At 44.7% G+C, this 72089-nt stretch overlaps 1 protein-coding gene across 1 annotated transcript; it reads left to right on the top strand.

Annotated features, from left to right (window-relative positions):
- Nucleotides 1-22576: 22576 nt before the first annotated feature.
- Nucleotides 22577-55249, top strand: PSMD12 (proteasome 26S subunit, non-ATPase 12). The gene is made up of 11 exons (XM_068264045.1): nt 22577-22787; nt 24143-24202; nt 25803-25931; nt 26735-26842; nt 28788-28892; nt 29043-29192; nt 40784-40918; nt 41045-41157; nt 50438-50612; nt 51653-51730; nt 54817-55249. The coding sequence occupies exons 1-11, from the start codon at nt 22683-22685 to the stop codon at nt 55024-55026; spliced, it is 1368 nt and encodes a 455-aa protein (XP_068120146.1). The 5' UTR covers nt 22577-22682; the 3' UTR covers nt 55027-55249.
- The last annotated feature ends 16840 nt before the right edge of the window (nt 55250-72089 follow it).

Below are 72089 nucleotides of genomic sequence, written 5' to 3' on the forward strand. Positions count from 1 at the left end.
ATAATAACGAAGGGGAAGAGAGCAACAAAAAACCCTCCGCTCTATAACATATTATTCTTGCGGCAGCTAGAAGAGTCATCTTCCAAGTATGGATATCGCCACAGCATCCAACCATTTCACTACTCAAAAAAGAACTTGCCCAACTATTTATGATGGAGAAATTATATACTTTGCAGGCAGTGGACAGACGAGCCAACTTTTTTCTTCAAAACCTGGAAAAGATACATACGGTACTTGGAACGTTCACACCCTCTGAAACAAATCTACTCATGGGAGCTTTTGTTTGGACTAAATGGTATCTGCTGGAACAAATTGGTGGGACACTAGGACTACTGGAACACAAACCAGAGGAGATAAATGAACATCCGCTTCTTTCAGACTAGGAACCTGTTGAGCCTTATTGAAAATATTTTTGTGAACCCAGAGAAATATTTAGGAATAGAGCAGCGGAAACAAGAACACACCCCGAGAGAGAAAGGGGTGGGAAAGGGGGGCGGGGTTATTGAGTTCTTTGGGGGGGGGGGAGGGTCTTCCATGTTTTATGTTCTGCAAGTGTTTCATACAGTGGCTGTGAAAATATATGTCATAATATGTATAAATAAGTTCCCTGCGTGGATGTAGTTTGATGTTTCTGGAAAATATTGAGAAGCTGAAATAAAACATTTTTGGAAAAAAAAAAATATGTCCTGAACACGTATCGCAGTAAATATATTTTAATAGGGCTATTGACATAAAATTTATACCGAATGTTGGTAACTACCCAAACAATCCACACAAACAAAGAAATCTAAACAGATAAGTCCATAAATGAAGTGATGTGTTGTAAAAGGATGGTCTCTCTTTTGGAACCCAAACTATCTTTCTTCCGCATTTGGCTATCTCTGCCAAGAATCTATCGTGAATATTATGACCCCTGACCTCCCTCACTGCCTCAGTGGTTGATCTGCCTGGCGAATCTACTCGGCCGAGGGTACTATTCTCTCCCTTGCCCACTCCGCCATGCATCCTCTCCTCTGCACAGAAACAGAACATCTGTACAGATTTGGCCCAGCACTGTCGCCGAGAGATTGAGTCCCGATCCCTGCCATGCGACACTCCCTATCCTCCCCTTTGCCCCCAACCACTCCACAGAAACATCACACCGACGCAGTGGCATAGCTAAGGAGCAATGGGCCCCAGTGCAAGTTTTACATGGGGCCCCCCCAAGCACTCTTTATATGACAATTGATACGGCACACCAAAACCTGCCAAAGCCAACCACAGTGTCTGAGGTGCAAGAAGGGGATGGGGAACAGCTTGTTAATGGTTACTACTATTCAAAGCCTCTATACAAGTAATTATTACCAGCACAGGAGAAAAAGACGGCAAATACTGTGGTTGAGGGAGGGCCCCAATGCGGTCGCAACCTCTGCAACCCCTATTGCTACGCCAATGCACCAACGCTGCTAATTATCTTCTAACAGGTAAGTCCAAAGGTTCTATACTTATCTTTCTTGATCTGTCCTCATCATTTAATACTGTAAATAACTCCTTGTTTCTTCACATTCTCTCATCTTGCGTATGTCTTGAGTGGGTCTAAATCATCACTTAAGAAAAAATGAAAAGATAATCGAGTGTCCAATATAGTGTAGCATCCTCTATAATAAAACCTAATTGTCTCTGCGTTCCATGTCCCTGTGTGTGTGTTTTGTAGCACTGCGCATGTGCACGGAGGGATGCAGAGACACTGAAGGGGAGGAAGGGGGCGGCCGTGTGTGCGAGTGCGCGTCGGACATGTGCGGCGGGTGCGCGTGGCTGACTTGCATGGCAGGTGTATGCGCGTAGCGGACGAGTGTGCACAGAGACAGACCTAGCCCGGTTTAAAACAGGCTAAGGTCACTAGTTGTACCATAAAAGGAATATAAATGTAGATGTTAGAAACTCACCTGGAGGTTCCTACGATACGGCTGCTCCAGCCGAAAATCAAGCCACGATCTCAACTTCCGGTTGTCGTCAGCCATTCCCTGCTCATGACGCATGCGCTGGTGGGCAGGTGTCTCGCTCTTCTCAGCTGCAGTATAGTCTCAGGCGGTGACAGAGGTAGTGTCAGCTGACAGGTAAGTCAGCTGACACATAGGCAGGATGTTTTGGTATATCAGCTGACAAGCTAGTCAGCTGACATGTGGTTTAGATCTGTCGTGTCAGCTGATTTCTCTGCCAGCTGACACTTGAACAGGATTATTTTGCATGCGTGTGATTGGCTCCTGTGTGCATGTGGCCGGCTACTGATTGGTTGCTTGCAGCATTTAAACTTGCTGAGTGAACTGCCAGTGAGCGTTAGCTTGCTAGCTGCTGGGTGCTCTATATTATTGTGAATAATATACTTCTGCTGGATTCTTCGACCTTGCTTGCTCTTGACCACTCCTGTTTGCCACCTGGACCGACCTGCTTGCCTGATTACCATTATGTTTTTTGCTGCCTGGACCGACCTTGGATTGTTACTGCCCTGAGTTTTGCCTTGCCCTCCTGTACCTCGTTTCTCGGATTGCCTGTGTATGACCTGGACTGTTACTGGACTTAAATATCTCTTTCTTATTTGGCTCTGGTGGGCTATCCTTGCACTCTACGTTCAGCTTTTATGCCTTGCACCTACAAGGCCTGGGTGTAACCAAAGTCGGGCAGGTGTCTCTCACCTCCCGCTCAAGCGGGGACATGCCACATAGGGTGAAGAAGGTGGTGATAGATTGGTGGGACAAGAGGTGAACTGTGGGAAGATATCTCGCCAAGCCTTACAGTAGATAAGTATAATGAAGTGGGGTGTAGTGACACCCTAAAGAAAAGGACACAGAAACAACAAATTTGGGAGCCCAGATAGTGTACTACGTTCAAAATAAGGGAGAGAAAACGATAATATAAAAGGGCTACTCACAAAGGCAGATTGCAGAGGGGCAACCGACCACTTGGGGCAAGTGGAGACTACAAACCCGACTCCACTCGGGGTGTCCAACCTGGACTACAAATGGTAGCTCTCTTTTAAGGTAAAAAATTGACTCCCACTATGGCGACCACCATGTGAGGCCAGGATGGACCCCTCTCACCACTAAGTGTGAGGGGACAACACTCAGAGCAAGTGGGGTAAAGAGGCGCCCAAGATATATGTAAAACTAGGTTACAAACCAAGGATAAAATTTGAAAGAAGAAATGAGGCGGCTTACCTCAAAACCGACAATCTCTTGGGACAAATAGGTTTATTTATGCACAGGCAAAGCGTTTCACGGATGCAAGCCTGCCTCCTCAGGCCAATAACAGTGCCGTTGTAGATGAGCCACAAATTTTTGCAAAGAGAAAAGTACCCTTTTTTGAAAAGCACCAGACTAATCGTATAATGTCAATTATCACAAAATCTTTATTGTATATAACCACAAAAAACAATAAAAACAATTAAAATATCACCAAAACCAGGTGACAGGCAATGTCTCTTCACAATATTGAGTAAAAAAGAGAATAATTATATAATATATTGTATATAAACACCAAGCCAATTTTGCATAACTCCCAAGGAATTATACAGTGGGTTGCAAAAGTATTCGGCCCCCTTGAAGTTTTCCACATTTTGTCACATTACTGCCACAAACATGCATCAATTTTATTGGAATTCCACATGAAAGACCAATACAAAGTGGTGTACACATGAGGAGTGGATCGAAAATCATACATCATTCCAAACATTTTTTACAAATAAATAACTGCAAAGTGGGGTGTGCGTAATTATTCAGCCCCCTGAGTCAATATTTTGTAGAACCACCTTTTGCTGCAATTACAGCTGCCAGTCTTTTGGGGTATGTCTCTACCAGCTTTGCACATCTAGAGACTGAAATCCTTGCCCATTCTTCTTTGCAAAACAGTTCCAGCTCAGTCAGATTAGATGGACAGCGTTTGTGAACAGCAGTTTTCAGATCTTGCCATAGATTCTCAATTGGATTTAGATCTGGACTTTGACTGGGCCATTCTAACACATAGATATGTTTTGTTTTAAACCATTCCATTGTTGCCCTTGCTTTATGTTTAGGATCATTGTCCTGCTGGAAGGAGAACCTCCGCCCCAGCCCAGTCTCAAGTCTTTTGCAGACTCCAAGAGGTTTTCTTCCAAGATTGTCCTGTATTTGGCTCCATCCATCTTCCCATCAACCCTGACCAGCTTCCCTGTCCCTGCTGAAGAGATGCACCCCCCACGCATGATGCTGCCACCATTATATTTGACAGTGTGGATGGTGTGTTCAGAGTGATGTGCAGTGTTAGTCTTCGGCCACACCTAGCGTTTTGCATTTCGGCCAAAAAGTTCCATTTTGTTTTATTTCTCAAAAGTTTTTTTTATTGGTTTTGAATATAAAAAGCGGTAAAACAGTGCAATATCAAAGTGTGTTTTACAGATAACAACTTAGTGCAAATTTAAATACAGTTTGAGGTACAACAGAATCTGCAAAGGCAGAAAATATTACATGTATAAACATTATGGACATCAGCAGCACTAAGGCGACAATTACTGACATCCCAAGTCAACAGTAAACTTAATAGAATAGTGTTTGGAAAAAGGAGACCACCACGCAGAATCGGCGGCTCAATGATCTTGACAGTTTGTACCTTTCGAATTTTTGTGTAGATCAGGGGTCGGGAGGGTGTTAGATGTTAGCCTTGTGAAAATGACCCGTGGGCTACTCCAGAAGTATAGTAGGTGTTATATGGCTAGCTTCAATATTTAATGGATCATCCTGATGGGACAGAGGCCATCAGGGAGGAGGTAAGAGAGAAAGGAATAAAAAGAAGGAGGGAAAGTATTAGGGGGGAAAGAATAAGAAGAAAATGTTGCCGAGCAACTACCAATCCCATTATGATGCTATATTCAAGTGGACGGGAAGTGCCTGGGGAGGCCTTTATTAAGTTATACAGCTGTGAAAGACGCAGGAAGCCAGTGGGCATAGTGTACAAAGTAAGGTTTCCAGACCTTTTCAAACTGAGGGAGAGTGTCATTTGTTATAGCTTTCATTCTGTCGAAACAGAGGGCATGACTAAGGCTGCATTTGAAGGTGTGTAAAGGAAGAGCAGGGGATCTCCAAGAACGGGCAATTACACGCTTGGCAGCTAGACAAATATGCATTAATAATTTATGTTGGGCTTTAGATATGTCTAGGGGTTTAATACCCAATAAGGCTACTTCGGCGAGTTTGGGGATCTGTAGTCTGACTGAGGAGTATATAACTTGATATACCCTACTCATCTGACCAGAGCACCTTCTTCGACATGGTTGCTGTGTCCCCCACATGGCTTGTGGCAAACTGCAAACAGGACTTCTTATGCTTTCTGTTAACAATGGCTTTCTTCTTGCCACTCTTTCATAAGAGCCAACTTTGCACAGTGCATGACTAATAGTTGTCCTATGGACAGATTCCCCCACCTGAGCTGTAGATCTCTGCAGCTCGTCCAGAGTCACCATGGGCCTCTTGACTGCATTTCTGAACAGCGCTCTCCTTGTTCAGCCTGTGAGTTTAGGTGGACGGCCTTGTCTTGGTAGGTTTACAGTTGTGCCATACTCCTTCCAATTCTGAAAGATCACTTGAACAGTGCTCCGCGGGATGTTCAAGGCTTTGGAAATCTTTTTGTAGCCTAAGCCTGCTTTAAATTTCTCAATAACTTGATCCCTGACCTGTCTTGGACCTTTCTTATGTGTTCTTTGGACTTCATGGTGTTGTTGGTCCCAATATTCTCTTAGACAACCTCTGGGGCCCTCACAGAGCAGCTGTATTTGTACTGACATTAGATTACACACAGGTGCACTCTATTTAGTCATTAGCACTCATCAGGCAATGTCTGTGGGCAACTGACTGCACTCAGATCAAAGGGGGCCGAATAATTATGCACACACCACTTTGCAGTTACTTATTTGTAAAAAATGTTTGGAATCATGTATGATTTTCGTTCCACTTCTCATGTGTACACCACTTTGTGTTGGTCTTTCATGTGGAATTCCAATAAAATTGATTCACGTTTGTGGCAGTAATGTGACAAAATGTGGAAAACGTCAAGGGGGACGGATATATATATATATATATATATATACTGTATATATATACTGTATATATATATATATATATATATGTATATACAGTGGCTTGCAAAAGTATTTAGCCCCCTTGAAGTTCTCCACATTTTGTCACATTACTGCCACGAACATGAATCAATTTTATTGAAATTCCACGTGAAAGAGCAATACATAGTAGTAGGTGAACAGAGGCGCCAGAAGGATAAAAGTACATAAAATAAAAAAAAAAAATTGCTGGGAGGAAGTGGTGAACTCGCCCCCGTTAAAGCAGACACCAAGGACGGTAAATGTATAGATACACATTTATTGAAAATACCACAAAGATGCAACGCATTTCGCGGGCACAGCCCACTTCTTCAGGCAATAAGCAGTGGATAAACAACAGCAATTCAGTTATATGTATATGTGTATCTATATATTTACAGACCTTGGTGTCTGCTTTAACGGAGGCGGGTCCACCACTTCCTCCCAGCAATTTTTAAAAAATGTTATGTACTTTTATCCTTCTGGCGCCTCTGTTCACCTAGCAATATATTTGAGTCCACCCCAGGTGGAGGGGTGATCTACCCCCTTTCATTCCTATCTACAGAGAGCGACTTCTTAATCCTGAGTGAGGACAGGTCTAATCTCCTCACCTGCCTAATGAGTGGTTTCCTAGGTGGTAACCCGTGTTTGTGAGTATTACCATCTCACTGTTTCATTTATCCAATCAATTTTGACATACTACACCATATTGGGCTCTCGATTTCTCTTCAACTTCAATACAAAGTGGTGTACACGTGAGAAGTGGAACAAAAATCATACATGATTCCAAACATTTTTTTTACAAATAAATAACTGCAAAGTGGGGTGTGCGTAATTATTCAGCCCCCCCTCAGTCAATACTTTGTAGAACCACCTTTCGCTGCAATTACAGCTGCCAGTCTTTTAGGGTATGCCTCTACCAGCTTTGTACATCTAGAGACTGAAATCCTTGCCCATTCTTCTTTGCAAAACAGTTCCAGCTCAGTCAGATTAGATTGACAGCGTTTGTGAATAGCGGTTTTCAGATCTTGACACAGATTTTCAATTGGATTTAGATCTGGACTTTGACTGGGCTATTCTAACACATGGATATGTTTTGTTTTAAACCATTCCATTGTTGCCCTGGCTTTATGTTTAGGGTCGTTGTCCTGCTGGAAGGTGAACCTCCGCCCCAGTCTCAAGTCTTTTGCAGACTCCAAGAGGTTTTCTTCCAATTTGATTTGTAAAAAATGTTTGGAATCATGTATAATTTTCGTTCCACTTCTCACATGTACACCACTTTGTATTGGTCTTTCATGAGGAATTCCAATAAAATTGATTCATGTTTGTGGCAGTAATCTGACAAAATGTGGAAAACTTCAAGGGGGCCGATTACTTTTGCAAGCCACTGTGTGTATGTGTACATATATATATATATATATATATATCTGCCTTACAATTTGGGACTGCAATCGTTATCTTCCCGTTTAATTGGTATGCTTGCTGATTTCTTGCAAAAGTCTGCCTTACAATTTGGGACTGCAATCGTTATCTTCCCGTTTAATTGGTATGCTTGCTGATTCCTTGCAAAAGTCTGCCTTACAATTTGGGACTGCAATCGTTATCTTCCCGTTTAATTGGTATGCTTGCTGATTCCTTGCAAAAGTCTGCCTTACAATTTGGGACTGCAATCGTTATCTTCCTGTTTAATTGGTATGCTTGCTGCATACATTGCTACTAAGATTGTTTAATATAAATTTAAGTAGTTCAGCAGTGTTTGTAAATTCCCATATTACATCCTGTGAATCCTTGTGTTCCAGCCCAGTGACCACCAATTATTTATTACAGGCCTGTTTTTTGGTAGCCACTCCCATCCCCAGCTGAACTGTTTTCTCAATTTCTAATTGAGAATCACTTCCATTTCAGCCATGGCAGCTATCATACCTATTTAAACGCTGCAAGAAGGTCACTTGTGGCCTAGGTCATTTGGTGCCATTTAATTCCTAAGTGCCATTTATTACAAAGTGCTTTGCAACAACTTACCAAGAATTTACCAAGAATTCACCCAGGAATTCAAACAGGAATCAACAGCCAAAGGACTCTGCTGGAAACTACTACTCTGCATCCACAACTGCCTCCAATGCTGTTGCTCAAAATGCCACTGCTGGACATATGCTGCACTACCAAGTAGACTATTTATGTACACAGGTTTGCTTGCACTAACTGCATACTCATATAAACTGTTTAGGAGTTGGAAATTTCCTGCTGATAATCATTGACACTTACCATGTTTACTGCACGTTTTCTTATGTTCTGCCTGTCTGCAAACATCTACAAGTTGCATTGCAATATGCATCCTCCCAGTGTACCTCACTCCATATTCATTTCATCTGCTCTGCTTTGCTCACCTTACTCAGCTTTTCATGAACTCTTAGCTCTCCTGAAATCTCTCTCTCCCTTCAGCAGCTCAAAAACCTCACAAACATTTAAATCCCATTAAAATTTGCTTACTCTCTCCCTCCTACTCTTACTTGCTGCTGGTGATATATCGCCTAACCCTGGGCCACAGCCTGCTGCCAGACAAGCATCCCCTGCTGACCCGCTTCACAGCTCTCTGTCCACAAACAACTTCAACACCCATCCTCGCTCCAACCTCATTTCCATCCATCCCACTCACAAGCACATGCTCCCCCTACCCTGCGGTCTCTGGAACACCAGATCCGTCCGCAATAAACTTACAGAGGTCCACAACCTCTTCCTCTCCAAATCCCTCACCATCCTCGCACTCACTGAGACATGGCTCACCCCCTCTGACTCTGCCGCAGAGGCTGCCCTCTCATACGGGGGGCTTCACCTCAGTCACACCCCCAGACCAGACAACAGGACCGGGGGAGGGGTGGGTCTGCTCCTCTCCCCATCCTGCACATTCCGTGTCCTCACTTCACCTTCCTCCCTACAATTCACATCATTTAAGGCCCACACTATCCGCCTCTACAATCCCCTCCCAGCCATTGTTGCAGTCTTATACCGCCCTCCGGGCTCCACACGACAATTTCTCGACAACCTTGCCTCCTGGCTCCCACACATCCTCTCCTCTGACCTCCCCACCATCATCCTCGGGGATTTCAATATACCCATCAATGAACCCAAGAACTCTGTTGCGACCCGGCTACTCACCATAGCCAACTCACATGGCCTAGTACAACACACCAACGCCCCCACTCACACTGCACGTCACACTCTCGACCTTATATTCACTAAATCCACCACCATTGCAGACCTCGACATCGCACCATTTCCACCCTCAGACCATTACCTTCTCGCCTTCAACCTCCTCACAGAAGGCACCTCCAAACTACCCGCCCACCTACCTGGTCGAAGGCAGCGAGACCTACGCAAGCTCAACCCTGGCGTCCTTGCTGACTCCCTCCATGGCCTATCCTCCACTCTCCCCACCCTAACCTGTCCTAATCTTGCTGCAGCTCAGTATCACCAAATTCTCTCATCAGCCCTAGAGAAAGCTGCTCCACCAATATTCCGCCGCAACCGACCCCCTAACCCCCAGCCCTGGCGCACTACCCATACTCGCAACCTCCAGAGGGAAACACGCGCCACTGAACGAAAATGGCGGAAAACTCGACTAAACCAGGATTTCCTACAGTACAAGACTAACCTGCAGCAGTTCCACACTGCCCTTGCTCATGCGAAGCAGGAATACTTTACCAAGCTCATCGGAGCACAAGCTTCCAATCCCCGGCGTCTTTTTAGCACCTTCAACTCCCTGCTTAAACCCACCCCCCCACCTTCTGTTTCCTCCCTCTCTGCCACAGATTTAGCCACCCACTTCACCAACAAAATAGTCTCCATCCGTCAGGAAATATCCAATCTTCAATCTTCACCTCCCACCTGCTCACAACCTACTCCTTCTCCACCCTATCCTCCCCTCACCTCCTTCACTCCTACTACCACTGAGGAGGTCAACCACCTACTGCAGACTTCCCATACCACTACCTCCCCCCTTGACCCTATCCCTTCTGATCTACTTCAGCCTCACTTCACGGATCTGGCCCCAGTCCTCACTACCATGTTTAACCTCTCCCTATCCACAGGCACCTTCCCCTCAGACTTCAAGCAGGCCACTGTACTGCCTCTGCTCAAGAAACCCTCCCTCGACCCCTCGCTACCCTCCAACTACCGCCCGATCTCCCTCCTCCCCTTCGCCTCAAAACTCCTTGAGCGTCTGGTTCACAAACGCCTGACCCAGTACCTCAATGCCAACTCACTACTAGACCCACTGCAATCTGGATTTCGGCCTGCCCACTCAACCGAAACGGCTCTCACCAAAGTGGTCAATGACCTTGCCTTAGCTAAAGCTGAAGGTAAATACACCATTCTCCTCCTCCTTGACCTTTCAGCAGCTTTTGATACAGTAGATCATCCCCTACTCCTCCAGTCCCTCCAATCCATGGGCATTCACGATCTCGCCCTGACCTGGCTTTCATCCTACCTCTCCAACCGCTCCTTCACGACCTCCTTCAATGAGTCCTCGTCCACCCCCAACCACCTCTCAGTGGGAGTCCCCCAAGGCTCGGTCCTTGGCCCCCTACTGTTCTCCCTATACACATCCTCCATTGGCAAGGTTATCTCCTCCATGGGTTTTAACTATCATCTGTATGCAGATGACACCCAAATCTATCTCCACACCCCTGACATATCCACCACTACCATGGACAAGGTCTCCTCCTGCCTATCTGCCATCTCCTGCTGGATGTCCGCTAGGTTCCTAAAACTAAATCTAGACAAAACAGAATTTATGATCTTCCCACCCCGGTCATCCCTGGACCTCCCAGATGTGCAGGTCACTGTTAACCACACTACTATTCACCCTACCTCTCAAGCCCGCTGTCTGGGTGTCACCCTGGACTCCGCACTCTCCTTCACTCCCCACATCCAAAACCTCACAAAGTCCTGCAACTTCCACCTTCGTAACATCTGTAAGATTTGCCCTTTCCTGACCCCTGCCACCACCAAACTCCTCATCCATTCCCTCATAATTTACCGCCTCGACTACTGCAATGCCCTTCTGTCTGGACTCCCTAAGACCCGAATAGCCCCACTGCAGTCCATCATGAATGCGGCTGCCAGAATTATCCACTGCTCCCATCGCTCCACCAGGGCGGCTCCCCTCCGTGAATCCCTCCACTGGCTTCCTATCCAGTCCAGAATCAGATTCAAGATATTGTGTCTGACCTACAAATCCATCCACAAAACCTGTCCAACCTACATTTCTGATCTTACTCAGAGATACACACCAAGCCGCTCACTCCGCTCCTCCAATGAACTTCGCCTGACCGTCCCCCGCATCACCCAGTCCCATGCACGCCTCCAAGACTTCTCAAGAGCCGCTCCGACACTATGGAACTCCCTACCTCCACCCATTAGGGCAGCCCCCTCCTTCAACACCTTCAAGATGGCCCTCAAAACTCACCTTTTCACTCTTGCCTACCACCCCTCACAATTGCTCTAAACCCACAGCCGAACTCTGGTCCCCTACCTCTCGTGTCCCTACCTCTCCCTCTAGATTGTAAGCCTTTGGGCAGGGTCCTCACTCCTTTTGTGTCCTACCTGATCATGCACCTCTATTACTGTGCACCCATGCTATGCATTTGAGTGAACCTAACTTGCCTAACTCCATGCTCCCATCCAGTGACTGACTAAGCATTACCTTGTACTCACACTGTGCTGTGTGATCTGGTTTTCTTGTATTCCTGTATTGTCACCCCTAAATATTGTCTGTAACCTAAATTAATGTCCAGCGCTGCGTAATATGTTGGCGCTTTATAAATACAACAAATAAATAAATAAATAAATATATATATACAGTATATATATATATATATATATACATTATATATATATATATATATATATATATATATATATGAGGCAAAAAGCAAAAAGAACCGGCACTGCTAAAAACGCGGTTTAATTGTAGTTTCAAAAAGCAAGGTGCATACACTATACATACATAGCAAAGGCGAACTTGCGCTGTGGACATACCAAATGTGGGTGGGATACCTTCTGGTGCGGTGGGTGCTGGGTTGTTAAGCCTGACAGCCGTTTTGCGCACGTCTGCGCATCTACGGAGGCTGTCACCTAGTTTTGGTGATATTTTAATTGTTTTTAATGTTTTTTGTGGTTATACACAATAAAGATTGTGATAATTGACATTATACAATTAGTCTGGTGCTTTTCAAAAAGGGTACTTTTCTCGTTGCAAAATTCTTGAATTTTTGCACATTCTAATCTGGTAATTACATATCACAATGTGTCTTTTTGACACGTTGCTTGTCCAAAGTGTTTATGGAGTATATGAGCCAAAAGACATAAGACAATAATAGAATTAAGTTGCCATGTCAGCCCCCCAAGATATCAGTATTAAGTAGCCATATGCGGCAAAGACATATTTTTTAGATATTTTTTTTTGTGAAACCTTGTGGATGATGCATTGAATCGATGCCATCATAATGTGAAAAAAGTTTCACATTTCAATGTTTCTTATACAGAGAATATGAAAAAAAGAGATAAATTAGCTGTGCTCAGGAGAACAACATCCACTGGTACTGGATTATATGAGGAACATATTATGATCAGATAGGAGCTCAGTATACACACCACACACAGAGCACACTATACACACATAGAGCACACTACTGTATGCACACACCACACACAGAGCTCACTATACACACATAGAGCACACTACTGTATGCACACACCACACACATAGAGCACACTACTGTATGCACACAGAGCTCACTATACACACACAGAGCACACTACTGTATGCACACCTCACACACAGAGCACACTATACACACACAGAGCACACTACTGTATGCACACAGAGCTCACTATAAATATACAGACCACAGTACAGTACAGGGAGTGCAGAATTATTAGGCAATTGGTATTTTTGAGGAATAATTATATTATTGAACAACAACCACGTTCTCAATGAACCCAAAAAACTCATTAATATCAAAGCTGAATATTTTTGAAAGTAGTTTTTAGTTTGTTTTTAGTTTTAGCTATTTTAGGGGGATATCTGTGTGTGCAGGTGACTATTACTGTGCATAAGTATTAGGCAACTTAACAAAAAACAAATATATTCAAATTTCAACTATTTATTTTTACCAGTGAAACCAATATAACATCTCAACATTCACAAATATACATTTCTGACATTCAAACACAAAACAAAAACAAATCAGTGACCAATATAGCCACCTTTCTTTGCAAGGACACTGAAAAGCCTGCCATCCATGGATTCTGTCAGTGTTTTGATCTGTTCACCATCAACATTGCGTGCAGCAGCAACCACAGCCTCCCAGGCACTGTTCAGAGAGGTGTACTGTTTTCCCTCCTTGTAAATCTCACATTTTATGATGGACCACAGGTTCTCAATGGGGTTCAGATCAGGTGAACAAGGAGGCCATGTCATTAGTTTTTCTTCTTTTATACCCTTTCTTGCCAGCCACGCAGTGGAGTACTTGGACGCGTGTGATGGAGCACTGTCCTGCATGAAAATCATGTTTTTCTTGAAGGATGCAGACTTCTTCCTGTACCACTGCTTGAAGAAGGTGTCTTCCAGAAACTGGCAGTAGGACTGGGAGTTGAGCTTGACTCCATCCTCAACCCGAAAAGGCCCCACAAGCTCATCTTTGATGATACCAGCCCAAACTAGTACTCCACCTCCACCTTGCTGGCGTCTGAGTCGGACTGGAGCTCTCTGCCCTTTACCAATCCAGCCACGGGCCCATCCATCTGGCCCATCAAGACTCACTCTCATTTCATCAGTCCATAAAACCTTAGAAAAATCAGTTTTGAGATATTTCTTGGCCCAGTCTTGACGTTTCAGCTTGTGTGTCTTGTTCAGTGGTGATCGTCTTTCAGCCTTTCTTACCTTGGCCATGTCTCTGAGTATTGCACACCTTGTGCTTTTGGGCACCCCAGTGAGGTTGCAGCTCTGAAAATTGGCCAAACTGGTGGCAAGTGGCATCTTGGCAGCTGCACGCTTGACTTTTCTCAGTTCATGGGCAGTTATTTTGCGCCTTGGTTTTTCCACACCCTGTTGACTATTTTGAATGAAACGCTCGATTGTTCGATGATCACGCTTCAGAAGCTTTGCAATTTTAAGAGTGCTGCATCCCTCTGCAAGATATTTTACCATTTTTGACTTTTCTGAGCCTGTCAAGTCCTTCTTTTGACCCATTTTGCCAAAGGAAAGGAAGTTGCCTAATAATTATGCACACCTGATATAGGGTGTTGATGTCATTAGACCACACCCCTTCTCATTACAGAGATGCACATCACCTAATATGCTTAATTGGTAGTAGGCTTTCGAGCCTATACAGCTTGGAGTAAGACAACATGCATAAAGAGGATGATGTGGTCAAAATACTCATTTGCCTAATAATTCTGCACTCCCTGTATACAGAGTAAAACAGTATTGCAGGCAACCTATAGCTTAATCATGGGCATTACTAAGATGCGTTACTATACAATCAGCTACAAGTAAACGCTATCCATGCTATCCGTAGACTCTTTAAATGATAACGTTTATTAGATGACTCTGCATATATTTTTACATGAATGAGCTTGTTCTGTAAAAAGATACAACCTCACTTATATTTGGGACCTCAGTTTTTCCAGCTCCTCGCTATGGTCATTTTTGCTGAGCGTTAGAGCTGTTGAGTTAAAAAGTTACATCCACTCGCTGGTCTGAACGCGGCCGTAGCGGACGATAACGTCAGCCATAGACGAGAATCAGACCAGAGGCCGCACTACACCTGCTAAAGATCCAGCATCCCAGATCTTTAGTGATCCCCAATTGCATTGTTCTTCTTATTCTCCTGCCTGAGGGAATCCGCTTCTCCCTCCGTCCCAGCCAGCATAGCAACAGACACTAGAAGGCTGAGGATACATCTGTACAGCATCGGCTCTGCTGTGTCACTCATGGGATCGTGTACCGATCCCTGCCATGCAACAGAGGTCTCTTGAAGATCCCCCCTTGTCTACAGGGCTTAAAAAACGCAAGGTGAGTTATCTGTTAGATGAAAGGAAAATACATCTATAGTAAAGACAGCGAGTAGTGTGCTTGCACTGTATTTAGCTTGCGCTGGTGACTTTTAGCTCTCACTGCTATAGCAGCACAGCCTAATGAATCAGGCTCATTGTTAGTTATAGGCCCACCTACGGTAACACAGTAGTATACCCCACTCTATATACATACCATGAACTCTGTATTACATGTTTAAATACAGTAAGTAAAAGTTTATTTTTTTTTGGGGGGGGGGGGGGGGAGGCATGGAACCCAGTCTTTAAAGAGACTCTGTAACAAATTTTTCAGCCTTAGTTCTTCTATCCTATAAGTTCCTATGCCTGTTCTAATGTTCTCTGGCTTACTGCAGCCTTTCCTAATTGCACTGTCTCTGTAATAAATCTTATCTCCTTTCCTCTGTCGTGTCTGTCGGGCTAAGGCTTGAATGTGTGGAATGTGCAGGGCTGCTTGTGATTGGATAGAAGCGATACACACCCTCTGCAGGCCCCCTGCACACTCTGTATGACTCACACACTCTGTTTATGTGAGCCTATCACAAGCTGGTTAGTTTGTTTGTAAACACTGCCTAAAACTGTTAACCACTTTACCCCCGCGCGTACAGATTTCTCCGCCCCTTTTTCCATCCTTTCACCCCCAGGGACGGAGAAATCCGTACTCTGCGCACTCCCGCCGCTGTCCGCGCTCCCGCTCGTAAACACGCCGCCCGCCGCTAGTAAACACGCCGACGCCCGCTCGCCCAGAGATCAACGAATGGGAAAATCATGATCTGCTGCCGCTCGGCTGAGCAGCGCGATCATTGTGAAAAAATAACAAAGTCCCAGCCTCTTTCTACTTCCTGCAAGCGTCCGGAAGGACGCTTGCAGGTCGCATGAAACAAATTGGTAATGTTGCCATCTAGTGGCCAAATAGTAAAACTACACCCTAACCATTTTTTACACACAAATAAACTTGTTTTACACAAAAAATTAACTCCTTACCTCCCACACTCCCCAATTTTTTTTTTTTTTGTAATTAAAAAAAAAATAAAAAAATTACAATTTAAAAAAAATACATAAATAGTTACCTTAGGGACTGAACTTTTTAAATATTTATGTCAAGAGGGTATAACACTGTTACTTTATAAACTACGGGCTTGTAATTAGGGATGGACGCAAAACTGAAAAAAATGCACCTTTATTTCCAACTAAAATATTGGCGGCAAACATTGTGATAGGGACATAATTTAAACGGTTTTATAACCGGGATAAATAGGCATATACATTTAATGGGTTTTAATTACAGTAGCATGCATTATTTAAAAACTATAAAGGCCGAAAACTGAAAAATAATAAATTTTTTCCCACATTTTTTCCTATTTTCCCATTAAAACACATTTAGAATAAAATTATTCTTGGCATAATGTCCCACCTAAAGAAAGCCTAATTGGTGGCGAAAAAAACAAGATATAGTTCATTTCATTGCGATAAGTAATGATTAAATTATAGACGAATGAATGGAAGGAGCGCTGAAAGGTGAAAATTGCTCTGGTGGTCAGGGGGTAAAACCCCTCAGTTGGGAAGTGGTTAATCACAAGCCAGGATTGCAGCAGAGAGTGGCAGAAAAAGCACAGAGGGGCACAGGAGAAAATAAGGAATAGAATGGTATGCTTTTTAGTGTAAGAATATTAGAGTACAGATTCTCTTTAAAGAGAACCTGAACTGAAAATAAAAAGACAAAATAACCATACACAGGTCATACTTACCTCCTGTGTAGTCTACTCCTCAATCTCTTTCTCCTCTCCTGCATCCCATCTGTCCACTGTGAAAAATGAATTTCTCCATCCTCCATTTTGAAAATGGCCATTACCCCATCAGTGTTGCCAACTCATCCCTTTAATTACTGACACATCTACGTTATGCAGGTTCTGGGGCTATTTGCACATAATCAGTGCCTTAACTGCATCTACCTAGCCACAAAACCTGTATAATTCATATGTTTCAGTAATTAACCTCCTTAGCGGTAACCCCGTGTGTAACACGGGGTAAGCCGCCGGAGGGTGCCGCTCAGGCCCTGCTGGGCCGGTATTCGTTGCGGCGCGCGCCCCCCCCAGACCCCGTGCGCTGCCTGGCCAATCAGTGCCAGGCAGCGCCGAGGGGTGGATCTGGAGTCCCAATGACGTCCCGACGTCGCTGACGTCGGTGACGTCATCCCGCCCCGTCGCCATGGCGACGGGGGAAGCCCTCCAGGAAATCCCGTTCTTTGAACGGGATTTCCTGATCGGAGATCGCCGAAGGCGATCGAAGCGGGCGGTGGGATGCTGCTGAGCAGCGGCTATCATGTAGCGAGCCCTAGGCTCGCTACATGATTTAAAAAAAAAAAAAATAAAAAAAACTGCTGCGCTGCCCCCTGGCGGAATGTTTCATACCGCCAAGGGGGTTAAAGGGATGAGTTGGCAACACTGTACTCCATAACAGCTTCCTGGTCATCACACTGTTAAACTGTAACATCACCCACTTGAGCGATAGGGAAACATGAACATTGTCTTGCACATTCAGTTGTAACTGACAGCTGCTAATTAACTGACAGCAACTGGTATATTTCATTTCTGACAAAATCTTGTCAGAACTGGATGAGATCACTGTAAGAAGAAAATACTAATTTTACTCGCTTCAGGTTCCCTTTAAGCACAGCCCCAAAAAAGCCTAAGAAGCTGGCCTTCACCAAAGTGAATACTGCCAGCGATTTGTGCTGGTTGGTTGAGTTTTGGATAACTGGAACTGTACTGTATTAAGAAGCAATATTTTAGCAATTTTATAGTGGATCATGGATTAAGAGATTCTGATGCCATTTGAGATTTTCCTTAGTTATTATTGGTCTTGGTGACAGAACCACTAAAAATAGGAAGCGAATGTAACTGTTCACAACATGGCTGCAAACTACAGGATAAACCTGACAAAAGTTGAAGTTCAATCACCTCCCCCAATAGATGCAAAATACAAACCAAAAATATGACAATTTGCCTGGAGGTGAGTAGACAGGAAATGGGTTGGAGGCGATATGTCATGTGACACACGGATAAACCTGACAAAAGTTGAAGTTCAATCACCTCCCCCAATAGATGCAAAATACAAACCAAAAATATGACAATTTGCCTGGAGGTGAGTAGACAGGAAATGGGTTGGAGGCGATATGTCATGTGACACACGGATAAACCTGACAAAAGTTGAAGTTCAATCACCTCCCCCAATAGATGCAAAATACAAACCAAAAATATGACAATTTGCCTGGAGGTGAGTAGACAGGAAATGGGTTGGAGGCGATATGTCATGTGACACACGGATAAACCTGACAAAAGTTGAAGTTCAATCACCTCCCCCAATAGATGCAAAATACAAACCAAAAATATGACAATTTGCCTGGAGGTGAGTAGACAGGAAATGGGTTGGAGGCGATATGTCATGTGACACACGGATAAACCTGACAAAAGTTGAAGTTCAATCACCTCCCCCAATAGATGCAAAATACAAACCAAAAATATGACAATTTGCCTGGAGGTGAGTAGACAGGAAATGGGTTGGAGGCGATATGTCATGTGACACACGGATAAACCTGACAAAAGTTGAAGTTCAATCACCTCCCCCAATAGATGCAAAATACAAACCAAAAATATGACAATTTGCCTGGAGGTGAGTAGACAGGAAATGGGTTGGAGGCGATATGTCATGTGACACACGGATAAACCTGACAAAAGTTGAAGTTCAATCACCTCCCCCAATAGATGCAAAATACAAACCAAAAATATGACAATTTGCCTGGAGGTGAGTAGACAGGAAATGGGTTGGAGGCGATATGTCATGTGACACACTGATCAGCGTTCACTAACCAATAGCCATAGTTCCCAAGTGACGTAGTAAATGTACGCCGCCAGTGAGTTGGGCGCAGGGTGAACCGAATGACAGACCCTAATGCTGGAATCCCAAATTACCTGAGTGCGGGCCATGGACTATAGCATTACTGCTATAGTGGTACCTAACGGTGCCAAAACCACCTGTTTCACCCAAGTGTCCCTTTTTCAGGACAGTCTCAAATCCTTTCTTCATCATTTGTCCTTCTTTCAGTACTGATCTATGTAAATATGTGTATTTTTCTACTGAAAAAAATGTGTTTGACTCTCAAATGTATGTTGGGAATATCCACGGACGCTGTGAAAAAATAAAAATCCAAATCCACTTACCTGGGGCTTCCTCCAGCCCGTGGCAGGCAGGAGGTGCCCTCGACGCTGCTCCGCAGGCTCCCGGTCTTCTCCGGTGGCGCACCCGACCTGGCCGGTGTAATGTCAGAATGGGCAGCCCCGCAGATTGGGCAGCTCTGTTGGTTCTGCGCATGCGGGTGCAGTACGTGTGTGCTGCATCCTCCCCCCTCGCTGCAGCGTGAAGGAACTTAAGTAAAGAGTATAATTTTAGTGCTGCTCTGCTCCGCCCCTCGCCGCCGAATTGAAATAGTTGCTTGAGCGCAGCAACACCACATCCCCCCTCTCACCATCCTCTATCAGGCAATACAAAGATAACACACAATCAGCACCTCTCTCATTCAATGTAGAAAATGATGCGGAGGATATCGGGGAGGGCAGTAGGAGGCTATTATGCTGAAAGTGCTGGTGGTGGGCGGAGGCAGCAGCAGCAGAAACACGGGCACATTGTCACGTTCCGATGACGTGTAGCCCAATGCTCTAGTACGTGATGACGTTTCCCTTCAGCGTGCTGGGCTGCCCATTCTGACATTACACCGGCTGCCAGGTCCGGCTCTTCTGCGCTCCAATGTGCTTCTCACTGGTGCGCGCTGACGTCATCGGATGTCCTCCGGGCTGTACTGCACAGGCTCAGTAGTTCTGCGCCTGCGCAGTACAGCCCGGAGGACGTCCGATGACGTCAGCGCGCACCAGTGAGACGCACATTGGAGCGCAGAAGAGCCCAACATGGCAGCCGGCCCGGCCAGGTCGGGTGCGCCACCGGAGAAGACCGGGAGCCTGCGGAGCGGCGTCAAGGGCACCTCCTGCCTGCCACGGGCTGGAAGCCCCAGGTAAGTGAATTTGGATTTTTATTTTTTTCACAGCGTCCGTGAACCTTCCCTTTAAATTGATATATTTCCATTTTAAGTGTTAAAATAAGGGCAAACTAAGAATAATACAAAGAACTAGTGTGGTTTTCACTGCAAACTATGTCTTTGTTTATGAACTGTTTGTGATATGCATGGCGGTGTAGCATATAGTTTTTTGGCACTAGTTTAGTTGAGGGGACAAAGCGGGACACCTCATAAACCAACTGACTGTCCTTGCTAGCGGTAATTCAGTCACAACAACTAATTTTTAAGAAATAAGGGACCCAGCAGGAAACACCATGCCACCAGATCAATAGGTTGAATACAGTTTCACAAGCAGAGGCAGTAGCCAAAGTGAGGGTCCTGCTGTGCAATTTTAGGGTTTATTTAATAGTGTTTCACACCTTTTCTTAAAAAGTAGTGGTCATTGCCAAATTACCACCAGCAGGGTGTGACCATTGGTCTAAGACAAGGCTGGGAAAACTAAGGAGGCAGGCCCATTGGTGATTTTCTGGACAACCGATAAGAGAGCCAAATTCCTCTCCTCCCATCATGCAAAATTGCATGTGGTGTGTAACATAGCTCCCAACCAGGGCTGTGGAGTCGGTACAAAAATCTTCCGACTCCAACTCCGACTCCTCAGTTTATGAAACCACGACTCCGACTCCGGGTAACCAAAATGGCCCCGACTCCGACTCCTCGACTCCGACTCCGGGTAACCAAAATGGCCCCGACTCCGACTCCTCGACTTCGACTCCTTAGTCTAATATTTAACAGGGCTGTGGATTTTGTACAAAAATCACCCGACTCCTCAGTTTATGAAACCACGACTCCGACTCCAACTCCGACTCCGGGTGCCCAAAATTGCCCCGACTCCGACTCCTCGACTCCAACTCTGACTCCACAGCCCTGCTCCCAACTGCCCCTCTTTCGGAGGGACAGTCCCTCTTTATGAGCCATGTCTCTCTTTTCTCCTCATTTGTCCCTCTTACAGGACTTTGTCCCTCTTTCTATGTAAAAATATATATTTCTCTACTAAAAAATGTGTTTAATTGACTCTAAACCTTATTCCCCTCCTTTAAATTGATATATTACTAATTTTAAAATGTTAATATGAAGGAAAATGGACCAGGATAAAAAGGACCAGAGTGGTTTTGTAAAAAAACATATATTTTTTAATGAAATCTTTATGGTATGCGTGACTAGGGGTGTGATGGGGCGTGATCAGGGGTGTGGCAGGGACATGGCTTAAAGAGGAACTCCAGTAAAAATAATGTCATAAAAAAGTGCTCCATTTTTACAATAATTATGTATAAATGATTTAGTCAGTGTTTGCCCATTGTAAAATCTTTTAAATCCCTGATTTACAGTCTGACATTTATTACATGGTGACATTTTTACTGTTAACAGGTGATGTAGCTGCTGCATGTTTTTTTGGCAGTTGGAAACAGCTGTAAACAGCTATTTCCCACAATGCAACAAGGTTCACAGACAGGAAACTTCCAGAAGTACCACGGTACTCAGAGCTTCTTGTGGGAGGGGTTTCACCACAATATCAGTCAAACAGCGCCCCCTGATGGTCTGTTTGTGAAAAGGAATAGATTTTTCATGTAAAAGGGGGTATCAGCTACCGATTGGGTTAAAGTTTAATTCTTGGTTGGAGTTTCTCTTTAAGTGTCCCTCTTTCTCATCTCAAAAAGTTGGGAGGTATGGTGTAATGAGACGTTTAACTCACTTAATAGCACTTTCCAGTGAAAGGGACTGTATGGCCACAGCAGCGTCATATGACCATTAGTACGTGCAGCGTATCATATAACGCCACCGTAGCCATGGATATTACCGCTGGAAGATGTGATTGGGTGAGTTAAACCTATCAATAACCCGCTTGCAACTTTTCAGGCAGGGGGGAGAGCACAAGAATGCAGGCCGCTAAAAGAAAAAATTTGGCCAGGCCTATGAGGTTTCCCGTTGGGTCCCTAACTAGACCCCCTTTTTTATCTCAATAAGTTGGAAGTTATGCCAAGAGCAACAAATCAGGTGTTTGGGCAATACTACAGAGGTCACACATTGATAATACACCATATCAACTAACCAATCTTCTCTTACAGCAGTCATGACAAAGATCAGCCCTCTGACAATTGCCACGGAACACACGCAATGAGCCTGCGCGGACCTTACATGTTTTGTCAGTTTTGTCTGCGTCATCTAACTAATAAAGCTTGTCGACAGGCTTCCTGAGAGGGGTCCTTGCTTGCGCAGCGGGATGTGACGTCACGTAGGGCTGCCTTCTTGCTGCCGGCCGGTCCTCCCAGTGTTTCTCATTGTCATCGGGGTCCTGGCGGAATTAGGTGCCGTCGCATTCTGCCTGCAGAGGTGTCAGTACGGTTCTCCGCTGCCGCCAGCATGACTGAAGAGTTGGAGCGCAGCGATGGCCGCATTGTTAAGATGGAGATGGATTACAGCAGCACTGTGGACCAGAGACTTCCTGAATGCGAGAAACTTGCGGCGGTGAGAAGAGGGGGTTGCTGCAGAATGAGGCCCAGCAATGGCTGCCAGGAGTTGGGTTTGAGGACTGGGAGGCATGCTGTAACTTGTGATATCACAGATATTTCTACTGCTACATCTATCAATACCTTGAGGTATCACATGTCCCAGCATGATCACCCAGGAGCTAGTTGTGTGTGGACAGGGGACCTGTGATGTGAGACTAGCTGGCAATCCATGAATAACCTGAGTCACTTGACATTGTCTGTCTAAAGGATGAGGACAGGGGAAGCATGCTGGACTTTGTAGTAGCGTCCTTGTGGAAGAGTTGTCTGCAGTCTGAGGCACTGAATGTTGTTCATTGCCTGGGCATTGTCTGAAGAATGTGAAAAGGTGCAGGAAGTTGTGGTGCTATAATAGGAAGAAATCCTTCTTTGGCCTGTCGTTGGGTTCATTTGGCGCTTGTCTGCATTAGGGAACCCATCTGGAAATTGGATTGGGAACAGTTTTCCAACAACAGTACGCTCTCTGCGGCACAAACCGTGGTGTTGTTGTTTTATGAGGTGTTCTGCTGGGTCCCCTAGACTAGACTAGCTCCCTTCACATACCTCCCAACATTTTGAGATAAGAAAGAGGGACACTTAAGCCATGCCTCTGACACACCCCTAGTCACGCATACAATAAAGATTTTATAAGCAAAATATGTTGTTTTATTATTCAGACCACTCTGGTCCTTTCTATCCTGGTTCATTTTCCTTCATATTAACACATGGAAATAAGAAATATATCAATTTAAAGGATGGGAATAAAGTTTAGAGTCAATTTAACACCTTTTTCACTAGAAAAATAAATATATTTACATAGGTCTGTACATAAGTCCTGAAAGAGGGACACATGAGGAAGAAAAAGGGACAGTGGGACATGGTTTCCAAAGAGGGACTGTCCCTTCAAAAGAGGGACAGTTGGGAGCTATGCCTTCATTCTATAATTTTCACTGACAGTCAGTTAAGAGTTGTGTATATTGCGTTGAGAGAAGTATTGGGACTTGTGATGCCACCCTGACTGATAACTTGTGTAGAACTTGGAAGTATATAGCCTCATAACTGGAATTTATGAGTGATAGAAGAGTCCAGCAGTGGGGAGGGTAAGCTGCTGGTAATGGTTTGCCAGTTAGGCCTCTTTCCCACGGATAGCTGAACTGCTTATTTGTTGAGCTATTCAGCCTCATGGTGATGGTGGCAGTCTAACTTGTAGTTGTATGTACACAGGTGGGTGGTGTATCTGTGTGGGTGGTGTAGACACAGGTGCATTTTTTTCATCTTATATCTGGTTGGATTTGGGCATTCTAATTTTCTTGTTGTTAACCTATTTTTTTTCAGGAAGGCAAACTCCAAGAGGTGGTGGAGACTCTACTGTCCCTGGAGAAACAAACCCGGACGGTGAGTGCAATCTATCTGCCAGTCGGCAGGCCCAAACAAGTGGTCACATAGCTCTTCAGAATGGAGAGGACCGTAAACAGAATTGCTTTAGGCCACTTGACAGTGCCATTGCAGCTTTGTGGTTTACCACAGCGGGCACCAGACGTATAGAAGACATGCAGTAGAGCCATTTGTTGATGCTTTTGCTTGTACCCTTTTACCCGCTGCATGCCCAACAGCAGGCCATCTGGGAGCAAGCTGCAGAGACGTTGTGTTGCACTGTAATAATTTATATGTTAAAGCAATACAGATATGTGAACTGATTTGAAGACTTTTCATATTTTTTGACTGGGAGCTAAACTTCACCTTTTTCTGAGCTAAGCCACACTCTTTAAAGTGTACCCAATGTGACATGAGATAAACTTGTATGAATATACAGTACAAAACATTAATAACCAGGCTGTTTTACTTTGCTGCCTGAAAGGGTTAATTTCTAGGCATGGACGTGACAACTTCTGTCTTGTCAATACCTTGTCAGGAATGTAGTAAACCTCACTGAAGCAAATGAAAGCCATAAAAGTTTTCCTGGCAGAATACAACTTCTGAGGGCAGGGAGTCATAAAATACAGGAACTGTTGACTTTATAACACTGGAATATAAAAGAAAACCCTGGAATACTTAAAAACGTTATTGTTATATTGTTTTTTTTTTTGTTTTATACATTTCAGTGCCCTGCAGCTTTAATAGCTCGCTGCAGAGCTGAGCAACTTAGCACACAAATGATCTCTCCCCTTTTCTGCCCCACTAACAGAGCTTTGTGTTGGTGGGCTCTGATAGCTGCTGCAGAGTTGTTTGTGTTGTTTTTTATTATTAATTTATTTGTAATTTAAATTTTTTTTATTCCCCTCCCTCCCTCTCCCAGTCAGCCAATCAGGGCATCTCTCTCATAAGCATCAGCCTATGAGAGGAGATAGCGCTTGGAGCCTCTCAAGGGGACAGCCGAGTGACACAGCTGTCCCTAGTAGAGCGCTAAATTAGATCGCAGCCCTGTACAATGGAAATAGATGTCGGTTTCGCCGTCTAACAGTCTGCTATCGGCGATCGCCGCTGGTAGACCTCCATCACTCAAGCGGAGATGCGCACGCATCAGCGCCCACGTGATCCCCTGCAAACCACTCCCCCAGGACTTGATGCTGATCTGCGTTAGGCGGTCTTTGGGGAGCCAGCTTGCTGCCGCCTTTTGGTGTTAGGCGGTCGTAAGGCAATTAAAGCAAATCTGAACTAAACAAAAAAGTTAGAGACTTACCACTCTAGAGGTCAGCCTTTGATGCTCCAGAGGACTCCCCAATCCGTATTGAACCGTCTTCTTCATGGCCGCGATCCCCTCCGTAATAACCCCACAATCTCAGGCTTACACTGAATAATGGCTTTCCTTTGTGACTTGGCACCACTGCTGCCTGTGGCAGGGTAAGGACCTGTGTGGACCTATCCAGTACAAGTGATAGTATAATTCAAAGTGCATGCAGCTGTTTTTTAATAAGAAAAAATAAACTTGCTATTCTTGTCCTCTATTTTATGTTCTATGCAAGGCTCATATCTGTGTAAATATTGTCTCCTGCAGGCATCTGACATGGTGTCCACCTCCCGCATCCTAGTGGCCGTTGTGAAGATGTGTTATGAGGCCAAGGAATGGGACATGCTGAATGAGACCATCATACTGCTAACCAAGAGGCGGAGTCAGCTCAAGCAGGTCCGTCATCAAGTTCATGCGTAGAGTTTTTAAGTAGGACCTGTAGTATCCGATATATTGAGTTCCATATTGTTTTACAAGGAGATGACCTTAAAAATACAATGTACAGATGCAGTTTAACTTTTTTTTGAATAGCTACACTGTAACAACAATTCTTGTGCTAAAGGGAAGAAAAAAAAAGCTTAAGGTTTGTTGCTCTGTTCCAATAGGTGCAGTTTGCAAAGTCCTCCTTGTAATCCTTTCTACTTGGTGGGAAAATAATGTAGCTGGGTTGCAGCAGTGATAGCAGCTTCCACCCATCTAGATCATATTCAGATTCGCTTATAATGCACACAAATCTTATAAGTGAATGGGAGTTTCATCACTCCATAGCCAGATGCGGGCCGCCATCATTGTCTTAGGGCCCTTTCACATAAGCAGTTGATAGGCAGTGAAAAGACTGTCAAACTCTCACAACTGCATGCCGCTGTGTGCTGCTGCCTGGTAACTGTTTGTTTGCTGCTGCCTGGTAAATGTTCACTGCTGCTTGGTAACTGCTCACTGAATGCGCAGTTCAGCTGCCCCTGTGAAAGGGCTGTTAGAGTCCAGTCCAGACTGCTACCTTGTCACCATGATCTAATACAGAATATCTATTCAGATTGGCCTCAAGCTTTCTTGCCTTGTCTAGCTGTAACTGAGGAATAGCCACTGACCTACCATAGCTCTCTTTCTATATGTGGGGTTACACAAGCCGGGGCTGACCCCTTCATCGGGGAGGACAGATATGTGTGCGTTCTGTATTAATTGTCTTGTGTTTGTGACAGGCCGTGGCAAAGATGGTGCAGCAGTGCTGTAAGTACGTGGAGGAGATCACAGACCTTACTATTAAGCTGCGGCTAATAGACACTCTGCGCTCTGTGACAGAGGGGAAGGTGAGGATTTTACTGTAACACTTCATTCACCTTGCCGATTGTATGCTGTATGTATTGTGAATGAAATGATGCATGCTCTGTACATCTTCTCTTATCGTGCCATATGCTGAGAGGTAATGGAAGTGATTTTAGTTTGTCTTGTGTCATTATTTCTACTCATCTGCTGGACAATGCTTAGCTTTAGTTTTGATGAAATAAACCATTATATCTACTTTATTGTCCTAGTCCTGCATAGGACTTTACTAGAATCCCTTAGCCTCATTTTTCCTTTTAAAAGCTAAAAATCCAAGTTTTTAACCTTTTTGAGTCATGGCCATTTTTAAAATGGCAACAAGGCAGACGTCGTGAAAACGCTGATGTAAAAGGTGGCATTTTTTAAAGGGAACCAGAGACGAAGCACCCTTGTGTATTTTACCGTGTATATCAGTAAGAACATTAGAGAAAACACTTACCATGCTTTCTGTTTCATCCTCACTGCTAAAAGTGTCTGTTATCAGCTGTGATAAGAATCCCAGACTGAGCATTCAATCTGGCTTTGCTTGGAATGATTATTGCTGAGTCATTATAGCAGAGCCACAAGGGGGCAGGCTTGGGTTTGAAAAGACACCACAGAAGACAGACTCAGCCATAATCTTTCCGTAGCAAAGCTAGACTGAGCAGCCTGAGTGCTCAGTCAGGAATTCTTATCAGAGGTGATAACAGTCAGATTAAACAGAGAACAATGAAACAAAGAGCAGATTAGGTGTTTACTGTCATGTTCCCACTGATTTATAAGGTAAAATACATGAGGGTACTTAATCTCTGGTTCTCTTTAAAGCATTTAACCTGCCTGGATGACCGCCATTTGCCAAGTGTCTGAACAAAAGCAGCTATGTGTCTGGATTTTTTTTCCTTGGGTGTGTCCATCAATAAAGTTTCCATTGTGGATCTTCCTTCTTGTCATTTTCTGTTGGGTTGTCTGTCTTTGATTTGTACTCTGCCCTGGATTATACCATTAGGGTTGGGTAGTATCTCCACTTTTTTGGACCATGTCGCTTGCACATAAATATTTTTTGTGTGTCTGAATAATTATTTGTGAGGAAAAGCCAGAGCCACTGTAAAGTTCAAAATCAGCCACTATTGTTTTTAGTTTGGAATGGGAAGAATGGGCGAGTCAGCTGATTTCGGCGCGCGGCTCTGAGAGCTGAGCACTGAAACTGGGCGCCCCATAGCAGCAATGCTATGCTGTGCGGGGGGCGTGTAGCGGTAATTCGGGCCTCTGCGACAACTCGGAGGGGGAATACTCTTTAACGCTGCCTTGGAGTTTAGCGGCGCCGAATTAATATGGACCAGAAGAATGGGTGTTAAAGCTAATGGAAACCGGGTTTAAAAAAAAAAAAAAAAAAAAAGATACTCACCTAAGGAGAGGGAGGCTCTGGGTCCCATAGAGCACTCCCTCTCCTCTCCCGGTGCCCGCTGCTGTCCTGTCTCCCCCGTAGCGGTATTCGTCGGTTTCGGTCAAATACCGCTGTCTCTCGGCCAAAGGGAGGCTTCGGAGATGCTCGCACTGCGCGGGCGCCCTCTATGACGTGTTCGCGTGTGCGCCGCTTGTCTTCGGGAGGACTCTGCTCCCGAAGACTTCAGAAGTCCCCTCTGCGTGGGACGAGAACGGAGGAGCCAGCGCAGCACCGGGACCACCGGGAGAGGAGAGGGATGACTCATTAGGACCGAGCCTTCCCTCTCCTTTGGTGAGTTTCTGCATTTTTTTTTTTTATTTTTCTTATTTTTTTAACAAACCCGGGTTACATTAGCTTTAACGCCGGTCTGGGTTTTATTGCTGTAGGACTTTCCTTCACTTCTTGTGGGTGGCACCAAGGAAAGGAAGTTATGGGAATCTAGCTTTTGTATTAAGATGTTGAGATTTGTTGATAAATAAATCCTCAGTGATTGTTATGATTTGTTCCAGATCTATGTGGAAATTGAGCGTGCCCGCCTGACAAAGACCCTGGCAGGGATAAAGGAGCAGAGTAGCGATGTAAAGGAAGCTGCTGCCATCCTACAGGAGCTCCAGGTAAGGCGGACAGAAAGCATGGCTAATAGCAGGAGAATGTGGCTCCTGTAATAGTGAAGATCTTATCCTGCCAATGAGTCTATAAGCACAGAGCAGATCTTTCCATAATCCGACTCCTCTTCTTCTCAGTAATGAGTTGTGTGCTTCTAGGTGGAGACATATGGCTCAATGGAGAAGAAGGAGAAGGTGGAGTTTATCTTGGAACAGATGCGTTTGTGTCTGGCGGTGAAGGACTATATCCGCACCCAGATCATCAGCAAGAAGATCAACACCAAATTCTTCCAGGATGACAACTCTGAGGTGAGCAATTAACTTGGTGGGAACTCCCTGTTTGGCCTTCTACATAGTGCACTATATAAATGGAGGGTCCAGAAGCCTAATGCTGGATACACACGCTGGATTTTCCCGTGCGATTCGCGGGATCGATTCCGTCGATTCGATTATTTCCAACATGTTCGATCGTGTTTCGATGGATACAGCCGTCGATTTTTGCATACTTAATATGCAAAACCGACGGCTGTATCCATCGAAACACGATCGAACATGTTGGAAATAATCAAATCGACGGAATCGATCCTGCAAATCGCACGGGAAAACGCAACGTGTGTATCCAGCATTAAAACAGCAGTGACAGCCAAAACTATTCCAGGGGAAAAAACACATATATAAGTAGATAAATACTTGTTCTACTAACATAACATATATATTTTACTGTCCACGTTTTAATTTCAGTGAATTTTATATAGTAAACAAAGAGAAAACTATTCCAGGCATTTTCCATCTTTACTGCCTCTGACTGAAGCCAATCCTGATGTTGTTCTCACCCCGCCAGCCCTCCTCCCCACTGAGTTCTGTACTGCATTGTCATATCTAGCTTGCTTTGTGAACACGTGTGCACAGCATAGATTTATTTTTCTGCAGAGGGGTGAGATGTATTTCTGTTTTCAGCCTCATGTCACACTGAACTGCCCTCAGCCAGTCAGTAAGGGGCAGGAATGTGGGAAGGGAGATGACAAGCTTCCCTCTCCTGGCAATGTACCAGAAAGGATCCAGGCTGACTGAGATGATAAAGCAGAAACCTTTATGATTATATTGGATTGCTTGCAATGCAGGGTCAGGACGTAGACTACATAATAAACACAGAGCAATGGGTAAATGGAATTTGATTTTATGGCTGAGCTCCCTTCCTTGGACCTGTGCTGTGTACTCCGCAGTTTTCCTGCATATCTCTCTGAGCCTTAAGGTGCGTACACACATGCGACTATAGTCGTTTGAAACGATCATTCCCCAATCATTTCAAACGACGATCATTTAAAAAAAAAAAAGAAGCAGCCAACGACCATTAAAGAGACACTGAAGCGAAAAAAAAAATGATGATATTATGATTTGTATGTGTAGCACAGCTAAGAAATAAAACATTAAGATCAGATACATCAGTCTAATTGTTTCCAGTACAGGAAGAGTTAAGAAACTCTAGTTGTTATCTGTGCAAAAAAGCCATTAAGCTCTACGACTTTCAAAGTCGTGGAGAGGGTTGTTATCTGACTTTTATTATCTCAATTGTAAGTGAACTGTTTACTTTTCCTCTGCTAGAGGAGAGGTCATTAGTTCAGACTGCTCTGAAAGACTCATTTTGAATGCTGAGTGTTGTGTAATCTGCACATATTATAGAATGATGCAATGTTAGAAAAAACACTATATACCTGAAAATAAAAATATGAGAATATTTTCTTTGCTGCTAATCTTCTAGTAATTATTCATAGTACACTACCAATTCATTATATCATATATATTTTTTCGCTTCAGTGTCTCTTTAAGTCTAATGACGGACGAGCTAGATCGTTAAAAACCAACGATCTAGCTTGGCGGATTTTTTCCAACGACTATCGTTTGCAAAAGTAGTACATCGTTGGAAAATGGTCGTTCGTACTAGGCTTGACATGCGCATTTCACTATTTCTCCATGGAACTTTTCATTTTTATGCGCAATAGTTGCTTTACGTGATGTAACGTTCTAACAACCAGATCGTTACACACTTTTAAAAACGAACTTTACTTAGGTCGTTCTTTCGTCAATTTAAAAGTTTGTTCGTCGTTCACAACGAACGATCGTTGTCGCATGTGTGTACGTAGCTTTACTCTTTGGCACCCCTTAGCCCCAGGATCACCATTTCATAAGGTGGCCATCCATATTTTACTACACCCAGCACATGTATGTCAAATCTGCCATTGCTTAATCCTTCACAACGTATCCAACTGATTACGTTCAGTATGGCAGTCAGAATTTTTATTTTTTTTATTGCGTGGGAGGAAAGTAGTGGTAAGTGGCCAATGACCATATAAATGAACCACTGCCTTTGCTAAGATTGAATTGACTTGATTTCTGCCAAGAAACAACTGAGATCAAGTGGAGGAAAACTGGCACATTGATCACTGTTATCTGATTGTGTGCCTGCTGAGTCATAGATGTATAGCTGCTTAGTTAGTTAGTTTGGTTGAAAAAAGACATCCGTCCAACCAGGAAAAAAGACACTTTGACATGTGGCTAGCTTGAAGTACAACTGAAGTAAGAAGAATATGGGGACTGCCATATTTATTTGTCTCCAGTAGTGTCTGAATAACACCAGAAACAAGCATGTGGCTAATCTTGTCAGATCTGACAATAATGTCAGAAACACCTGATCTGCGGCATGCTTGTTCAGGGTCTATGGCTAAACGCATTAGAGGCAGAGGATCAGCAGGACAGCCAAGCAACTGGTATTGTTTAAAAGGAAATAAATATGGCAGCCTCCATATCCCGCTCCCTACAGTTGTCCTTTGAATACCAGCCCTGGTGCTGTTTCTGCTCACTTTGGAACACATACTTTATGCCGTGAAGCACCTTGCCTGCAGTAAAAATGCTGCCAACTTAAAAATAAGGGTTCTGGCGATTTTTTTGATTTTTTTTTTTTTTTTCTCTCAAAAAAGATACTTGCCTTAGAAAATGGCGAGCCTCTGGATAATCCAGAAGCTTTCCCAATCCCACTGGAGCTCACCTTTTCTGTGCTGGGACTCTATAAACCTATTGGATAAGGGCTTGTTGAGTAGGATCCCGGTACTGCGCTCTCATCTGTGAAGCAGCACAGCTGCAATGTGCTGGCGCAAGACATCCATGCACCTGTGCAGTGCGGCCACACTCATTCATGGATAGGAGCCCAGCCGCTACCTTTCAGAAAGTCCCGGGAAAACTGTGGGGGAAAAAGTGTCTGACCTTTCTTTTCAAAGTCACAAGATTGCTTTAACCCTCCTGGAGGTAACCCACTTTGCTACCTGCGTGTGCATTCCGATCGCCGCCGATTAGTCGCCGCGCTGAGGGGTGGATCGGGACTCCCTTTGACGGCACAACATTGATGACATCATCCCGCCCGTCGCCATGGCGACGGGGGATGCCCTCCATGAAATCGCGATATTTGAACGGGATTTCCTGATCGCAGATCGCCGGAGGCGATCGAAGTAACCCACTTTGCTACCTGCGTGTGCATTCCGATTAGTCGCCGCTCGCCGCGCTGAGGGGTGGATCGGGACTCCCTTTGACGGCACAACATTGATGACATCATCCCGCCCGTCGCCATGGCGACGGGGAAAGCCCTCCAGGAAATCGCGTTATTTGAACGGGATTTCCTGATCGCAGATCGCCGGAGGCATTTGAAGCGGGTGGGGGGGATGCCGCTGCACAGCGGCTATCATGTAGCGAGCCCTAGGCTCGCTACATGATTAACAAAAAAACTGCTGCGCTACCCCCTGGCGGTTTTTAATAGACCGCCAGGAGGGTTAAAGGACAACTGAAGGGAGCGGGATATGGAGGCTGCCATATTTATTTCCTTTTAAGCAATACCAGTTGCCTGGCTATCCAGCGGATCCTCTGCCTCTAATACTTTTAGCCACAGACCCTGAACAAGCATGCAGCAGATCAGGTGTTTTAGACGTTCTTGTCAAATCTGACTGGATTATCTGCATGCTTGTTTCTGGTATAGTTCTGCAGCCAAATAGATTAGCAGGGGTGCCGGGCAACTGGTATTGCTTAAAAGGAAATAAATATAGCAGCCTCCATATACTTATTGCTTCAGTTGTCCTTCAATTCACTTTTTTCTCATATGTCTTCTCCTTGGAGATCATTTTTCATCCTCTGTTTAAAATACCTTTTAGAACTCTGCAATTGAAAAAGTACCAAAAGGTAGGTTGGAAAAAAAAACCCCTGTTAAAATAGCGCAGGAGATTTGGGCGCAGCCCACACCACCATAGGCCGTAATAGGAATTGCGGCTATAGCAGCAGTCAGTAAGTATCTTGGGTGCCGTCATAAGATGGAGCACACATTACTTTTAAAACACAATAGCTGGAAGCGGAATTACATCATTCCCTACCATCCACAGCTACCTGGAGGAGGGATTAGTAATTAACTCCGCCGTGACTTGTGCAGGAGCAGGGTAATCCGTATATTGGCTTTATCCTGCGCCCAAATCTCCCAGTGGCATATGTCACACGCCCCCTGGTGGCCAGACCACACAATGTCTTCCAATCGGTTCCAGCACACAGACCATGAAATCTGTGGTCGCAATCGGTGCGCAGAAACCACTGGAATTTTGCCAGTAGACAGGCTAGAGGGAGCTTGTGAGTTACAGTAACACAAATTACACACTATTTCAGGGTATAGAACTGCCACCACTCCTGCAGAAGGGCAGGAGACCTAACCTCATTGATACTAATACCTGCGGTTAAAACGCACCATTTTTTTCTAGCTATCAACAGTAGTAGCGACTCTTCGGAAGACTAGGATTCGTTTTGTGTTGCTGAATAGTAGGCGTAGCCGAAAAATGATTTTTTTTTTAGAAGTCTTTTAATATAAATGCAATATAAATAATATATACAGAAAATCATTAAAATCAACAATTATGGAGACAATAGTAGCGCAGTATAAAAATAAAAAGGGAAGAAAGTACGAATACTTAGGTTCAGGTGAAAATATGTCCTTTCTGGGAAGACATCGGGAAGTTCTTTTGTTTCCAGAGCAAAGTTCAAACAAAAATGACCACTGCTCAGTCCTCACAGGAACAGCATGCCTTCGTAAGATGGAATTTGGAGGACTCAAGAGAGGAGTCCCCGTCAAGTTCTTTTGAATGACCCACATTTGTAGGTGGGGTCTCAGGTTCAGCCCAGGGGCTAGACTGGGTGCAGTTAACCTTCTGGGTGGGTTTCTTGTGCCCACCAAATATGACATTTTCCATATCTCATCTTCCCGCACACACATAATAGTCACAGATTCAGAATCCTCAGAATTTGACAGTACATATGACCTCAAACGTAGTTGGTGTCGCATGTTCCGTCACGAAGTAGCGGAATGCCTCGGGTTCTGGGTATGTCAGTGGCATCAATTTAATATTAAAATATTCACCAGATCCGGATCAGCAGAATATAACTTTCATACCTCTCATATAAACGGTATTCCTTAAACAGGCTAAAATCATATACTACATTGATGTTTAATGCTGATGGGATGGCTCTACCGTGACTGGAACCCTGCTGTGTGGAAAGCGGGCTTTTGCTAGAATCCCCAAATGGCATCCTTTCAAAGGGCATGTTCACACTTGGGTGCCACTGGCCCGTAAAGGAACTTCTTTTGATCAAGTTCATTACACAAACAGGTCTTATCAGAGAGCATACTTGGCTCTCATGAAAAGAACTCTGCTAACAGCTATGAAGAAAACAGAGACCCCCAGGCTTGACTGCCTGCTATCCCTAAACATACAATCTGGGTTGTCAACGACAATCGGTGCAGGAAAACCGATTGCGTTTTCTCACAGCTCTTCCGTGACAGCATATTCATAGGTATGCTGTCAAAATTGCTATTCGTTTTTTTTTTTCTTGCTGCTGGTGGTTTAACCTCTTGAGGATCACAGTGTTAAACCCGCTAAAGACCAGGCCTTTTTTTTTTTGTAAAATAGGCTACTGCAGCTTTAAGACCAAACTGCAAACCACACCGACATACATTTTATTTTTATTTATTTTTTATTAATTACTTACATATACATTTAAAATTAGCTGTTTACCTCCCACACTAAAAAGGACTCAAATGCGTTTTTTAATTTAAAAAAAACAACATAGTTCGTCACCTAAGGGTCTGAACTTTTTTAAATATGCATGTCGAGAGTATATTATATTTATTTTAAAATTATAAGCTTGTAAATAGTGATGGACGCAAATTGAAAAAGATCACCTTTTTTATTTCTAAATAAAATATCGGTGCCATAAATTGTGATAGTAACATCATTTTAACGGTGTAATAACCGGGACAAATAGGCAAATAAAATACATGAGTGTTAATTACGGTAGCATGTATTAATTTCAAACTATAATGGCCAAAAACTGAGAAATTATATTTTTTTTCCATTTCTTTCTTAATCTTCCTGTTAAAATGGATTTAGAAAAAAATTCTTAGCAAAATGTACCACCCAAAGAAAACCTAATTAGTGGCGGAAAAAAACAAGATATAGATCATTTTAGTGTGCTAAGTAGTGATAAAGTTATTAGCGAATTAATGGTAGGGGAAAGTTGCTCGGATGCATAAGGTGAACAGCACTGTAGGCTGAAGTGGTTAAAGGGACTCCGAGCAGTGCAGAAACTATGGAAAGATGCATATCATTTTAAAGCTCTCTTTCTCCTCTTTCCAATGATGTATAAACCACCGCCCTACGCCTTTTAGTTTTCGCTATTTTCGCAATCGAAATTGCTGCGGCCGCGACTTCGATCGCGAAAATAGAAAAAACTAAAAGTCGTAGGGCGACGATTTAGGGGTCGCCAGAAAGCGGAGAAAGAGAGCTTTAAAATGATATCCACCTTTGCATAGTTATATTGTATTACACAGGGCGACTTTTTCTCAAAGTCAGCAGCTCCATTCAGCAGAAAAAGTCGCCCTGTGTAATACAATGTAACTATGGAAAGATGCATATCATTTTAAAGCTCTCTTTCTCCTCTTTCTGGTGACACCTAAATCGTCACCCTACGCCTTTTAGTTTTCTCTATTTTCGCGATCGAAGTCGCGGTTGTGGCAATTTTGATTGCGAAAATAGCGAAAACTAAAAGGCATAGGGCGGTGGTTTATATATAATTGGAAAGAGGAGAAAGAGAGCTTTAAAATGATATGCATCTTTCCGCACTGCTTGGAGTCCCTTTAAGGTATGATTATACTCTCAAAACTAAAACTTCTGTAACTACTCTTCGTTACACAAAAGAACATTTGAAAGCATGCCCACATATTGTGTGTGTAAAATTATTTATTTTCACTGCAGAAAGCAGGTGAAAGCTCTGATCATCGGCAAAGGCAAGAATCTCCCTGTGCTTATGCCTTTATCCTGCCCCCCTCCCTCTGCTTAACCACTTAAGGACCGCCCCCAGCCGATCAGCCGCCGGGGACTGGCTCCGCCCACCGTTCGCAGTAACCCGCCGGCCATTCGGAAGCGCCGGCGGGTTACTAGCACCCGGATCGCCGCTGAAACAATGTATAATAGGCTTTGTAATGTATACAAAGCCTATTATACTGGCTGCCTCCTGCCCTGGTGGTCCCAGTGTCCGAGGGACCACCAGGGCAGGCTGCAGCCACCCTAGTCTGCACCCAAGCACACTGATTTTCCCCCCCCCCTGCCCCCTGATTGCCCACAGCACCCCTCAGACCCCCCCCCCCCCCCTGCCCACCCCCCAGACCACTGTTTGCACCCAGTCACCCCCCTAATCACCCATCAATCACTCCCTGTCACTATCTGTCAACGCTATTTTTTTTTTTTTTTTTTTTTAGTCCCTAATCTGCCCCCTACTCCCTCCTGATCACCCCCCCCCCCCTTCCCTAGACCCCCCCGTGTACTGTATGCATCTATCCCCCCTGATCACCTGTCAATCACCCCCTGTCACTGCCACCCATCAATCAGCCCCTATCACCACCTGTCACTGTTACCCATCAGATTAGACCCTTATCTGCCCCTTGCGGGCACCTAATCACCCGCCCACACGCTCAGATTGCCCTCAGACCCCACCTTATCAATTCGCCAGTGCAATATTTACATCTGTTATTCCCTGTAATAACCCACTGATCACCTGTCAATCACCCCCTGTCACTGCCACCCATCAATCACCCCCTGTCACTGCCACCCATCAATCAGCCCCTAACCTGCCCCTTGCGGGCAATCTGATCACCCACCCACACCAATAGATCGCCCGCAGGTCCGACATCAGATTACCTCCCAAGTGCAGTGTTTACATCTCTTCTCTCCTCTAAACACCCACTAATTACCCATCAATCACCCCCTATCACCACCTGTCACTGTTACCCATCAGATTAGACCCTAATCTGCCCCTAGGGCACCCAATCACCTGCCCACACCTCAGAACGCCCTCAGACCCCAGCCCTGATCTCCTCGCCAGTGCATTGCTTGCATCTATTCCCCCCTCTAATCACACCTTGAGACACCCATCAATCACCTCCTGTCACCCCCTAGCACACCTACCCATCAGATCAGGCCCTAATTTGCCCCGTGTGGGCTCCTGATCACTCGGCCAAACCCTCAGATCCCCCTCAGACCCCCTTCCGATCACCTCCCCAGTGCATTGATTGCATCTATTTTCCCCTCTAACCGCCCCCTGAGACACCCATCAATCACCTCCTGTCACCCCCCTAGCACTCCTATCCATCAGATCAGGCCCAATACATCCTGTCATCTAAGAGGCCACCCTGCTTATGACCGGTTCCACAAAATTTGCCCCCTCATAGACCACCTGTCATCAAAATTTGCAGATGCTTATACCCCTGAACAGTCATTTTGAGAAATTTGGTTCCAGACTACTCACAGTTTTGGGCCCGTAAAATGCCAGGGCAGTATAGGAACCCCACAAGTGACCCCATTTTAGAAAGAAGACACCCCAAGGTATAATGTTAGGTGTATGATGAGTTCATAGAAGATTTTATTTTTTGTCAAAAGTTAGCGGAAATTGGATTTTTATTGTTTTTTTTCACAAAGTGTCATTTTTCACTAACTTGTGACAAAAAATAAAATCTTCTATGAACTCACCATACCCCTAACGGAATACCTTGGGGTGTCTTCTTTCTAAAATAGGGTCACTAGTGGGGTTCCTATACTGCCCTGCCATATTAGGGGCCCTAAACCGTGAGGAGTAGTCTAGAAAACAAATGCCTCAAAATGACCTGTGCATAGGACGTTGGGCCCCTTAGCGCACCTAGGCTGCAAAAAAGTGTCACACGTGGTATCGCCATACTCAGGAGAAGTAGTATAATGTGTTTTGTGGTGTATTTTTACACATACCCATGCTGGGTGGGAGAAATCTCTCTGTAAATGGACAATTGTGTGTAAAAAAAAAATCAAATAATTGTCATTTACAGAGATCTTTCTCCCACTCAGCATGGGTATGTGTAAAAATACACCCCAAAACACATTATACTACTTCTCCTGAGTACGGCGATACCACATGTGTGGCACTTTTTTGCACCCTAACTGCGCTAAGGGGCCCAAAGTCCAATGAGTACCTTTAGGATTTCACAGGTCATTTTGCGACATTTGGTTTCAAGACTACGCCTCACGGTTTAGGGCCCCTAAAATGCCAGGGCAGTATAGGAACCCCACAAATGACCCCATTTTAGAAAGAAGACACCCCAAGGTATTCTGTTAGGAGTACGGAGAGTTCATAGAAGATTTTATTTTTTGTCACAAGTTAGCGGAAAATGACACTTTGTGAAAAAAAAACAATTAAAATCAATTTCCGCTAACTTGTGACAAAAAAAAAAAAATCTTCTATGAACTCACCATACTCCTAACGGAATACCTTGGGGTGTCTTCTTTCTAAAATGGGGTAATTTGTGGGGTTCCTATACTGTCCTGGCATTTTAGGGGCCCTAAACCGTGAGGAGTAGTCTTGAAACCAAATTTCTCAAAATGACCTATGAAATGCTAAAGGTACTCATTGGACTTTGGGCCCCTTAGCGCAGTTAGGGTGCAAAAAAGTGCCACACGTGGTATCGCCGTACTCAGGAGAAGTAGTATAATGTGTTTTGGGGTGTATTTTTCCACATACCCATGCTGAGTGGGAGAAATATCTCTATAAATAGACAATTGTGTGTAAAAAAAAAAAAAATTAAAAAATGATCATTTACGGAGATATTTCTCCCACCCAGCATGGGTATGTGTAAAAATACACCCCAAAACACATTATACTACTTCTCCTGAGTACGGCGATACCACATGTGTGGCACTTTTTTGCAGCCTAACTGCGCTAAGGGGCCCAAAGTCCAATGAGCATCTTTAGGCTTTACAGGGGTGCTTACAATTAGGCACCCCCCAAAATGCCAGGACAGTGAACACACCCCACAAATTACCCCATTTTGGAAAGTAGACACTTCAAGGTATTCAGAGAGGAGCATAGTGAGTCCGTGGCAGATTTAATTTTTTTTTTTTGCCGCAAGTTAGAAGAAATGGAAACTTTTTTTTTTTTTGTCACAAAGTGTCATTTTCCGCTAACTTGTGACAAAAAATAAAATCTTCTATGAGCTCACCATGCCTCTCACTGAATACTTTGGGATGTCTTCTTTCCAAAATGGGGTCATTTGGGGGGTATTTGTACTATCCTGGAATTTTAGCCCCTCATAAAAACCTGACGGGTGCGCAGAAAAGTCAGAGATGCTTGAAAATGGGAAAATTCACTTTTGACACCATAGTTTGTAAACGCTATAACATTTACTCAATCCAATAAATATACACTGAATGGGTTTTTTTTTTATCAAAGACATGTAGCAGAATAACTTTCGCGCTCAAATGTATAGGAAATTTTACTTTATTTGAAAAATGTCAGCACAGAAAGTTAGTCATTTTTTTGACAAAATTCATGTCTTTTTTGATGAATATAATAAAAAGTAAAACTCGCAGCAGCAATCAAATAGCACCAAAAGAAAGCTGTATTAGTGACAAGAAAAGGAGGTAAAATTCATTTAGGTGGTAGGTTGTATGAGCGAGCAATAAACCATGAAAGCTGCAGTGGTCTGAATGGAGAAAAAGGCTCTGGTCCTTAAGGGGCGAAAAGACTGTGGTCCTCAAGTGGTTAAAGTGACTCCGAGCTCATAAAAAAAATGAAAGTTGTACTCACCTGGGGCTTTCTCCAGCCCAGTGCTGGTCGGGAGGTCCCACGACGGCGTCTTGGCTGTTCTCCTTCTCCCCGCTCTGGAATGGCTGACAGGCCGCAGCCCGGGCGACACTCGCCCGAGTGTCGGGCTGCTCCTTCCGCGTATGACTCGGATTACGTCACACGCCGGCCGCCTTGCGTCATCACGGCGGCCGGCGTGAAAGTACTGCGCATGCGCGCTTTAATCGCGCATGCGCAGTACTTTCACGCCGGCCGACGTTATGGCGCGAGGCGGCCGGCGTGTGACGTCAGCCGCGTCATACGCGGAAGTTGCAGCCCGACACTCTGCCGAGTGTCGCCCGGGCTGCGGCCTGTCAGCCATTCCGGAGCAGGGAGAAGGAGAGGAGCCAGGACGCCGGCGTGGGACCTCCCGAACAGCATTGGGCTGGAGAAAGCCCCTGGTGATTACAACTTTCTTTTTTTGGGTGAGCTCGGAGTCCCTTTAACAGACACATCTCCTGGCAACAGCTGAGTCACTTCAACATAAAAGAAGGGGGGTAGAGTGAAGACACGGGCTTGCAATGATTAAATTTGTCAATGACCAGAGGTGAGCTGGCTTCTGCTCTCTCCAGTGTAAATGAACTATTGTACACATTAGAAATGCTTGGGGGTGCTTTCAGACGTTCTTTTATGTAACTAAGAGTAGTTACTGAAACTTTTCCTGTTTTTTCACCCTGCAGGAGCTGAAGCTGAAGTACTACAACCTGATGATACAAGTGGACCAACACGAAGGCTCCTACCTGTCCATATGTAAGCACTATCGGGCCATCTATGACACCCCATGCATCCAGGCAGAGAGCGAGAAGTGGCAGCAGGTAAGGCGAGGCGTGCCATAGAATACTCGGCTCCTGGGTGTTTTCTGTGCAGGAAGCTGGTACATATGGGGGGGGGGGGGTAATGATCCTCTCTTATGTTATCTGGTTATTGTCTCCTTCCTGTAGGCCCTGAAGAGCGTTGTGCTGTATGTGATTTTATCTCCATATGACAACGAGCAGTCAGACCTCGTCCACAGGATTAGCATCGATAAGAAGCTGGAAGAGATCCCCAAATACAAGTGAGTGATGGCACCACTAACACTGTCCTGATCAGCAGTTACTGCACCCATTTCTCACTGGGGCAAGGCAGCAGTAGTTATCATGGGCTCACAATGTTCCCAGAATTCCTCCAGTAATTGCAGGCATGATGTCATTTATCATAAGAAAATCGCCTTTATTCACGTCTTTACATTCTTGTGCAGAAGCACATTCCACTGTTTCCAAAGTATCCCTTTCTTCACTACACTATGGTAGAAACACCTTCCTCCATACAGCGTTGATGACCCCTTCTCCTTTTGTACATTATTCAGAAGATATTTCTGTGGACTTTGTATATGCTTATAAAACAGTCATCGAATATCTTCCACTTTTTTTTTTTTTTTTTTTAGAACTGTATTTATCAACTTTTATAACATACAGAATAAGTAATGTATTCTTATTTATTATTTATGTAAATTACTTCTAGTGCGATGAAACTCAAATTTAGTTTACGGCCTAAAACATTAAACACAGCATAAAACGAAAGCTAGCCCTACATTTCCTTAAAGGATACCACAACCGAAGGGTTGTGGTAAAAATTACTGCAGCACTGTGTAGGTAGTTATGAGCACATACCAGTTGTTCCTCCTGCTCCCCTCCGTCTTGTGCCATTTTCCATGTATCCCTCCCGGTGTGATGCAACTTTACTGAACTTTGCCCCGGACATACTGCGCCCTGTGTGCGCAGTATGTCCTTCCCCTTCGCTTCTGGCTGGCGCATAGTACGAGGTTCAGAAGCACGCAGTCCCCTTTGTGTTGCGTGTGCGCTCCATTACACCGAGCGTCACATGCTAATCAACGCACGCAGCACAAAGGGGACAGCGTGCTTCTGAACCTCGTACTATGCGCCGGCCAGAAGCGAAGGGGAAGGACATACTGCGCACACAGGGCGCAGTATGTCCGGGGCAAAGTTCAGTAAAGTCGCATCACACCGGGAGGGATACATGGAAAATGGCACAAGACGGAGGGGAGCAGGAGGAACGACTGGTATGTGCTCATAACTACTTACACAGTGCTGCAGTCATTTTTACCACAACCCTTCGGTTGTGGTATCCTTTAACAGAACATATCAGTGGGGTTGGTAGCGGAAGCAGATTGACCGTCCATAGCATGGTAAGTAGTGTATCACTGCAGGTAGATAGATTTATTTATTTTTTAGTTAGATTTCATGCTTAAATCTATTAAAGAGACAGTGAAGCGAAAAAAAAATTATGATGATTTGTATGAGACTGTGTAATAAAAAAAAAAAAAAGTCCCCTGGAGGGTACTCACCTCGGGAGGGGGAAGCCTCAGGGTCCCAATGAGGCTTCCCCCATCCCTGTAGCTGCAGGCAGTCCAGCGCTGGCTCCCCCCAAAGTGTCCCACAATCCTCCATCGACAAGGCTTGATATATTTACCTTGCCTGGATCCAGCCCAGCGGGTGGCGCTGTTGCAGCTCTTAGTGCGGAGATAGGCGGAAATAGCTGATCTGTCGAGTCTGCTCTATTACGCAGGCGCAGGAGACTTGCGCCTGCACAGTAGAGCGGACCGACAGCAATCAGCTATTTCCACCTATCTCCAAGCGGAGAGACGATCCTGCGCCTACGCTGGGGCCGGGAAGGTAAATATTTACATCCCGCTGTTCGGAGGGGCACAGCAAGAGCGCCCTGGGACACAGGAGGACGGGGGAAGCCTCGATAGGATCTAGAGGATTCCCACACCCAAGGTGCGTACCCCCCAAGGGTCCCTTTTTTTTTTAGTTACAGGTTTAAACATCCCCCTGCAATAAAATTGATATAGCTATTGTGTTTGGAATTTGGACCAGAGCTGCCCATCTTGTAACTTAATTATTGAAGGTTAGAATTTTACCAAGAAAGCATGTTTAGCGATATGGATTTCTCGTTCTTGTAGCAGCTTGTATTACTGTATATATACAGGATCTTCTCAAAAAATTAGCATATTGTGATAAAGTTCATTATTTTCTGTAATGTACTGATAAACATTAGACTTTCATATATTTTAGATTCAAATACATACAACTGAAGTAGTTCAAGCCTTTTATTTTTTTAATATTGATGATTTTGGCATACAGCTCATGAAAACCCAAATTTCCTATCTCAAAAAATTAGCATATTTCATCTGACCAATAAAAGAAAAGTGTTTTTAAAACAAAAAAAAGTCAACCTTCAAATAATTATGTTCAGTTATGCACTCAATACTTGATCGGGAATCCTTTTGCAGAAATTTTGAGAAGATCCTGTATGTTTCACATGGGTCATATGAGATGCTTAAGGCAGAATTTTTGGAAAGCATGCCTTAATATATTATAATATGGTTCTAGCCAGCAGTGCAACTGTAAAACTTGTGTTGCAGAATAGTTCAATATACATTTTTGGGCAGAGATAATCCGCCCTGTTGTAAGGTTTCCAGACTTGGGTTTTTTTTTTAATAACTAATTCATTAAGCGTTTCATTGTTCAACTGGAATAAGAGATTTATTGAGGTCATTTCATCAAACGACTTTCTTTCCAAACAATAGTGGCAGCAGAGAGTTTGGCAAGGTAACCATTCTACCCAGTAAAACTAGAGGGAGCGTTTGTTACCTAATGAGCCTTCTCTTGAAGCTGCCTATTACAGACATTATACTGTTTGCTTAGACGGGAGGAAACCTGATCGCTCTGTAATAATTATAGGGTTTTTTTGTATTCTGTTTGCTAAAATGATTGCTAATATTTTGTTTTAAATCTGATGGAGATGAGCCTATATGAATCACACTTGTCTGTCTGGGTTTTTATCTATCTCAAAGTGGACCTCAAGCACAGGACAGAAGTAAAACAAAGAGAAATGTATCCTGTATGTATTTATAGAGTTTAGCCTGTCTAATTCCCTCTTATCTGTGACTAATCATCAGTGTAATTTGATCTCAGCGGTGTCAGCTCGGGAATCTCCTCTGCTACGGCAGAGCATCTAATTTGTAAACACAGGATGTTAAAGTAAACCCGAGACAAAAGAAAATAGGTTTTATACATACCTGGGGTTTCCTCCAACCCCCTTCAAGCTGCTCGGTCCTTCGCCGTCCTCCACCGCCTCCCAGATCCTCCACACTTCAGTCCGGTAAATCCGACAGTCAGAGCAGGTGCCGTCTGGCCGCATGCATTCACCCAGCCTGCGCAGTAGTACTGTGCAGGTGCAGAACTCTACTGGTGACGGGAGCGCGCATGTCCTGATCGCGTATGTGCCGACTGACGGAATTACCGGACTGAATTGCGGAGGATCCAGGAGGTGGTGGAGGACGGCGAAGGACTGAGCAGCTTGAAGGAGGTTGGAGGAAGCATCAGGTACGTATAAAACGTTTTTCTTTCGTCTCAGGTTTAACAATCTGTCTACTTCCATGAAAGCAGAAAGTAGACACACTGCAGACTTATTGCAGGATTTGTATCAGCTGTAACAAATGTTTTTCTTAAGGGCTCATTTCCACTATCGCGAATTCGCATGCGTTTTTCGCATGCAAATTCGCATAGCAATACAAGTGAATGGGACTGTTTCCACTTGTCAGGATTCCTTTGCGTTTTTCTGTGCAGAAAAAATTCGCATGGCAGAGCCATCAGAATTCGCATACCGCATACCGCTATGCGAATCGCATACAATGCATTTAATAGGAAATTCGCATGAGGTTTGGGTATGCGAATTTTCATGCGAATTTTCATGCGAATTCGCACAGAAACAATGGAAAAGCACACCAGCACTGCCATGGTTAAATTCGCATACATCGTCATCCATGCGAATTCGCGTGCGAATACGCATGAAAATTCGCATGGACCCGCATGCGAATTTCGCATCCGCATGCGAATTTTTACCGCGGCGATTCGCACCGCACAAGTGGAAATGCAGCCTAAAAGTCATTATGCTGATCTTTTAGAGCAGAGAGGAAGTTCAGGTCTTCTTTAAGTACCGTAAACCTGGATTTAAATGCAAAAAATAACATACTTGGAGAGAAGGAAGCCTCTGCATCCTCCAGACTCTTCCCTGTCCTCCTTCACCAGGCTGTTATAGCACAGAGATCCCCGAAGGCAGCTGATGCACTTTCTGCGCAGCAGCATGGATCCACTCCGGCTTTGGCAGCAAAAGCCCAGCCCGATCGGGCCCATGCACAATAAGCTATTACACTTACAAGTAGACTGTTCTTTTATTATAGTTCTCAATCCTGTTATTCGAGGTGGATGCCGCTGTATTGCAGCTCTGTTGGGAGGTATTTTTTTATGCTTTGCATAATTTACCTTTTGCTGGAGAACGACCACTTGCAGAGTTACTTAACCACTTCAGCCCTCAGTCGTGTTTCACTTTATGCATCCGAGCAATTTTCACCTCCCATTCAGGACAGGTAGGAGCCTTCGTGTTGGTCCACTTGTATCATCAGGTTGTAGTACTTCAGCTCAGGCATAAGCACAGGGAGATTCTTGCCTTTGCCATTGATCAGAGCTTCTCCTGCTTTCTTCGTGTTGGTCCACTTGTATCATCAGGTTGTAGTACTTCAGCTCAGGCATAAGCACAGGGAGATTCTTGCCTTTGCCAATGATCAGAGCTTCTCCTGCTTTCTTCGTGTTGGTCCACTTGTATCATCAGGTTGTAGTACTTCAGCTCAGGCATAAGCACAGGGAGATTCTTGCCTTTGCCAATGATCAGAGCTTCTCCTGCTTTCTGCAGTGAAAATAAACAATTTTACACACATGCAAAAAGATTTTAAAATGGTAAGAAGCGGCGCTAGTGAGTTAATTAAGCTGCAATATTCCAAAAAGGGTTTCCCCAAACCTTTAGCTAAATAAAATAGTAAAAAAGGGAACATGCGCTACTAAAATACTAATTTCTTTTAATCAATTAGATCAAACAGAATAAAATGAAAATTATTCTTAAAATTCACAGATCCACTTGAATACAATCTACACTCATACCACCCATACAATCTCACCCAATCTAATGACCAAACACACGTAACCCTCTAAAACCATGAGAAAAGAAAGCTTCTCGATCTCAAAAAAGCAGTTCAAATTTGCTGGCAAGATCCGGAATTTTAAAAGGCAGCTGTGGGTGTACAAGTCCTTAGGCAAAGGATCCCATTTATCCGTGATAATGGTAACAAAATTTCTTTTGTAAAGTCTCCTCCACTATATGAATGCAACAATAGGACCGGTCCTATAGGAGCTTTATACAAATAGGTAGCCGCTGAGCGCTTCCACGGCTCACAACTCTTCTATATCTTGACAAACGGAAAACAGAGTTTATTAGTATAGCTCCTATATCTTTAAGGTGACGTCACCTGCAACAAAGACACTACGAGCGGCGAGTCCCGGAAGAGCGAGCGTCACCACTGGAACTGCCAGTGGGAAGTGACGTAGGCCGCCGGGCACCGCTAGAGTTTAGACGGAGAAAGAAGGCTCTGAAGCTCCCAGCTACACGGATAGCGGAAGAAAGGGACCTGAGCATCCAACGTAAGGTACTTTGAGTGGACTTACACTATAGTAATCATCGCAAAAATTAACAAGCTTAAAGGGACACTTAAGTCAAACAAAAAAAATGAGTTTTACTCACCTAGGGCTTCCAATAGCCCCCTGCAGCTGTCCGGTGCCCTCGCCGTCTCCCTCCGATCCTCCTGGCCCCGCCGGCAGCCACTTCCTGTTTCGGTGACAGGAGCCGACAGGCTGGGGACGCAAGTGATTCTTCGCGTTCCCAGACACATTAGCACCCTCTATGCTGCTATATGGTATATGATATATGCTATAGCAGCATAGATGGCGCTATTGTGGCCAGGAACGCGAAGAATCACTCGCGTCCCCAGCCTGTCAGCTCCTGTCACCGAAACAGGAAGTGGCTGCCGGCGGGGCCAGGAGGATCGGAGGGAGACAGCAAGGGCACCGGACAGCTGCAGGGGGCTATTGGAAGCCCCAGGTGAGTAAAACTCATTTTTTTTTTGTTTGACTTAAGTGTCCCTTTAAGGCTAATTATTCATAGACATAGAGGACCGGTCCTATTGTTGCATTCATGTAGTGGAGGAGACTTTACAAAATAAATTTTGTTACCATTATCACGGATAAATGGGATCCTTTGCCTAAGGACTTGTACACCCATGGCTGCCTTTTAAAATTCCGGATCTTGCCAGCAAACATGTAGATGTAGTTTTACTATTTGGCCACAAGATGGCAACCATAAGTTTGTTTACATTACGTCACTCTAAGCCAGGGCTGCCCAATAGGTCGATCGCGATCTACCGGTAGATAGCGACCGCCTGCAGAGTAGATCGCGGCCAAACAGCGGCTGTCAGATTTTGCTGCCTCTGCAGCATCAGTGAGGAGAGAGGAGAAGGGAGAGGCGTGGCTGTAGGGGAGGCATGGCTGAAGGAGAAATGAGCAAATGAGGATACAACATCTCCTCCCCTCCAGGCTGCGAGAAATCTCTCCTCCCCTCCAGGCCACATGTGACTACTTGCAGAGTCTCTTCCAGGATTGCCGGTGTGTGTTGTAGCAAGAGTTCCCGGCTAGCAGAGAGCAGAGAAAGCTCTCCTTAGGTCAGTAGTGCTGCTCAATAGCAGAAAAGTTTCTCTGAGTCCCTGCCTCTGCTGCTGGCAGCTGTCTGCACAGCATGTTTCTTCCAGCCTCTGCCGACTGATCAGGTTTTAGCTGTGCTGCAGTTGCATGTAGCTCCCTCATTGCTGAGGATGCCTCTGTAATAAGCTGGTCACCCTTCCAGGAAAACAGCATGGGGTCACAGGAGCAATGGGAGAAAGGGGAAGCCGTTCTCCAGGCAAGGGATTGATGTTGATGAGAATTAGGTGGGAAGCAGGGAAGGAGAGCGTGATTTTTGGCTGAAACTAGAACCCAGCATTTTGTAAACCATTATCCTGTAAATGGCACTGGGACTCTGCTTTGAAGTGCAAATGCATTGTTGGGAGCTGCTCAGATGCTGGTGATATGGTAGCAGAAGTTCTGTGTTTGTCTACTGGAGGTTAACTGTATAGCCTGAATCTGGGACAGGCAGGAATTACTTTTTCTCTGTGCACAACTATGCCTATCTATGCTGGGATTGTGTGTGTGTGTGTGTGTGTGTGTGTGTGTGTGTGTGTGTAGGGGGGGGGGGGGGGGGGGGCGTGGTAAATCTCCTGGGCTCAGCAGTTTTGAAAGTAGCTCGCGAACCAAGAAAGTGTGAGCGCCCCTGCTCTAATGCTACGTACACACATGCGACAACGATCGTTCGTTAAGAACGACTAACGAACTTTTAATTGATGAAAGAACGACCTAACTAAAGTTAGTTTTAAAAGGTGTGTAATGATCTGATCGTTAGAACGAACGTTACATCACAAAAAGCAACTATTGCGCCTGCGCATAAAAAAGAAGTTTCACGAAGAAATAGTGAAATGCGCATGTCAAGCCTAGTACGAACGATCGTTTCCAACGATGTACTACTTTTGCAAACGATCGTCGTTGGTTAAAATCCGCCGAGACAGAACTTTCTTTTGTAGCGATTTGGCTCGTTCGTCGTTTGCCTTAATAGTCGGTGGTTCGTTTTTTGTAACGATCGTCGTTGGTAAAGATCGGGGAACGATCGTTACAAACGACTATAGTCGCATGTGTGTACGCACCTTAAGCGTGGCATGTACGCTTAGAGGGACGTGGGGGGGTGATGTCAGAGGCAGAAAAAGCGAGGCTTCTGAGAGAAGCTGTTGCTTTTTCTGCCAGGGAAAGGGATCAATGATCAGACACCATGTCCCGATTCATTGATCCCCGGGCTAGCGAACTGCGGCCCGGGAGCGTGCGTGATTGGCCGCGGGAGTGCACATGCGGCATTTTGGACATATACTATACGTCCAAAAGGCCTAAATGGTTAAGTTGAAGAAAAAAAAATGTAACTTACCTTCTTGCAGCCCCTTGCAGTCATCCTGTGTCAATGCTGTACTTCCCTCCAGCTATGAGAAGGATGCCGCAACCTTCCATCCAGCAGTGGCAATCCCCTCAAAGTTGGCCGGCCACACATGTCCTTATCTCATCCCCTTCTGAGTATGGGAAAATCGCTACTGTAAATGTGCAGATGGCTCCTGACAACAGGTATGCAATCAGGTCCTCCGCATGTGCAGTAGCCTCCGACTGGCCAGCTCTGAGGGGGTTGTTGCTGCTGGAGGGTCGTGGGAGGACCGGCGTGAGCACAGGATGACTGCAGGACGCTACAAGAAGCGGCATCCACATCTAATAAAAGGATTTAAAACTATAATAAAAGAACAGCCTACTTTGTAAGCATAATGGCTTATTGTGGCTCTTTTTAGGAGATAAGCCAACACTCTACTTTTTATTACACTGGAGTGCCATTGTGGTGTTTACAGTTTTTGTTTAACAGACACACTGGAAATGGAAAAACTCCAATATCTAATAATCATTGCAGTGTTTACACCACACCAGCGAGCGGCATTAGCAGGCAGCGTTGCTTTCCTGCAGGCTTCTATGCCTTTCGGCCCAGCCACACTGTGCGTAAGCCTGTTGTGTCTCTTTTTTTATTAATTCCCAGAAATGGACTTTGTATCTGCGCAGATTTCTCACTAGAGCTCCAGAAAAAAAAGAATCTAGCTTTCGATATTAAAGTGAACCTCCGGACTAAAAATCTACTCAGCAGCACTGAAAAGGCTTGGTGTTTCTTTAACGGTTTCACAGCATCAGAAATTTTGTTTTTCTTACAGAAGCTTAATTTTTAGCCTCACAGAAGAAAACTGCCCGGGCGTTTTACCCCTGATGCTGTGCAAAGCATGATGGGATTTCTGATGATGTTCTCCTTCTGCTGTTTTTTTTTGCTTGTTTAAATTTTGAATTTGAGATTTGAAACCTAGCGCACGCAGCTGGGAGGGGTGACCAGGACAGTTGGAACTGTCATGTTCCCTGTCACCTCCTTTCAACCAAAAAGATGCTGCCATCATGAAATCACAAACATTTGCCTGTTCTTTTTAAACACTGTGGGTAAGAGATTTACCTATCTATTTTAAGTAACATAATTAATGTAACTTAATGATAGTATGTTTGTTTAGGCTGAAGTTCCCCTTTAATGCACTTCATCCTTTTTCTGACTTTTGTCATGAAAGTTTGTGAATTCCAGTATGATTAGCCTGCGAGGTGCTCCTTGTTTTGGGGTGGGGGGTAATTTATATACGACACGACAAGGGTACCCATAGTATCAGGACTGGAGACTGATGCGACTCCTGCCTGGGAAGGTTGCAGCATTGTCACTTATGGAGCTGCCTCTTGTCCCCACAGAGACCTGCTGAAGCTGTTCACCACCATGGAGCTGATGAGATGGAGCACACTGGTGGAGGACTATGGCAAGGAGCTGCGAGAAGGCTCTCTGGACAGTGTGGCAACTGACGTCTTCAGCTACAACGAGGAGGGGGAGAAGCACTGGAAGGACCTGAAGAATCGAGTAGTGGAACATGTACGTTCTAAGCCAGACTTTCAGGCTTTGGTTAAAATGAAACTCAAAACTGAACATGGCAACTTCTTAAAGCATTTATGCTGATTAGTGTAAATTCTAAAGGTCCGCAGACACGCTCAGCCAAACTGCCTGACGTCAATGGTCCTCATGGGGTTGGAGGAAGCCCCAGAAAAGTATAAATCAGGCAGTTCATGTGGTCTCAGGTTTCTGTTCCCTTAGCCTCAATGGAAGCACTGGCCCTGGTTACACTTTAATAAGGGTGCCTATGGCAGTCCCCAAATTGTCTGTTTCTGCTTAGTCAGCCTCTGGTGGGGTGACACAATATTATTGCAGAAGCCAATATTCTTGCAGAATCACACAATTCTGCTCACCCCATTATGCCTATTATGTACCCCCTTATTAGATAGGATGGCAGGGGACTTGTGGGAAGAGGTATGTCTCATACTCCATTAAAATTTCTATTTGCTGATGATTGGAGGGGGCATGGCTATTAAATCTAATAACTGCCTTCTGCCATCCTATCTAATAAGGGGGTACATAATAGGCATAATGGGGTGAGCAGAATTGTGTGATTGAGGGTGTTGCTAATGGTTGGTCTGATCCTATATCCAGTGTTCAGGAGGCTTTTGGGTATTAGATTGAGAGGTGAGTCACAACACCCTATGGTTAAAGACCCTTTTATGCGAGTAGGGTGAAGGGTTTGGGGGTTGGCTGTACAGTAGTAGGTTAGATTTGGGGAGAGGGGAGCAGAAACTAGAAGAAAAAAAAAATCACGGAAAAGGGCATTTTTAAAAACAAAAACCAAACAAACACTCAACTGCTCCCAGTGTTTCTGTCGCTTTCAGACTGTATGAAGATCAGTAGATCAGGCCCAGAGTCTCTCCCTCATTGCAGACATGTTCTGACCTGTCCTCTCATCTGCTGGCTGTATATTGCAGCCAACGTTCTGCTTCAATAACAAGTGATAAATTACAGTGAACACTTGCAAAGAAAGCATCACTGTCTCTCTAGCTAACAGTCTGCTGTGTTTGTGTTTGCAGAACATCAGGATCATGGCCAAATATTACACCCGGATCACAAGGAAGAGGATGGCCCAGCTGCTTGACCTGTCTGTCGATGTGAGTAATGTGTGATAAAACCAAGTGTAATGACAGCAGAAAACCTGCTTACTGCTGCAGCTGCGAGGGGAGCTTCCTGATGAGTTAAATGACCATTGGAAACTCTAGACAGAACGTTCACCTAAGAAAGTAAAAGCAGATTGGTTAGTCAAAACCGCATTCAGGCCCAGTGCACACCAAAAACCTCTAGCAGATCAGCGAAACGCTAGAGGTTTTTGAAGCAGATTTTCAGAGCGATTCTAGGCATGTTTAGAGAGATTTTCTAAACGTGCCTAGCGTTTTTGGAGCGTTTTTGTGTAGCAGATTTCATATATTGTTAAAGTAAAGCTGTTACTGTACAGCTACTGTAACAAAAACACCTGGAAAACAGCTCTGATCTAGCGTTTTTTCAGAGCAGTTTTCCACTTTCCTATACTTTGAGGCAGAAACACCTCAGAAATCGAAAAAATGCTGCAGCCCCCGAGTTTGCGTTTGTTGAAAAAACTAACCGCTCTGGTGTGCACCAGTCCATTGAAATACTTTAGCCAAGCGATTTTCTATCCCCAACCAGTTTTCTATCCCCAAGCGGTTTTAAAAACGCTCATGAACCGCTCTGGTGTGTACCAGCCCTTAGTGTTTTTGCTCTGATTTCCAGGGGTGTTTTTTTTTTCTTCTCTATCTTGTGTAAATAAAGTTTAAACTACTTGCCGTGTCTCCCAAGGTCAGTTTCCGCTTACTTCTGGTGCATAGCCCCGCCCCCTAGCACAAAAGGTCATAGGTGCTTCTCCATCTCCAAATGTAGAAAATCCAATGATCTCTTGTGCTAGGGGGCAGGGCTATGCACCGAAACCTGGCGGAAATGGATCTTGGGAGACACGGCAAGTAGTTTAGGAGTCGGGATTGTCGGCGATCCCAGAGCGCAGCTAAAGGCATTTTACTATTGTTTACCGCCCTTCAGAGGAGTTGTTGGTTTGTGGGAGGAAAATGGTCCACAGCAATCCCAAGCGGACAAAGCGAGAACATAGAAAGCTCTATGCTGTCCTGGCTGGAAATTGAACCGGGGACTTTGCAAGGCAAACGTTCTAGCCACTTAGCTGCCAGTTTGTTCCCAAGAGCGTGCAGTTAATTTCAGTTCCCTTGTATTTCAGACAGATACGATATCCGATTTAATCAGTGAGGAGTGGAATGACCGGGGTTAACTGACACTTGGCTTTCTCTGACATTCGTCAGTGCAAAGCCAGCATGGGTGATCGCAATCCTGTCTGAGCATAAATCTGATAGCGATCAGGTGATGGAAGGCGGTAAATTGATCACTACTCCTCAGTTGATTTCTGATGGCAGAAACTTTCAATTAACCAGATTGCACCACTATTGATCAGTGGACCAGCCATCTTTTTTATATGAGGAATAGCAATACAGGGACCTTATAACTGAAGAAACTCCACGTCTGAGCACTTTACAGCTACACATGGTCGATGAGTGGCTACTAACTTTGAGCTGATGCAGATTTAGTTAATGCAAATCTTTGGAGCTTGCATTTGAATCAGTAAGTGTAAGGCTTTCTATTACCGCGGTACGGAATGGCGGAAGGTTGGGTTAATCACTTACCCACTTGCCCCTTGATTCATTGTCAGAAACTCTGTCCCATCATAGGCAAAGCTGCCATGCGTTTTTTTTTGTTTTGTTTTTTTTTTCCCCAACTGTGGCCAACCCCACCTGTGTCACTGTGGCCCACTCCAGCTCATAGGCCATCGGTTACTTAATGGCTGCCTAGCTGGCGCAGGCCACAACGACGCAGGAGGACACAGAACTTAAGAAAACTTGGAAAATTGGCCACTGCTGTCTTGCATATGAAGGAGGATGGGGTTTTTGATCATGAATACATTTTGGGATGGTGATTGTTCAATCTTATAACCTTCCGCCCTGTGCATTAGTAATAGAAAGCCTTAACGAGAACCAGAGGTGGCTTCCTAAGAATATCTGCATACAGAGGCTGGGTCTGCCTATACTGCCCAGCCTCTGTTGCTATCTCAATCCCCCCCTAAGTTCCCCCTGCGCTCTGCTATGCCTCATAAATCACAGCCGCGCTGTCGACACGCAGCGTGTCGCAGCGGGCTGTGTTTACGTATGTACTGTCAGTCTCGGCGCTCCCCCGCCTTCTGCATAGCTCTGGTCCCTTCCCTCCCCGCTAATTGGAGTGAAGGGACGCAGGCAGGGACCGGAGCTATGCAGGAGGCGGGGGGAGCGTGGAGAGTGACACTATAGAGGTAAACACAGCCCGCTGCGACACGCTGCGTGTTGACAGCGCAGCTGTGATTTATGGGGCATAGCAGAGCGCAGGGGGAACTTAGGGGGGGATTGAGATAGCAACAGAGGCTGGGCAGTATAGGCAGACCCAGCCTCTGTGTGCGGATTTCATTCTTAGGAAGCCACCTCGGGTTCTCTTTAAATTGCAGGCTCTTGCACAGGCTTTCTTTCACCAATGGTCCTCTTTTTAAAGAACTTCCGATGTGAAGTTAAAAATCATTTTTTTTTTACTCACCTTTCAGCCCTTCGCAGTACCTGATTTCCTCGCTGTTGACCCGCTGGCCACCCGTGATGTCCGGGACCCCGTCAGAGAGTTGGGTCTTTTGCGCCTGCCCAAACATTCGTGACTGCGCATCCACGTCATCTCTGCTTGTTCTACGCCTGCGCACAACTACTGCGCAGGCACAGTACACGCCAGATGACGTGAACGCTCAGGCGCAGAAGACCCGAACCGCTGGCGTGGTCGCGATCATCACGGGCGGCCAGGGGGACAATGCGGAGGACCCGGGGCTGCGGCAAGGCACTCAGATGGCTGCAAATGGCTGAAAGAAGGCCCAGATGAGTAAAAATTAGATTTGTAACTTCACATCGGAAGTCCTTTAAAGGCATACCTTAGCGCTCCTAAAATGTATGTGTAGCAGGCACTTGCAACAACCTCAGATTATTGGGATTTTATTGATCTCTTTAGAATAAACATTTGGGTTGGTTAATTTGGCCGGGAAGCTGAAACTTGATCTATACACAAATGTATCAAACTGTTTTAGCGACTTGTTAACAGCGCTAGTTTGTGTCCTTTTCAGGAATCCGAAGAATTCCTCTCTAATTTAGTTGTGAACAAGACCATCTATGCCAAGGTGGACCGACTGGCTGGCATTATTAATTTCCAGAGGCCAAAGGACCCCAACGACCTCCTAAATGACTGGTCGCAGAAATTAAACTCTCTGATGGCGCTGGTAAATAAAACGACACATCTCATAGCGAAAGAAGAGATGATCCATAATCTGCAGTGATATCGGGTGACCTCACAGAAAAGGAATGGATGGTGGGAGCGGCGGTGCCTGTTTGGAGCCTGGTCACATGGTTTGTGATGTCATGCAGGCACCGCAGGTTTACAGTTTGGGCTGCTGCAGTGTATAGTATGTTTTTTATGTTACTTTGTAAGTGTAAAAGAACCTAGAGAATGTTATGCTCTTTTTCGTTTAACATTAATAATAAAATCTACACATTCTGTTACGTGCGTAAGCGTTGTTGTGGATTTTTTTCTTTTCAGTATACATTCTGTGTGACAGAATCGCCTGTAACGGGTACAAATCTCTCACTAGCCATTAATAACCGCTGCAATACAATAGTATGTAGCGACCAGTCGCTTTCATACACTGGATTAAAGTGAACCTAAAGTCAGTGAAAAAAATGAGATTAACTCACCTGGTACTTCCCTCAGCCCCCTGCAGCTGATCGGTGCCCTCACAGCCCCGCTCCGATGGTCCAGGACCCGCCGGCGAACACTTCCGGTTGGCCGTCACTGGCCGACAGGCATGGAAACGCGAGTGATTGTCGCGTTCCCAGCCTGTATATCGCCCCCTATGCTTCTATTGCGGCCATAGCAGGGGGTAGCCCCAGGTGAGTTAATCTCATTTTTTTTCACTGACTTTAGGTTCACTTTAACGCTTACGATAGAAGTGGGTGAACGGACACAAATACTCCCCAGTGACCCGGCAATTGTTTTTTTTACAATTCATCATTTCGCCACTATTTATTGCTCGGTCATACAATATACCACCCAAATACATTTTACCTCCTTTTGCGACTAATAGAGCTTTCTTTTGGTGGTCTCCTATTGCTGCCTTTTTTTTTTTTTTTTTTTTTTTATTGATTGAAACTTATTATTGTCGTGATTTTTAATTAACCCTACTTCTTCTTAATTAACCCTCCCCCCACCCCCACCCCCCCGGCAAGGCTGTCCCCTGTACAGCGCTGCGCTAGATCGCAGTGCTGTACAAATGTTTTTATGTTTATTTTAGCCTGCCAGCTCCGATCATGGCTGGCAGGCTGTTGACGGATCCCTGCTCTGTTTATCCGTGTGTTCCCTGCTAATCCCGCCCACTGCACTTTGACACCAATCAGCGTTAGGCGGTCCTCATAGAGCCATACTCGAGCGTGTTAAGCGGTTGGGAGCTGGTTAAAGTGGACCGGAACTCTAAAGAAATCTTGTTCTTTAAGGCTGCTTTCACAGTGGGATGTTAAAGTCCCACATTACAGCAGCCTGTAACGCAGCCCAACTCACATCAATGAAAAATCAATGTGCTGTTTACAGTGCCCAACGTTAAATGAAAGTGCAGCATGCTGTGCGTTATACTCCTATGTGGCTGCGTTAGACTGCTTGCACATGCTCAGTAATGTATGTCAGGAGAGGAGGAGGGGAGAGTCGATATTGTGTCTAGCCACATGGCTAATTAATATTCAATACACTGTAGTATTGTCCAGATCATGAACGATTTGGATCTTTGAACCGGATCTTTTTTGTGAGTCGAATCATCTGAATCATCACAATGAAGGATTCGGTTCACAGTGGATGTCTGGAAGAAACCGGAACTGCAGCTTCTGTGCACAAGCACTATCTTCCTGCTGCATCTCTCCCTTCCCCATTAGCACCCTCAATGTGCCCTTATTCTCCTTCACCTCTCACACTGCTGCACTCCTGCTTCCCTAGTAAAATGATTCAAAGATCCGGATCTTTTCAATGATCCGATTCGAATCATTGAAAAGATCCGGACTTCCCAGTATAGAAAGAAAACGGCACACCAAGAGCTAGGCCTGAACGATAAATCGTTTTTTTGATCGAAATCGCGATCACGGAAATGACGATTCCGTGATCGCCATAGCCACGATTTTTACCCCCCTCTGCAAGCCAGTCCAGCAGTCCCCTCTGCCGCTCTGTGCAGCGGCAGCTTGCGGTGGCTCAGCACCATAACGTACACTTGTTCTCCGGGTTGGAGCCGATACACCGGTTCACTTTCTTACCCAACTTCCTCCTACTGTGCAGGTAATCAGCGGAGCGGGCGGCAGACTCCACCCATTCCCCGCCCGCTCTCACACTCCTGTGGCATACTCCTCCTCCCAATATCTTTTAACATTAGCTGGGCGGGCGGCAGACTCCGCCCGCACGGCTGTCAATCACGGAGTGTTGCGAATGGAAGGCTCCGCCTACCTCGCAGGCTTTCACGCTCATGAGGCATACTCCTCGCAACATCTCCCAACATTAGCTGGGTGGGCGGCAGACTCCGCCCGCACAGCTGTCAATCTCGGAGTTAGGAATAACGGATTCCGCCCACCTCGCTGGCTCTCGCACTCTGTCCTGGCGGCTCAATATTTCCAGCACCTTCACATAAGCCGGGCAAGTGGCAGGCTGGCTTGATTTGAAGAAAATCGTGAATCGAATCGAAATCGCAATTTCTGACAAATCGTACGATTCAATCTTTTTCTAAAATCGTTCAGGCCTACCAAGAGCCGCATAATGCGGCTCAATCTGACGTCCAACTTCAACACCACCATGCACGTTATGCGGGCATGTTATGCGACCTTAACGTCTCCTAACACGCAACGTCTTGGTGTGAAAGAGGCCTAAAGGTTATTATGCTGTTGCTTCTCTTTTAGAACTGAGAGGAAGTTCTGAGTTCAGGTCCGCTTTAATCAGGTGATCGGTTTTTGCCACTCTTATAGGCTGGTCATGATCAGCTTCCACAGGAAGCAAAATGGAGGAATGATGGCGCCAGCCAGAGGACTACAAGTTGATAACTTGAAAAATGATACTGCTTCTCTATAAGTTTTTAAAAGAAATTCTGGGAAAATCAATCCTCTTCAGACAAGACAGAAAAGGGAAATAAATGTAGGATATTTTTGCAATTTCATAAAGGTCAAACAACCTTCTAGACAGTGTTTTTCTGCTTGTCTCCTTTATTTTTTTATTTTTCTGATCGATTCCTGACTTTCAAACTAGTTTTATATTTGTTTTCGGTGTAGTTTTTGAAGCAGGACTTGCAGTCCTCCCTACTGAACTTTAAAAGACACTTAAAGTGAGAGTGTTATGGAGGCTGCCATATTTATTTCCCTTTAAACAATACCTGTTACCTGGCTGTCCTACTGATCCTCTGCCCCTTATACGTTTAGCTGTTGACCCTGAAAAAGCATATGCAGATCAGAGGTTTCTAGTGAGTCATTGAGAGTGAAATTGAAGTAATCACACCATATTATATGGGTTTGAAGGGGATACAGCAGGGCCGGATTTACCATAAGGCACTGTAGGCACATGCCTACAGGCTCCGGAGGATGGAAAGGCGGCCTATTCCCCGCCCCAAGTGCCTCCCTCCCTCCTTCCCTATGCAGAGACCTGATGAGATAGTAAATAACAGATTACTCCACCTGCTCTCAGCGTTCAACTGACGAGATCTCCCTTCAGTCAGAGGCACCCCTAGCTACCTGATACTTGGAGACATCTCTAGCTACTTAATATTGAGGTTCCTTTAGCTACTTAAAGAGAACCCGAGGTGTGTTTAAATGTTATCTGCATACAGAGGCTGGATCTGCCTATACAGCCCAGCCTCTGTTGCTATCCCAAACCCCACTAAGGTCCCCCTGCACTCTGCAATCAGACATAAATCTCAGCCGTGCTGTGTGGGCTGTGTTTACATCTGTAGTGTCAGTCTTGGCTGCTCCCCCGCCTCCTGCAGAGCTCTGGTCCCCGCCCACGTCCCTTCCCTCCAATCAGCAGGGAGGGACGCAGGAGGTGGGGAGCGCAGCAGACTGACACTATAGAGATAAACACAGCCCGCTGCGACATGCTGTGTCGACAGCAAGGCTGTGATTTTATGAGGGATTGCAGAGTGCAGGGGGACCTTAGGGGGGTTTGGGATAGCAACAGGGGCTGGGCTGTATAGGCAGATCCAGCCTCTGTATGCAGATAACATTCTTCAAACCCACCTCGGATTCTCTTTAATACTTGTGGGCACCTCTAGCTACTTAATGTTGAGGGTACGTTTGGCTACCTAATACTAAAGGGCACCTTTAGTATTAGGTAGGGAAGTAAGGGAGAAGTGACAGCTAGGCCAGCCAGCACGGTTGCGGTGCGGTTCAGCACCCAGAGGGCAAAATCTAAAGTGCCAAGACATCTGTGCCTATAGGCTCCTCCGAAGGTAAATCCAGGCCTGGGGTACAGTATAATCTTGTTACAATAAACTCTGGTATAGTAAGCATTAGGGTATAGTAAACTACCTCTACAGGTCTCTGCCAATCTCCATTATACATCTATGGGAAGAACGCCTGGTATAGTAAACCTGGATATAACACTTTTATAGTAAACATGTTTTTTGGCCCAACGTGACACTAACTCTGGATATAGTAAACAGTGGGCGGTGCATGCGTCATCTGTCAGTGTGACACCCATGGTCGGCTGCTCTCTTCAGGCTGGTTGTGAAGGCCCTTTTCCACTAGCAATCGCAATCCCATACGTCAGCAATTGCAACTTTTCATTAATTTTGTTAGGCGATTGTGATTTTGCATGGCATTATCCCTCTTAAAATCGCTTCAGAAAGCGATTGCGATTTACAAATCGAATCACTATAGTGGAAAATACTTCTCATGATTTCTATGATAAAGTAGGAACCCTAGCGATTTAAAAATCAGCAATAGGAAAGGAAGGTCCGCACTGATGTCTCCACATCCAATGTACTTTATTCAGGACATATCCAATTACAGGTAAAACACTATTATGGCCTCAATTCACTAAGATCATGCTGGAGATAATAAGGCAAGAGAAAACTTACATCCACACAGTAAGAGAGTTATCTTATCTCTTCATTCCTTAAGTTACCTCTTCTGTAGTTAATTTACCTCCTCTGTAGTTATTTTCACACGCAGTTAATGAACAGCCTGTCTTTAACTCTGGAGTTATTTTAAGGATTACAGAGTTAACTTAAAGACAGAAGAGTTAACTTTAGGTTTGCCTGAGGTAAAATGTTTCCTGAATACTACATGCCTTATCACCATGGTAACAACTCTAGAAGAGTTATTAAAGACTTTGGCCTCAATTCACTAAGCTTATCTCCTGTCTTTAATAACTCTTCTAGAGTTGTTACCATGGTGATAAGGCATGTAGTATTCGGGAAACATTTTACCTCAGGCAAGCCTAAAGTTAACTCTTCTGGCTTTAAGTTAACTCTCCAATCCTTAAAATAACTCCAGAGTTAAAGACAGGCGTGTGAAAATAACTACAGAGGAGGTAAAATAACTACAAAGGAGGTAACTTATGGAATGAAGAGATAAGATTACTCTCTCACTGTGTGGAGGTAAGTTTTCTCTTGCCTTATTATCTCCAGCATGATCTTAGTGAATTGAGGCCAGTGTGTGAGTTTAAAAAGGAGAGGGTAGTAAGAGGCAGGGCATGACCCCACCCAACCTAGGGAGGGAACAATTCGCTCCTCACGGCCCACCTATAACCAACACCTCACTAATAAATGTAAAATCAATCATTAGCATCATAAAAACACATACAAACGAGCAAAATAATCAGAGGAGTATAAACAGAGGCCTAGATCCACCCATATTCTCAGCCTGTCACCAGGGCCACATCCCACCTAGCATTCAAGCCCTCAGGTGATCTAGTGCCAAGGCGAAAGATCCAAAGTGCCTCCCTCTTACGAATCAAAGCCTGAAGGTCACCTCCTCGTCTTGGCAAGAAAATAGAGAAAGTTTTCTTGCCAAGACGAGGAGGTGACCTTCAGGCTTTGATTCGTAAGAGGGAGGCACTTTGGATCTTTCGCCTTGGCACTAGATCACCTGAGGGCTTGAATGCTAGGTGGGATGTGGCCCTGGTGACAGGCTGAGAATATGGGTGGATCTAGGCCCCTGTTTATACTCCTCTGATTATTTTGCTCCTTGTTTGTATGTGTTTTTATGATGCTAATGATTGTTTTACATTTATTAGTGAGGTGTTGGTTATAGGTGGGCCGTGACGAGCGAATTGTTCCCTCCCTAGGTTGGGTCGGGTCATGCCCCGCCTCTTACTACCCTCTACTTTTTAAACTCACACTTAGAGAGCTATGGAATGACTATGATTAAGGACTTGGAGTCCGAAACATGTCAGTCATAGTGTTTTACCTGTAATTGGATATGTCCTGAATAAAATCCATTGGATGTGGAGACATCAGTGCAGACCTTCCTTTCCTATTGCTGTTCATTGGGCTTGGCCGCTCGTGTTCCTGCACTGTCCCACCCAGTACGGTGTAGCGGTACTCCTGTCCATTCTTTCAATTTAAAAATCGCTAGTGATTTGCGATTTAGCTGTGTAGTGGAAAAAGTTCCTGAGTGTGTTTTGATGCTTGATTTGTAAGACAAGAAGAATGGCACCGGTGCTGGATATACAGCGCTGTACAAATAAGCAGCCTGGAAAAACGAGGAATAAAAAATGGACAAGAGGATGCAGCGTTACCACTTCCACATTGCAATCATCGATAAATGTATCATCACAGTCCTCTCACGGGATTGTACGCACTCCCGGGTATCTCTTCCCTTGTTAGCGATGATGCTCCTGGTAGCGTGTGAAGTGCAATACAGACTACTTTAAAGAGACACTGAAGCGGAAAAAAAAAATTATGATATGATTTGTAAGCAGGGCTGAGGAATCTGTTCAAAAACCTTCTGACTCCAACTCAGTTTATGAAACCTCTGATTCCAGGTACCCAAAATGGTTCAGACTCCTCGACTCCGACTCCATAGCCTTGTTTGTATATATATGTATATATATGTATGTATGTATGTATGTATGTATGTATGTGTATGTATATGTATATGTATATATATATATATATATATATATATATATATATATATATATATATATATATATATATATAACAGCTAAGAAATAAAACATTATGAGCAGAGACATAAGTCTAATATTATTTCCAGTACAGGAAGAGTTAAGAAATTCCAGTTATCTATGCAAAAGAGCCATAGAGCTCTAAGACTTTAAAAAGGCGCAAAGAGCTCTGTCCTCTGCAGCTTGTTATCTCAACTGTCAATCACTGTATTTTCTTTTTCACTCCAGAGGACAGTTCAAAGGTTCACTGGCCTGCTCTGTAAAATCATTTAGAATGCTGAGTAGTGTGTAAACTGCAAATATTAGAGAATGATGCAATGCTATTAAAAAAAAAAACTATATAACTGAAAATAAAAATATGAGAATATTTTCTTTTCTACTAATGTTCTAGTAATTACCCCTACTACACAACCCAATTCATTATATCATAATTTTTTTTCGCATCAGTGTCTCTAACTTGTAATGCAGATAAGAGTCGGCCGTGCTAAGTCCTGCCCACAGAGGTATCATGATTGGCTGCATTTTGAAGAGAGGCTTCATGATTGGCTCAAGTGTGAGCAGAAAGTTTTGCAGTACATGTGCTGCAGGTCCCGCCCACGGAGGTATCAGAGCCACTCACAGTAAGCAAGTGGCTGCCATTATTCAGTGACAACTGCAACTCCCTTGGAGTTTACTATAATGAGATTATACTGTATTTCAGATGGTGAGCAACCAACTGGAAGGTTCTGAAAGCTGTATTAGTATTACTGCACACCTATGTTTTTTTATTTAAAGGCATTGACCCTCAAACCAACAGCAACTGAAAGCCGCTGCAGTAAGGGCCCATTCGCTTTTGCTAGCGTTTTGCTCTGGCGATTTTCCGAGATTAACGTGAAAAATCGCCATTCACACTTGGGGCGATTTTCCGCGATAAGCGCTTCTATAGCACTAAACGTGATCGCCAGGAAATTGCCCGAAAATTGTGCAGGATACAAATCTGCGTTTGGCGATTTGCGTTAATCGCAGGCGATTAACGCAAATCGCCCAAGTGAGAACGGGCCCATAGGTTATTATTGCACTAGCTCTTTAAAAAGTGTTAGCGCTTAAGCGTTTTGCTGAAATCGCCGGCAATACGCTCAGATGTGAACAGGGCCTAAAGAACATTAAAGGACAGGTCAGCGGAGAAAAAAAAATACCCGTAGGGGTGCTCTCCAAGCTGCAAGGCTTGGAACACAGCGCGGACTCTCAGGACACAGGGCGGACAGCGGAATTATGGGTAAATAGCCATTTCGTTCCCCACCGCACACCTGCTGTAATTACACCTCATTTGAATCACGAGTAATCACTCGTGATTAAGCTCAGAGATCACCCCTGCTTACCTGGGGCTTCCTCCAGATCCGTGCAGACTATCCCTCGCTGCAGCTTCATTGCAGACACCGACCTAGCCAGGTATCTTCTGTTCCTGCATGAGTGCGTGGCCACGCAGCTCACGATCGCGCTCACGTGGCTTGGAACATTCTGCGCAGGCGCAGAAGTACTGCTCATGCGCAGGACGCTCCCGGGCCATGGTAGCGCGCAGTTGCAGAAGATGCAGACCTTGCAACAGAGGGGACACCGGAGCTGCGGCAAGGAACAGATAAGCTGCCAGAGGCTAAAGATTTTTTTTTTTTTTCTCCTCGGATGTATCCTTTAAAATTGAGGAAACACAGTGTCTGGTGATATCCTTGAGTTCAAAATTCCAGGCTGTCATTGCCAACAGTTTCCAACCAAGTATTAAAAATGAACATTTTATTTCCAACTACTTTTGAGCCCCTGAAATGAAAGGATTGTGTTTAAAATGCTTTAGTTGCCTCACATTTTTATGTAATTTTGTTCACCCCACTGAATTAAAGCTGAAAGTCGGCACTTCAACTGCATCTGAGTTCTTTCATTTAAAATTCATTATGGTAATGTACAGATGTACAGAACCAAAATTAGAAAAAAGTTGTCACTGTCCAAATATTTATGGACCTAACTGTAGAGCAGGCATGGCCAAAGCCTGGGCTTCCTCCAACACCTGGCAGCCTAGCAGAGTTGGGCCGAACGGTTCGCCTGCGAACGGTTCCATGCGAACTTCAGTGGTTCGCGTTCGCGTCCCGCAGGCGAAGTTTTGCGGAAGTTCGGTTCGCCCCATAATGCACCATAAGGGTCAACTTTGACCCTCTACATCACAGTCAGCAGGCCCAGTGTAGCCAATTAGGCTACACTAGCCGATGGAGCCACTCCCCCCCTTATAAAAGGCATGCAGCGGCGGCCATTACGCTCACTCGTGTGCCTGTGTTAGTGAGAGTAGGGCGAGCTGCTGCAGACTGTCTCTCATAGGGAAAGATTAGTTAGGCTTAGCTTGTTCTTGGCTGCATACCTGTTCTGTTAAGTGAACCCGCTACTGCATACCTGTTCTGTGAACCCACCACTGCATACCTGTTCTGTGAACCCACCACTGCATACCTGTTCTGTGAACCCACCACTGCATACCTGTTCTGTGAACCCACCACTGCATACCTGTTCTGTGAACCCATCACTGCATACCTGTACTGTGAACCCACCACTGCATACCTGTTCTGTGAACCCACCACTGCATACCTGTTCAGTGAACCTGCCACTGCATACCTGTTCTGAGAACCCACCACTGCATACCTGTACTGTGAACCCACCACTGCATACCTGTTCTGTGAACCCACCACTGCATACCTGTTCTGTGAACCCACCACTGCATACCTGTTCAGTGAACCCACCACTGCATACCTGTTCTGTGAACCCGCCACTGTATACCTGTTCTGTTCAGTGAACCCGCCAATGTATACCTGTTCAGTGAACCTGCCACTGCATACCTGTTCTGTGAACCCGTCACTGCATACCTGTTGTGTTTAGTGAACCCGCCACTGTATACCTGTTCAGTGAACCTGCCACTGCATACCTGTTCTGTGAACCCACCACTGTATTCCTGTTCAGTGAACCCGCCACTACCGTCACTACACAAACAGCTGTTTGCGGTGCGTTACACAGTGAGTTTGGTGTGTCAGTGTGAAGCAGTACCTTAATTACACTACCTGATTGATGTATACACATGCAAGATGTTTTAAAGCACTTTAGGCCTGTCATTTAGCATTCAATGTGATTTCTGCCCTTAAAACGCTGCTTTGCGTCAAATCCAGATTTTTCCCGGGGACTTTTGGCGTGTATCCCACTCCGCCATGCCCCCCTCCAGGTGTTAGACCCCTTGAAACATCTTTTCCATCACTTTTGTGGCCAGCATAATTTTTTTTTTTTCAAAGTTCGCATCCCCATTAAAGTCTATTGCGGTTCGCGAACTTTAACCCGAACCGAACCTTCCGCGGAAGTTCGCGAACCTAAAATCGGAGGTTCGGCCCAACTCTACAGCCTAGTTGCCCCTCGCAGCAGCTCCAGTATCCGCCACCGATGCACACTGTTGAAGATGCTGACTTTGCCAGGTTGGCATCTACTGTGCAAGTGCGCAGCCACGCCTCGCGCTCACATGGTCTGGAGTGCTCTGCCCCAGATAAGTAGATCTTTTCTTTTTTTGTTCCCTGCTCGTACCTTCCCTTTAAAGGGAATAACCGAGCAGGGGAAAAAAAATGACATTTACTTACTCGGGGCTTCCTCCAGCCCCTTACAGCCAACATGTCCCTCGCAGCAGCTCCGCTGCCGGCCCGGGGTCCGCACCAGTGCAGGGGCAGACATCACGAGGTCGTCCTCTACTGTGCCTGCGCAAGCGCTGCTATGGAGCTTACTGTGCCGGGCCGGCAGCTGAGAGGGGAGCTGTGGCTTGGGACATGTCGACTGCAAGGGACTGGAGGAAGCACCAGGGAAGTAAATGTAATTTTTTCCCCATGCTCGGAGATTCCCTTTAAGGCCTTAAAGGGAACCTAAACTGAAAAGGATGTGGATTTTTCCTTTTAAAATAATACCAGTTGCCTGACTCTCCTGCTGATCCTGTGTCTCTAATACTTTTAGCCACAGCCCCTCAACAAGCATGCAGATCAGGTGCTCTGACTGAATTCAGACTGGATAAGCTGCATGCTTGTTTCAGGTCTGTAATTCAGCCACTACTGCAGCTAAAGAGATCAGCAGGACTGCCAGGCAACTGGTGTTGTTTAAAACAAAACTTCCATATTCCTCTCAGTTTAGGTTCCCTTTAAACAATACCAGATGCCTTGCAGTCCTGCTGATATTTCTGGCTGCAGTAGTCCTGAATCACCCACCTTAAGGCTAGGTTCACAGTGGAAGGTTGCGTTGTGATGCAATGTTAAAGTCGCAATGCATCATTACAACAAAAAAAAGGTGGTAACCACATTAATACTAAGGTACAGTAGGTACAGTAAAGCATACAAATTAAAATGTTTTCCTGTACCTGGTAATGTGTGCGTTTAGTATATGTAACAAATAGCGCTGCAATGTTCGTATTACCAGTGTCAAATCTATAGGATCTATAAGATCACAACAGTCTTATAAATAGTCTCTTTAAAAAACAAAAAGTTGGGATAGTTCCAATTAGTAAGCTGCGTGTATGCGCCCTTCTGCAGGATGTAGCAAATCCCTTCTGAAAAGATCGTATATGTAGAAAGCGCTCCACTTCAAAGTAGATAAGTATATGAAGATAGCTTGTCCCCTTTGGGACCGCACTCACCCGTTAAGGTGGACCACTGTGAGACTGGTCAATTGGGCTCAGAAGATGTTCCTCCTTGGCATCAGCGATGGCCTCAATGCGTTGTTTATTCCGTTATCTTCATAGGGAGATGATCCTATGCGGATAGATGGCTCCTGTAGTGTAGGTACTCCTCACAGAGGGTATTTGGTTCCAATGTACCTCACAGAGGGAATAAGTAGACCATAGTGTAACTCCGTAAAAGTTAACAAAAGCTTTATTCCTTAAAATTGTACTCACAAGCTTAGGTATGGTACAGGCGTTTAGAGTATGTAACGGGCTCTCCCCCGTGCCTCCCGGGTAAGGCCTATGAAGGTGCACCGCTCCACTCAGAGTTCGCCGTCCGTTCCCGTATTGGAGTCTAGTTCCTGGTGTGTCCTGTGGCTCGAGCCACAGGACACACCAGGAACTAGACTCCAATACGGGAACGGACGGCGAACTCTGAGTGGAGCGGTGCACCTTCATAGGCCTTACCCGGGAGGCACGGGGGAGAGCCCGTTACATACTCTAAACGCCTGTACCATACCTAAGCTTGTGAGTACAATTTTAAGGAATAAAGCTTTTGTTAACTTTTACGGAGTTACACTATGGTCTACTTATTCCCTCTGTGAGGTACATTGGAACCAAATACCCTCTGTGAGGAGTACCTACACTACAGGAGCCATCTATCCGCATAGGATCATCTCCCTATGAAGATAACGGAATAAACAACGCATTGAGGCCATCGCTGATGCCAAGGAGGAACATCTTCTGAGCCCAATTGACCAGTCTCACAGTGGTCCACCTTAACGGGTGAGTGCGGTCCCAAATGTGTGCGTTTAACCACTTAACGACCAGCCAACGCCAATACGCGGCGGCTGGTCGCAGTGGTATTTTCTTGTTAAATCTTTTTTTATTGAAGTTTTCATCAAGCAGATATTATACATGTTCATCTCGTTTGTACAGATATAACAGAGTATAATGTATAACAGATTTGTATGTAATGAGCAGAATAATGAACAGAATAACAAAACATGTAAGTAGCTTTGAATCTTCCTATGGAAGTGTTGTTATAAATTTGATATTGTGATAGCCAGACACTATATAAATATAGTCATGACATAGTCTTCCTTAAGGATGGTGTATATTTATTCTTTCTACTTGTAGGTGAAGAGAGGAACCTATATACTGCTATCGGGGAGAGGGGATTGGAGATAGAGGGTAAGAGGGGAGGGGGAATAGGATATAAGGGATAGGAAAGTAAGGGTGGGAAGGTATGATGGGGAAGGTAAAGGGTCATGGTCAGAGGGGAGGGAAGAAAAGGGGGAGGTAGAGGTTTTTTACCACTTTGATGATGAAGTAAAAGAGAAGTATATATTTCTTACTTTAAATTATTTCTGTATAGATACTATAACCTGGGATTTGAAAGGCCTTATGGGCGTTTAGAAGCCACTGGCATATCCAATTGTCAGTGGACATGTGCATATTGGGGGGATTTACCTTTATATTTATAGTATATTTAAATATGATTGAGACTCTCTGTAATCTATCCAAACAGACCATACTGAAATGAAGGAGTTTGGTTTTGCCGGGTTTATTTCAGCTAGTTCATCCATTCTCATTAGCTCGTTCATGGCTTCATGCCAATTTTGTGTAGAGGGTGGAGTAAAAGTTTTCCAGGTTCTGGCAATAGCTGTTCTTGCAGCTGTCAGGCAGTGTTTAACCACCCTGGCGTTCTGATTAAATCGCCAGGGTGGCTGCGGGAGGGTTTTTTTTAAATAAAAAAAAAACTATTTCATGCAGCCAACTGAAAGTTGGCTGCATGAAAGCCCACTAGAGGGCGCTCCGGAGGCGATCTTCCGATCGCCTCCGGCGCCCAGAATAAACAAGGAAGGCCGCAATGAGCGGCCTTCCTTGTTTTGCTTATATCGTCGCCATAGCGACGAGCGGAGTGACGTCATCGACATCAGCCGACGTCCTGACGTCAGCCGCCTCCGATCCAGCCCTTAGCGCTGGCCGGAACTTTTTGTTCCGGCTACGCTGGGCTCAGGCGGCTAGGGGGGCCCTCTTTCGCCGCTGCTCGCGGCGAATCGCCGCAGAGCGGCGGCGATCAGGCAGCACACGCGGCTGGCAAAGTGCCGGCTGCGTGTGCTGCTTTTTATTTCGTTAAAATCGGCCCAGCAGGGCCTGAGCGGCAGCCGCTGGCGGTGTTGGACGAGCTGAGCTCGTCCAGACCGCTCAGCTGGTTAAGAATACCTTTCTTAATTTTAGTGACTGAGCCTGGGATAAGAGAGAGGATGGCTATTTCAGGAGTACACTCTAACTCAGTTAGTGTCATTGTTTTATATATCTCAAATACCTTTTCCCAGAAGGGACGGATTAGGGGGCATTCCCACCAGATGTGAAAGGGAGAGCCAGTTTCTTTATTGCATCTCCAACAAAGGTCAGAGGTGTCGGGGAACATTTGTTTTAATCTTGTGGGACATCTATACCATAAAGCTATGATTTTATAGTTCCGTTCTTGTAGCGTATTGCATACTGAGAGGGAATGTGTGAGAGAGAAGATTTTTTGCCAATCCTCCGGGGAGAATTGTTTGCCAATGGCAGTTTCCCAGTAAGATGAAAATTGTGGAAGACCTTTGTGGACAGTTGTCCTTAATAAATCATAAGAAAGAGATAGCAAATGCTCTGGTTTAGTATGAGCTGAGTATAATTGTTCAAATTTCGTGAGGGCTCTATCTGAGTATCCAAGAGCCTTACAGGTCTGTATGAATCCCTTTAGCTGTCTGTATAATAGCCAGTTCTGATTATCAAAGGAGACTATATTGGGGTTAGAGTGTATGACTTCTTGAATTGTGGGCCAATCCTTTCTATCCCACTGAAATATCTGTTGTTTTTTGTTCCCTTCCATGAATAAAGGGTTCCCAAACAAAGGCATCAGAGGACTAATAGAAGGGGCTAAATTAAGATTAGTCTGAATCTGTCTCCAGCACTTTAGAGTGTGTTTGCTTAGATAAGGAGTGTCTAGGCCTGGGGAGTTTATATGATTGGGGATCCAGGGAAGAGTTTTCAGGCTATAGTTGGATATAGATTCTTCAAAATATGTTTCCCTCTTATCGGTTTTGGAGAAATTCCAATCAATAATCCTGGCCAGATGTGCTGCCTTATAGTAGAGATGAAGGTCTGGTAATCCAAGGCCTCCTTCCTGTTTGGATCTGGTCAGTAATTTGTATTTTATGCGTGGTCTACCTGGAGACCAGATAAATTTGGTCATCATGGATTTTAGGGATTTAAAGAAAGTCATGGGAAGAGTAATCGGGATTGTTTGGAATTTATATAATAGCTTAGGAAGTGTATCCATCTTAATAATGTTGATTTTACTTGTGAGCGACAGGGGCAGACCTGACCAGGATTGTAGCTGGGTTTGGACCTCTCTGAGCAATGGGATAAAGTTAAGTGAATAAAGCTTATTTAGGTCTTTTGGGATCTGAACTCCTAGGTATTGTATGGCCGAGTCCTGCCATCTGAATTGAAAGGAGGGGCTCAATGCCTCTGTCGTGTGTGAATGAAGAGAGATGTCTAGTGCTTCAGTTTTTGATAAATTTACTTTAAAGTTACTGAGTTCCCCGAACTCTTGGAATTCTTTTAGAACAAGTGGGAGGGATGTAATTGGTTGGGTTATGTATATTAGTAAATCATCAGCATACAGTGCTACTTTATGTATGTCTCTTCCAATTGTTACTCCATGAATTCCAGAGTTTAGTCTTAAGGCATTGGCTAAGTGTTCCATTACTAATACATAAAGTAGGGGGGAAAGAGGGCATCCTTGGCGGGTGCCGTTTCGTATCTGGAAGGAGTCGGATAACGTGCCATTTATTCTTATACGGGCAGAGGGGTTTGTATAAAGGGCCATGACTCTATTTATAAAGGATTCACCCAATCCTATTTGTGACAGGGTGGCCTGAAGAAACCTCCACCCCACCCTGTCAAAGGCCTTCTCAGCATCGACACTTAACAAACAAGTAGGGATGTGGTGAGATTGTACATAGGAGATTAAATTCAAGGTTTTGGTAGTATTCATTTTTGATTCTCTTTTAGGGACAAATCCCACCTGGTCTCCACATACTAGCTTGGGGAGAAGTTGTTGGAGACGATTAACTATCATTTTTGAATAGAGTTTCACATCCACATTGATTAGGGAGATTGGGCGGTAATTGCTGCATGAAGAGGGGTCTTTACCCTGTTTGTGTATTACGGATATGTGTGCTTCCAGTGCCTGTTTGGGGAATGGTGAGGAAGGGGATATGTTGTTGCAGGATTCCAGGAACGAGGGTAAAAGATAATTGTTTGAATTGTTTGTAAAATCTAACCGTGAATCCATCTGGGCCTGGGCATTTACCTGTTGGGGTTTGTTTTAGAGCATAAGAAAGTTCCTCTTCAGAGAAATCTTTCTCCAGTTCCAGTTTTTCTATTTCGGAAATGGTTGGGAGAGCTGTTCTATTGATATAAGTATGTAATTTCTCTGATATTTGTTCTTGAGTGAGATCTTTTAGGTTATCAGGAATATTATACAGGGTATGATAAAAATCTCTAAAGGTGGCGGAGATTGATTTGGGACTATATGTAGGGGAACCTTGTTTAGTGTGTATTGATCGAACATGGGTGTTGTTGGATCTAGGATGTAGCTGAGATGCTAAGAGTTTACCACATTTACCTCCTTGCTCAAAAAATAGTCTTTTAGTTTTATCTCTTGCAATAAGAAATCGTTTGTCTATTAATAGCTTTAGTTGAGTTCTGCAATTCAACAGGGATATTGCAGTTTGTTCTGAGAGATCCCGTTTGTGGGTAAGTTCCAGTTGTTTTATTTGGGCAAGGAGGTTTGCTAGCAAAAATTTGTCTTCTTTTTTGATCCTGGACCCATGTTTAATGAATACACCTCTTAAGGTACATTTAAGAGCCTCCCATTTGATTGGAGCAGCTGTGGTATCTCCTGAATGGTCTTGTGTAAAATGCTTGATGGAGGATTGAATTTCCTCAACACATTTTGGGTCTTTTAATAAATTTTCGTTCAGCCTCCAGGACCATTGAGGGGCAATGGTGTTAGGTAATTGGAAGGATAAAAAGATGAGGGAGTGATCTGATAGTAGTATAGAGCCTATGTCTGCAGCTGGATAAAGGTCTAATATGGAAGCAGGGGCGAATAGGTAATCCAGTCTTGAGTATGATTTGTTAGGGTTGGAATAATAAGAGTAGTCTCTTGCGAGTGGATTTAGTGTTCTCCATATATCTAGTAGGCCGAGTTGGCTAATTTTCTTTTTAAAACAATGTAAGGCTCCTAGTGAAAGGGAGTGTCTTCCGGATGTCGTGTCTGCTTTAGGATCTAATGAAAAATTTAAGTCTCCTCCAAATATCACAGTTCCAGAAGCAAAGGATGTTATTCGGTTTATTAAATTGATAGCGAATGAGATCTGATTAGTGTTTGGGAGATATGTATTCACCAAGGTGTATATATTCCCATATAGGGATATTTTAGCTAA

This window comes from Hyperolius riggenbachi, chromosome 12 (genome assembly GCF_040937935.1).
Source record: "Hyperolius riggenbachi isolate aHypRig1 chromosome 12, aHypRig1.pri, whole genome shotgun sequence".
In the NCBI taxonomy this organism is placed as follows: Eukaryota; Metazoa; Chordata; class Amphibia; order Anura; family Hyperoliidae; genus Hyperolius; species Hyperolius riggenbachi.

Bases quoted from the DNA above. Each gene is read 5' to 3' on its own strand.
- PSMD12 (XM_068264045.1), top strand. From the start codon at position 22,683: ATGACTGAAGAGTTGGAGCGCAGCGATGGCCGCATTGTTAAGATGGAG. The intron at 28,893-29,042 runs GTAAGGCGGACA...GTGTGCTTCTAG, and splicing joins CCATCCTACAGGAGCTCCAG to GTGGAGACATATGGCTCAAT. The intron at 40,919-41,044 runs GTAAGGCGAGGC...TCCTTCCTGTAG, and splicing joins AGAGCGAGAAGTGGCAGCAG to GCCCTGAAGAGCGTTGTGCT.